Below are 72,089 nucleotides of genomic sequence, written 5' to 3' on the forward strand. Positions count from 1 at the left end.
CAGGAAGGAGATGCGTTCTGTCTCCTAGAGATGAACGTACGTTGGTGTGAAAAGTGCAAATCAATCACAGAACCTTGTGAAGATGCTGGAGGAAAGAGGTACAAAAGTATATATATCCACGGTAAAACGAGTCCTGTATCGACATAACCTGAAAGGCTGCTCAGCAAGGAAGAAGCCACTGGTCAAATCAAATCAAATGTATTTATATTGCCCTTCGTACATCAGCTGATACCTCAAAGTGCTGTACAGAAAACAAGCCTAAAACCCCAAACTGCAAGCAATGCAGGTGTAGAAGCACGGTGGCTAGGAAAAACTCCCTAGAAAGGCCAAAACCTAGGAAGAAACCTAGAGAGGAACCAGGCTATGAGGGGTGGCCAGTCCTCTTCTGGCTGTGCCGGGTGAAGATTATAACAGAACATGGCCAAGATGTTCAAATGTTCATAAATGACCAGCATGGTCAAATAATAATAATCACAGTAGTTGTCGAGGGTACAGCAAGTCAGCACCTCAGGAGTAAATGTCAGTTGGCTTTTCATAGCCGATCATTAATAGCATCTCTACCCCTCCTGCTGTCTCTAGAGAATTGAAAACAGCAGGTCTGGGACAGGTAGCAAGTCCGAAGAACAGGTCAGGATTCCATAGCCGCAGGCAGAACAGTTGAAACTGGAGCAGCAGCACGGCCAGGTGGACTGGGGACAGCAAGGAGTAATCATGCCAGGTAGTCCTGAGGCATGGTCCTAGGGCTCAGGTCCTCCGAGAGAGAGAAAGAAAGAGAGAATTAGAGAGAGCATACTTAAATTCACACAGGACACCGGATAAGACAGGAGAAGTACTCCAGATATAACAAACTGACCCTAGCCCCCAGACACAAACTACTACAGCATAAATACTGGAGGCTGAGACAGGAGGGGTCAGGAGACAATGTGGCCCCATCCGATGATACCCCCGGACAGGGCCAAACAGGAAGGATATAACCCCACCCACTTTGCCAAAGCACAGCCCCCACACCACTAGAGGGATATCTTCAACCACCAACTTACCATCCTGAGACAAGGCCGAGTATAGCCCACAAAGATCTCAGCCACGGTACAACGCAAGGGGGGTGCCAACCCAGACAGGAAGATCACATCAGTGATTCAACCCACTCAAGTGACATACCCCTCCTAGGGACGGCATGGAAGAGCACCAGTAAGCCAGTGACTCAGCCCCTGTAATAGGGTTAGAGGCAGAGAATCCCAGTGGAAAGAGGGAAACCGGCCAGGCGGAGACAGCAAGGGCGGTTCGTTGCTCCAGAGCCTTTCCGTTCACCTTCACACTCCTTTCCGTTCACCTTCACCAGACTACACTCAATCATATGACCCACTGAAGAGATGAGTCTTCAGTAAAGACTTAAAGGTTGAGACCGAGTCTGCGTCTCTCACATGGGTAGGCAGACCATTCCATAAAAATGGAGTTATATAGGAGTAAGCCCTGCCTCCAGCTGTTTGCTTAGAAATTCTAGGGACAATTAGGAGGCCTGTGTCTTGTGACCGTAGCGTACATGTAGGTATGTACGGCAGGACCAAATCAGAGAGATAGGTAGGAGCAAGCCCATGTAATGCTTTGTAGGTTAGCAGTAAAACCTTGAAATCAGCCATTGCCTTAACAGGAAGCCAGTGTAGGGAGGCTAGCACTGGAGTAATATGATCACATTTTTTGGTTCTAGTCAGGATTCTAGCAGCCGTATTTAGCACTAACTGAAGTTTATTTAGTGCTTTATCCGGGTAGCCGGAAAGTAGAGCATTGCAGTAGTCTAACCTAGAAGTAACAAAAGCATGGATTAATTTTTCTGCATCATTTTTGGACAGAAAGTTTCTGATTTTTGCAATGTTACATAGATGTAAAAAAGCTTTCCTTGAAACAGTCTTGATATGTTTGTCAAAAGAGAGATCAGGGTCAAGAGTAACGCAGAGGTCCTTCACAGTTTTATTTGAGACGACTGTACAACCATCAAGATTAATTCACAGATTCAACAGAAGATCTCCTTGTTTCTTGGGACCTAGAACAAGCATCTCTGTTTTGTCCGAGTTTAAAAGTAGAAAGTTTGCAGCCATCCACTTCCTTATGTCTGAAACACAGGCTTCTAGCGAGGGCAATTTTGGGGCTTCACCGTGTTTCATTGAAATGTACAGCTGTGTATCATCCGCATGGCAGTGAAAGTTAACATTATGTTTTCAAATGATATCCCCAAGAGGTAAAATATATAGTGAAAACAATAGTGGTCCTAAAACGGAACCTTGAGGAACACCGAAATTTACAGTTGATATGTCAGAAGACAAACCATTCACAGAGACAAACTGATATCTTTCCGACAGATAAGATCTTAACCAGGCCAGAACTTGTCCGTGTAGACCAATTTGGGTTTCCAATCTCTCCAAAAGAATGTGGTGATCGATGGTATCAAAAGCAGTACTAAGGTCTAGGAGCACGAGGACAGATGCAGAGCCTCGGTCTGATGCCATTCAAAGGTAATTTACCACCTTCACAAGTGCAGTCTCAGTGCTATGATGGGGTCTAAAACCAGACTGAAGCATTTGGTATACATTGTTTGTCTTCAGGAAGGCAGTGAGTTGCTGCGCAACAGCCTTTTCTAAAATTTGAGAGGAATGGAAGATTCGATATAGGCCGATAGTTTTTTATATTTTCTGGGTCAAGGTTTGGCTTTTTCAAGAGAGGCTTTATTACTGCCACTTTTAGTGAGTTTGGTACACATCCAGTGGATAGAGAGACGTTTATTATGTTCAACATAGGAGGGCCAAGCACAGGAAGCAGCTCTTTCAGTAGTTTAGTTGGAATAGGGTCCAGTATGCAGCTTGAAGGTTTAGAGGCCATGATTATTTTCATCATTGTGTCAAGAGATATAGTACTAAAACACTTAAGTGTCTCTCTTGATCCTAGGTCCTGGCAGAGTTGTGCAGACTCAGGACATCTGAGCTTTGGAGGAATACGCAGATTTAAAGAGGAGTCCGTAATTTGCTTTCTAATAATCATGATCTTTTCCTCAAAGAAGTTCATTAATTTATTACTGCTGAAGTGAAAGCCATCCTCACTTGGGGAATGCTGCTTTTTAATTAGCTTTGTGACAGTATCAAACAGAAATTTCGGATTGTTCTTATTTTCCTCAATTAAGTTGGAAAAATAGGATGATCGAGCAGCAGTAAGGGCTCTTCGATACTGCATGGTACTGTCTTTCCAAGCTAGTCGGAAGACTTCCAGTTTGGTGTGGCGCCATGATCCAAAACCACCATAAAAAAGCCAGACTACAGTTTGCAACTGCACATGGGGACAAAGATCATACATTTTGGAGAAATGTCCTCTGGTCTGATGAAACAAAAATACAACTGTTTGGCCATAATGACCATCACTATGTTTGGAGGAAATAGGGGGAGGCTTGTAAGCCGAAGATGTGGCAGCATCATGTTGTGGGGGTGCTTTGCTGCAGGAGTGACTGGTGTACTTCACAAAATAGATGGCATCATGAGGGAGGGTAAATGATGACCCACTGGGAATGTGATGAAAGAAATAAAAGCTCAAATAAATCACTCTCTACTATTATTCGGAAATGTCACATTCTTAAAATAAAGTGGTGATCCTAACTGACCTAAAACAGGGATTTTTTGCTAGGATTAAATGTCAGGAATTGTGAAAACTGAGTTTAAATGTATTTGGAAAATTTCCGACTTCAACTGTAGAAATACGTGCATACCTTTCCAAATCATGTCCAATCAAATTAATTTACCACAGGTGGACTTCAATCAAGTTGTAGAAACATCTCAATGATGATTAATGGAAACAGGAGGCACCTGAGCTCAATTTTGAATCTCATATTAAAGGGTCTGAATACTTACATATAAGGTATTTAACTTTTTTTTAAATAAATTTGCAAACATAAAAAAATAAAAATTATTTTGTCATTATAGGGTATTGTGTGTAGATTGCTGATGAAATGTTTTTATTTAATCATTTTTTATAATCAGGCTGTAACGTAACACAATTTGGAAAAAGTCAAGGGGTTTGAATACTTTCCAAAGGCACTGTAGGTGCACGCACGCACACACACATAATTAGACAGAATAAAGGGTTTTCTCCTGAATAAATTGATAGGTTATAGCATGGCTATTCCATTGCCACTTAAATCAGCATTCAATCAAGCCTTTGTGGAAGGAGATGCCGCCCCAAAGTCTTACCATGAATCAAGATAATCAGGAAAAACTAAAGCCAATCACTGGGAGATACATGGACAATTGGAGACAGAGGTGTGTGTCCTGTAAGAGGTGATACATTTAGCCAGAGTGATATATTGATTGCCTTCTCTCGCTTTTGTGCGGTCCACTGTATTCCTCATTATACTCCAAGCAATGACACTGGAGATTGAAACAAAATAAATGTCGCTAATGAAGGACCATCTGATACCTAGTCTTCGAGTTTAGAATGTGGAAATTTGACCAGTAATATGGTTTCTGGGACAGTGTGGGGTAAACACTTTTCTATTCCCCTTCAAAAAACTATTACTTACAATACAGTAGGGTGGTCATTATTGAGTTATTTCATAACCAGAGTAAAGGGAGCAATTTCTTTCCATAAAAATGGATACTGCGATGACCACATTCATTTAAATTATTGCTTATGAACAATTGATTATTAAACAAGCCCCAGAAGAGGTGTCATTCATGTATATGGTTCATGGTAGCCTGTCTGTCATCGTGTCTCTTCTCCATGTCTATAACTTCAACAGGAGATAATGTGCTGCCATGAACACGATTTTCCTTTTCTGTGATGATTCAGCAATAGCTGCTGAGCCACATACACGGCTTCTCATTATTCGCAATACTCATTACCTCTTCATCGATCGCCTCTCCCAATTTAGTGCTTGAGGTAAATCATTGTCCCTTCAAAACGTACAATAAGCATCTTGGGCCACCCGTGCGCATTAAGCCAGCCTTTGATTTACTAGTGCTGAATGTTAAATCAATATTGTGGAGGATATTGTGACTTCTGAGACTCCCCGGTCAGACTGATCAGACCCATGTAATTAGTGGCATCTGGGAAATCAAGAAAGAGACTGAGTCTGTCTGTCAGGGGGGAGAGAAGACAGTCGTGTGGCTACACATTTTCAAACATGTAATGAACAACTTTCTCTACTGTAATGACTGAATGTAATGCATTAGTGGTGAGAGCGGGTGGGAGCCTGCCTGGGAGGATGTTCATATTGGGTTTTGGACCGCCTTATGTAACCAACAGGATCAATCTGTCTCTGAGTGGATTCTGACAGACTTGGTCAGGTACTGAAGGAGGTATAGATGCACTTAGAGCTTACCCACCTGCATCTGATGCTAAAGCTTTTACCTAAAGCCCCCTAGAGAACCAGGCACTCCATTTAGCTTCGTCCTCCTGCTAAATGCACAGGCACTTACCGCCTCAAATAGCTGCGAAAGCGATTCTCAGTGAGAGCAAAAATACAACAAATAATGCAAATTTTACACCCACTGCACACATTCTCCTAAAACGATCCAATGACTAATACAAACAGTCCATTGATGCAGGGAGAGAGGTTTCTCAATCGCGTGGTAAAGACTCATACATAGGAACCCTTTAAGAGAAAAGGGAGAGTTCAAAACATCACATGTGAATGAGGAAAAACACAGAAATAGCACTGTTAGGAAACATGAGGTAGCTGAACGTGATCGTCTTATATAAGAGAAAGAAAAGGCTCCAACCGAAACAAGACAAAAGCCAATGCACATGAAACAATGATGTCTTCAGTGCCAGACCAAACACTATCTTTTTGAGGGCAAAATGCAATCAACCACCAACAGCAGACCAGCTGCAGAGCAGTCAGAACAGGAGTATTTATATCTGCAATAAAGCCCCTTTGTGGGGAAAACATTCTGATTGGCTGGGCCTGGCTCACAAGTGGGTGGGCCGATGCGCTCACAGGCCCATCCCATGGCTGCACACCAGCCCAGTGATGGGAAATCCATAGATTAGGGCCTAATGAGTTTATTTTAATTGACTGATTTCCTGATGTAACTCAGTAAAATCCTTGAAATTGCTGCATGTTGCATTCATATTTTTGTTCATTATAATATTCTAAGTGTGATCCCCTGCACTGGCTCTGTGGTTGACTGCTCTGCGCTGAATCTTGTTATAGATACCCAGCCTTCCCACTGAGCTCTGTGGGTTCTGCCATTTCCCCACCCTCACCAGTAATTGCCAGGTATTTTTAGGTTTGCCAGCGTAGGGTCATTAAAACAAATGGAGGGAGATAGCACAGAAAGAGATCTCCCTAGGCTCCCCAGAGGTAAGTGGGGAGAGGTTTGTCGAGGTCACACACTACTCTATTTTTTCAATTAGGAACCCCGGGATTGATAAGGCTTTTATCAAAGAGGGAGGGTGGCAAGGCTGGATCACCGACACTGTTATACTGTTGAAGTAAAATCAGGGACAAAAGAGAGAAGTTTGAGGCTTGCTTCAGGACCGAGATGGTTATCTACTGTATCAGGATGGAGAAGCTCATGTTGGGTAGTGCCTTGTACATGCCAGACACCTATTTTAGCCATTTTATAAGCCAAACAAATTGCAATTGGTTTAAAGAAAAAGTGCACGTTTATTCTTGACCTGATATTTTTATACTATATATTTCAAATGAAATGTTCATTAGGATCAGAAAAATTAACTAAATCTCCTTCATCATGTTACATATTACATATTGAAATAATGAATATGTTACATATTGCAATAAATACTTAATTTATAATTCCATGATTAGTAACAAAAATACATTATTGACTTCATTTCACGGTATCGAGTCTTTAGCTACGGTACCTCTCACAACGCCAAGGAGACTATGAAGAATCTCTCTGGGCAACTGACTGACAACTCCACATGTCCCTAGTTCACTGCTACATTAAAAAGCGTTCCTCCATTTCATGACGACAGACATTGTAGAGAAGAGAGTTTGCCTTTGTTTTTTTTTTTATCACCAAGTCCAATACCAGCCCTGTCTGTTGGTTTAGCTTTAAGCTGCTGTAGACAAGGTTGAGTCAAGTCAGGAAGCCCCAGAAAGGTGGTAGAGAGTCAGGAAGCTGAACATCATGACAACCAGCACCAGACCAATCAGGACCTGCTGGACCCACAGACACTGGTCCAGCTTCTGCTCCAGCCTGGCGTTACACACCATCACACGCATCAGCTGCAGAGGAGAGCATTTGATTTCATCTTATTAATTTATTCACTTTTCAGTCTCCCATATCAATTTGACACTACTAAAATGTTTCAGAAAACTACACAATTCACCATAATTATAACCCCAATGGCTCTAATTGTGTAAAAAAAAGATTATACAAAGAAAGTAAATCAAGTTCAAGTACAGAAAATACATTGGTTAATATGCAGTGCCTATAGAAAGTCTACACTCCACTTTGTGTGTGTGTGTGTGTATATATATACATCTCTGTATATTGTATACTGTATATTTAGTGTGTGTGAGATTATATATATATATATATATATATATATATATATATATATATATATATATATATATATATATAATCTCACACACACTAAATATACAGTGCCTTGCGAAAGTATTCGGCCCCCTTGAACTTTGCGACCTTTTGCCACATTTCAGGCTTTAAACATAAAGATATAAAACTGTATTTTTTTGTGAAGAATCAACAACAAGTGGGACACAATCATGAAGTGGAATGACATTTATTGGATATTTCAAACTTTTTTAACAAATCAAAAACTGAAAAATTGGGCGTGCAAAATTATTCAGCCCTTTTACTTTCAGTGCAGCAAACTCTCAAGCGACTTACAGCTGTAATCGCAGCAAAAGGTGGCGCTACAAAGTATTAACTTAAGGGGCACGCCCAATTTTTCAGTTTTTGATTTGTTAAAAAAGTTTGAAATATCCAATAAATGTCGTTCCACTTCATGATTGTCCCACTTGTTGTTGATTCTTCACAAAAAAATACAGTTTTATATCTTTATGTTTGAAGCCTGAAATGTGGCAAAAGGTCGCAAAGTTCAAGGGGGCCGAATACTTTCGCAAGGCACTGTATATATTTTAGATTATATTGTGTTACAAAGTGAAATTAAAATGGATGTAATTGTCATTTTTTGTCAACTATCTACACAAAATATTCTATAATTTTAAAGATGAATGAAATATAAAAAACAAAAATACCTTGATTAGATAAGATCCCCCCCCCCCCCCCCCTGAAATGCTGACCACACCACTCGCGTTACGTGCGTGAGCGTTTCAAAATAAATGTACACATACATGTTATTCAATCATTTCATCCAAACTGCTCGCAAGTGTCTGCATAACCAGGAATTAAAATAGAACTCCAAGTCCCACCTCTCCCATCTCCTCATTTGTTTTTAGGAGCATATACCCACGTGGGTGATTGAAAGATGAAGTGAAGTCCAGTTGTTGGTGGTAATGCACCTTAAAGTTGGTTGCCAACTGCCATATAAAGTCCAAAAGAGAAGAAGCCTTAAGGGAGGAGAGATTACTAGAAACAAACTCAGTTTACCCTTTTATCTGTGGATTAATTGTCGGAGTAGAAGACCTTGTGCATTTCAGGTAAAATAACAACCCAATGTTTATATCCCAGAACAAATTAGCTACCAACAGCAAGCCAGCTAGTTAAATTGCCATGAATGTTTAATGTGTTTCGACCAGTCCCCAAATTAATATAGTTGGTTCAGAGTTTGTTTTTATATTTCAACCTGCGTCTCCTGATTGTGTCTGGTGTGGATGGACAAAATCAACATGTGTGCGATTTAGTCCGTATGTGCTTCATTACACGTTAGAAACACCTTTGGCAGCGATAACAGCTGTAAGTCTCCTGGGGTAAGTGGATTAATAACTTTTAACACCTGTATTGTGCAATATTTCCCCATTATTATTTTCAAAATTCTTCAAGCTCTGTCAAGGTGTTGGGGACCATGGCTAGACATCCATTTTCAATTCTTGGCATATATTTAACAGATTTAAGTAAAAACTGTAACTTGGCCACTCACAAACATTCACTGTGTAGATTTTGCCTTCTGATATGGGTTATTGTCCTGCTGGAAGGTGAATTCCTCTCCCAGTGGTGTAAAGCAGACTGAAGCAGGTTTTCCTCTAGGACTTTGCCTGTGCTTAGCTCCATCCCGTTTCTTTTCATCCTGAAAAGCTCCCCAGTCCTTAATGATTACAAGCACACCCATAACATGATGGAGCCACCGCCATGCTTGAAAATAAGGAGGCAGTTACTCAGTGACGTGTTGGATTTGCCCCAAACATACAGCTTTGCATTTATGCCAAAAAGTTTATTCCTTTGCCGTGTTTTTTTGCAGTATTACTTTAGTGTCTTGTTGCATGTTTTGGAATATATATTCTATATATTTGTATTCTTCTTTTCACTGTCATTTAGGTTATTATTGTGGAGTCTACACAATAATGATACATCCTCAGTTCTACCATCACAGCCATTGAACTTTGTAGCTGTTTTAAAGTCACCAATGGCCTCATGTTAAACCTCTGGGGTAGGGGGCAGTATTTTGACACCCGGATGAAAAGCCTGCCCAAAGTAAACTGCCTGTTACAGAAGCTAGTATATGCATATAATTGGTAGATTTAGATAGAAAACACTAAAGTTTCTAAAACTGTTAAAATTATGTCTGTGAGTATAACATAACTGATATGGCAGGCGAAACCCCGAGGACAAACCATCCCCCCAAAAAAGAATTTCAGCTTACACTATTTTCAATGGCTAGTACTATAATTATAAGCCCAAGTCCTCCCAAATTGCAGTTCCTAGGGCTTCCAATATATGTCAACAGTCTTTAGAAAGAATTACAAGAATTACAATTACAAGAATTTGGAAAAATGACCAAGAAATTGTAGTTTTTCTAGGTGGCTCCCATTTTGGCTGTAGTGTTTCCAAGCGCGAGGAGGAAAGCGCTTGGAATATTCTTCTTTATCTCCGGTAATGAACATACTATTCTCCGTCTTAAATTGTATTGTTTATTTACGTATTAGGATACCTAAGGTTTGATTGTAAACGTTGTTTGACTTGTTTGGAAAAGTATTAGTAACGTTTGGGATTCATTTTGGATGCATTTTGTGGATGGGAAACTGAGTGGATTATTGACTGCGCCAACTAAACTGAGTTTTTATGGATATAAAGAAGGACATTATCGAACAAAAGGATCATTTGTGATGTAACTGGGACCTTTTGGAGTGCCAACAGAGGAAGAGGCAAGGTAAGGCATTTTTTATATCGCTATTTCTGACTTTCGAGTCGCACCTGCCTGGTTGAAATATGATTTTGATGTGTTTGTATGTGGGGTGCTGTCCTCAGATAATTGCATGGTTTGCTTTCGCCATAAAGCCTTTTTGAAATCTGACACGGCGGCTGGATTAACAAAAAGTTAAGCTTTATTTTGATGTATAACATATATTTTCAAGAATGTTAAATATTTGAATTTAGTATTTTTGAATTTCGCACTCTGAAATTTCACTGGATGCTGGCCAGGTGGGACGCCACCGTCCCACATACCCGTAAGAAGTTAACATCCCTGAGCAGTTTCATTCCTGTCCTGCAGCTCAGTTCAGTTTGATGTTAAGCCAAATTTTACTTCTGAACTAATTTATGGAGGGTGAATACTTATGCAACAACTATATTTTACTTATTACATTTTATTACTTGTCACTTTGACATTACGGAGTATTTTGTGAAGATCAATTCCCCCCCCCCCCCTTTTTTTTTTACAATTAAATCCATTTCAATCGCACTTTGTAATGCAACAAAATGTGAAAAAAGTTCAAGGGGGTGTAGATTTTCTATAGGCACTGTATAGGTTAATAAGTTATTGTGGGATGAGGTGTATATTCCAATCAGAGTTCACCGTTGTGTGCAGGTCTGGGTGGCCATTGGCTCCTCCTTCCACAGGGTTGTCACATCCACTCGGATAGCTCAGAATGGGCTTAGTGCTCTCCAGGACGTGACATCGTAATCTACAGGAAGGACAGGACACAGTCATGTCAGAAAGGGCCGGGTAGAGGGGATTATCAGCCTGCTAGGTCACTGACATTCACTAGCCATGCTGAGGCAATCTGTGATGTACAATGCAAGACCACAATGGGTTAAGTCAATCAAAGTTATCTTGAGGTCATTATAGATTTTGATAGTGGCATATCAAATGACTACCTGCCCCTTGAATGAACTGGTAATAAAAACGTATAAAAAGGTATTCACATATTCCCATTCCTGTCCATGATGAGATATTGATGGTGGTGTACCTGTGATCCATGATCTTGGTTTTGGGCACGTCCTTCCAGAACTGAGCGAGCTCTGGTGATCCAGCACCAGCGTTCTGCTCCATTTCAGCAGCCATGACCAAGAAGCGGTCCTGCAGAGACGCCTGGTAGCCTGCACAAACACATCCAGGGCACTCGTTCTCTCATTGAACTCTGAATTATATTTAATCTCTGCATATTGTTCAGTTTATGTATCTAGAGTCCTACATATGGATGGGATCACCCCACTGCTGTCAGCATCAAAGTCTCAGATATAGAAGTGAAAGAGCTGACTCATTTACAGATACAGTGAGGGTTCTTATCCACTAGAACTAAGTGAACAAGATGGAAGCGATAGATGGCGGTTCTCAAACATGTAATTAATGAGTTTCAAAGTTAAAACCCAGAGAGAGAGAAGAAAACCCTCAAACTTTGGAATAGTGCCAGAATTCAAATCTTCAAAAAACCCATGTCTAGTACATCAGAGGCCATGATTGACATGTCCATGCTTGAACGCCTCGGAACTTCTTATCAGCCAAGTCCCTGCATCCCAACTCAATGTTGGTCTCAAGTGATTGAGGTAAAAACATTGACCTTAGAGGTTTTAGCCTTCCAGGAGAGTACTGAGAGTGTCTCAATAAAGTTTATTCACCCTCTGTTAGATTTCTGAAGTCTCGGTTTAGGGGAAGATAAGAGATTATTATTTTATCACTCTTAAAATATGTATGTCGGGCAAAAGAAAGCTGCACTCTGTCAGCACTTCCCAAAATGAATAGACTGGACCTTTTGATTATTCTGAAGTTTCTGCAGGAGCATTTGGAAACATTCAAAGGACGAAGTAGGTAAGAGGAGGAGAGACAGTGCAGAGAGATAAAATCAGTACTCTACCGCCATGTAAAGACACCACTATATCCACAGACGCGCCCGGTTCACAGCTGCTGTTGCTGGGCTTCACTCTGTACTTCTCAGGTGCTGTGGTTCGTACCTGTAGAGGGACACACACACTCACGTCAGCTTGGAGACTGACAACAACATTGTGTATTTTGTGCAAATGCACACCACTGTGTATCAGACAAACACACACACACACACACACACACACACACACCTTGAAGGCCACTTGATTCTTGGACACATTATCGAGGATGATAAGACACTTCCTCTCTGACTCTTTGGTGCCAAAACTCAGCTCCTCTGCTGGACTGGAAGAAAGAGAAAAGATGTCACATTTTACAGGAGAAACAGCATATGAAGAGAAGGTTGCTATGACTGAATTTGTGTCTAACTAAATAAATTAATGTATTTTTCTTTAAGCCATTGGCCACATTGGCTATCTGGGTGTTCAAAACAAGCCAATACATCTGTTAAAAGTGGATAGCAACAGCAGCTTGCTTTACAGCGTGCTGTTGCTGTTCCTCTCTGTGATATCTTAGCTTTAACAATCTTTTTGACTAAGCTTCGTGAGCTTAGATGAAGATGTTGCTTCCTGAGAGTGATTTTAGTATGATTACCCAGGGACGTGTAACTTCCGTTAGCTTCTGTTAGTTTCTGTTGTTACAAATTTACTAAACATCTGCTGTACCACCATCTACCTCAATATTATTAGCTAACACATGGCAGATTATGTCCATCTGTGAGTAAACAAAAAGCCTGGTATCCTACAGAGATGCTGAAACTGACGTGTGTGTGCCATTTCGCAGAATTATATTCTTCTCTCAACATATGGAGAGCCTTGATTGACGTCAACATGTTCTTTAGCATATTTTTAAAGGGGGTTCTTTCCAGAGAAATAGCTCTTGACTATGTTCCTCTGGGCCAAACGCTCAGTCTCTGATGTGCTGTGTCTCCTCCTGACCCATATGGAGCTGTCTGTCAGGCTCTTGGGTACTAGGCTGCCTCTAGCCTGGCTGGACCCATTTATGGGGAACATGGAGAATTACACCACATTATTATCCAGGTTTAGGGTGAAAACAGCTGTGATCTGGCATCAAAGCTGTGAAATCCAGAGCAGCAGTGCAAAAAATCCATGGCCTGAGAAATTAGCTACAAGGTGCTCTGATTCGCTCTTCAACACTCAGCACACCCCATTCACTCAGCGCACCCCATTCACTCAGCGCCCCCCCCCCCCCCCCCCAAGACTGCTTAAACAGGCTCAGGTTTAAGGGATTATTTTGTAATTGGATAATTCAGCCTGTGGAATCCTGATGGCCTGCTACAGTACCTACTGAAAACTCAGTGAAATGGCAAACAGGATTCAAATCCCTGTCTAGCGCATATAATCAAATCAAATGTAATTTGTCACATGCGCCGAATACAACAGGTGTAGACCTTACCCTGAAATGCTTACTTACAAGCCCTTAAACAACAATGCAGTTAAGAAAAAGATTTACTAAATAAACTAAAGTTAAAAAAAAAAAAAAGAGTAAGAATAAAATAACAAGGCTATATACAGGGGGTACCGGAACTGAGTCAATGTGTGTGGGTACAGGTTAGTCGAGGTAATTGAGGTAATACGTACACGTAGGTAAGGGTAAAGTGACCATACATAGATAGATAATAAACAGCAAGTAGCAGCAGTGTAAAAAAAATGCTAACAGTCCAGGTAGCCATTTGATTAGCTGTTCAGCTGTCTTATAGTTTGTGGGTAGAAGCTGTCAACTTCTTATGGCTGCAGGGGCAGTATTGAGTAGCTTGGATGAAAGGTTCCCAGAGTAAACGGCCTGCTCCTCAGTCCCAGTTGCTAATATATGCATATTATTATTATTAATATTGGATAGAAAGCACTCTGACGTTTCTAAAACTGTTTGAATGATGTCTGTGAGTATAATAGAACTCATTTGGCAGGCAAAAACCTGAGAAGAAATCCAAACAGGAAGTGGGAAATCTGAGGTTGGTTGATTTTCAACCCAGCCTCTATTGAATACACAGTGGGATATTGGTTATGTTGCACTTCCTAAGGCTTCCACTAGATGTCAACCATCTTTAGAAACTTGTTTGAGGATTCTACTGTGAGGTGGGGGCTCATAAGGGCTGATTGAGCCAGGTGTCTGGCAGATTGCCACAGGCTCTGAGGCGCGGTCACGTGAGAGTTAGCTCTATTTCCATTGCTATTCTACAGACATAGGAATTCCCTGGTTGGAACATTGACGTTTTATGTTAAAAACATCCTAAAGATTGATTCCATACATCGTTTGACATGTTTCTACGGACAGTAACGGAACTGTTTGACATTTTGTCTGCAACTAGGGAACGCGCTTCATGACTTTGGATTTGTTTACCAAACGTGCTAACAAAAATAGCTCTTTGGACATAAATGATGGACATTATCGAACTAAATCAAACATTTAATGTGGAACTGGGATTCCTGGGAGTGCATTCTGATGAAGATCATCAAAGGTAAGTGAATATTTATAATGCTATTTCTGACTTCTGTTGACTATCCAATATGGCGATATCTTTTTGGCTGCTTTGTTGTTTGAAAGCTGTACTCAGATTATTGCATGGTTTGCGTTTTCCGTAAAGTTTTTTTGAAATCTGACACAGCGGTTGCATTAACTTCTTATGGCTGCAGGGGCACTATTGAGTAGCTTGGATGAAAGGTGCAATGAGGTGCCCAGAGTAAATGGCCTGCTCCTCAGTCTCAGTTGCTAATATATGCATATTATTATTAGTATTGGATAGAAAGCACTCTGATGTTTCTAAAACTGTTTGAATGATGTCTGTGAGTATAACAGAACTCATATGGCAGGCAAAAACCTGAGAAGAAATCCAAACAGGAAGTGAGAAATCTGAGGTTGGTGGATTTTCGAACCAGGCCCTATTGAATTCACATTGGGATATGAATGAAGTTGCACTTCCTACGGCTTCCACTAGATGTCAACCGTCTTTAGAAACTTGAATGAGGATTCTACTGCGTTGTGGGACTGAATAAGAGCTGAATGAGTCAGCTTACTGGCAGAGAGCCATTTCCTGGTCACGCGCATTCCACATGATATTGACTTGTGTTCCTCCTCAAGACACAAAGGAATTCTCCGGTTGGAACTTTATTGAAGATTTATAATAAAAACATCCTAATGATTGATTCTATACTTAGTTTGAAATGTTTCTTCGACCTGGAAGGATTTCACTCAAAATCTCACGATACATGGCCCCATTCATTCTTTCCTTTACACGGATCAGTCGTCCTGGTCCCTTTGCAGAAAGACAGCCCCAAAGCATGATGTTTCCACCCCCATGCTTCACAGTAGGTATGGTGTTCTTTGGATGCAACTCAGCATTCTTTGTCCTCCAAACACGACGAGTTGAGTTTTTACCAAAAAGTTATATTTTGGTTTCATCTGACCATATGACATTCTCCCAATCTTCTTCTGGATCATCCGAATGCTCTCTAGCATACTTCAGACGGGCCTGGATATGTACTGGCTTAAGCAGGGGGACACGTCTGGTACTGCAGGATTTGAGTCCCTGGCGGCGTAGTGTGTTACTGATGGTAGGCTTTGTTACTTTGGTCCCAGCTCTCTGCAGGTCATTCACTAGGTCCCCCCGTGTGGTTCTGGGATTTTTGCTCACCGTTCTTGTGATCATTTTGACCCCACGGGGTGAGATCTTGCGTGGAGCCCCAGATTGAGAGAGATTATCAGTGGTCTTGTATGTCTTCCAATTCCTAATAATTGCTCCCACAGTTGCAGATTCGGTCTTCCCAGCCTGGTGCAGGTCTACAATTTTGATTCTGGTGTCCTTTGACAGCTCTTTGGTTTTGGCCATAGTGGAGTTTGGAGTGTGACTGTTTGAGGTTGTGGACAGGTGTCTTTTATACTGATAACAAGTTCAAACAGGTGCCATTAATACAGGTAACGAGGGGAGGACAGAAGAGCCTCTTAAAGAAGAAGTTACAGGTCTGTGAGAGCTAGAAATCTTGCTTGTTTGTAGGTGACCAAATACTTATTTTCCACCATAATTTGCAAATTAATTAATTAAAAATCCTACAATGTGATTTTCTGAAAAAAAAAAGCCCCTCTCATCTTTTTAAGTGGGAGAACTTGCACAATTGGTGGCTGACTAAATACTTTTTTGCCCCACTGTATACCAAACGCGCTAACAAAAGTAGCTAATTGGACATAAATAAAGGACATTATTGAACAAATCAAACATTTATTGTGGAGCTGGGATTCCTGGGAGTGCATTCTGATGAAGATAATCAAAGGTAAGGGAATATTTATCATGTCATTTCTGGTTTCTGTTGACTCCAACATGGGGGCTAATTGTATTATATTTCTGAGCGCCGTCTCAGATTATTGCCTGGTATGCTTTTTCCGTAAAGTTCTTTTGAAATCTGACAAAGCGGTTGCATTAAGGAGAGGTATATCTATAATTCCATGTGTATAACTTGTATTATCATCTACATTTATGATGAGTATTTCTGTTGAATCGATGTGGCTATGCAAAATCACTGGATGTTTTTGGAACTAGTGAACGTAACGCACCAATTTTTTAAAATATCAAATCAAATCAAATGTGATTTATTTTGTCACATACACATGGTGAGCAGATGTTAATGCGAGTGTAGCGAAATGCAAGTGTAAGGGGATAAAGAATATGTACATAAAGATATATGAGTAAGTGATGGTACAGAGCGGCATAGGCAAGATACAGTAGATGGTATTGAGTGCAGTATATACATTTGAGATGAGTATGTAAACAAAGTGGCATAGTTAAAGTGGCTAGTGATACATGTATTACATAAAGATGCAGTAGATGATATAGAGTACAGTATATACATATACATATGAGATGAATAATGTTAGTGGTGGCTGATTAACAATCTGATGGCCTTGAGATAGAAGCTGTTTTTCAGTCTCTCGGTCCCAGCTTTGATGCACCTGTACTGACCTCGCCTTCTGGATGATAGCGGGGTGAACAGGCAGTGGCTCGGGTGGTTGTTGTCCTTGATGATCTTTATGGCCTTCCTGTGACATCGGGTGGTGTAGGTGTCCTGGAGGGCAGGTAGTTTGCCCCCGGTGATGCGTTGTGCAGACCTCACTAACCTCTGGAGAGCCTTACGGTTGTGGGCGGAGCAGTTGCCGTACCAGGCGGTGATACAGCCCGACAGGATGCTCTCGATTGTGCATCTGTAGAAGTTTGTGAGTGCTTTTGGTGACAAGCCGAATTTCTTCAGCCTCCTGAGGTTGAAGAGGTGCTGCTGCGCCTTCTTCACGATGCTGTCTGTGTGGATGGACCAATTCAGTTTGTCTGTGATGTGTACGCCGAGGAACTTAAAACTTACTACCCTCTCCACTACTGTTCCATCAATGTGGATAGGGGGGTGTTCCCTCTGCTGTTTCCTGAAGTCCACAATCATCTCCTTAGTTTTGTTGACGTTGAGTGTGAGGTTATTTTCCTGACACCACACAACGAGGGCCCTCACCTCCTCCCTGTAGGCCGTCTCGTCGTTGTTGGTAATCAAGCCTACCGCTGTTGTGTCATCCGCAAACTTGATGATTGAGTTGGAGGCGTGCGTGGCCACGCAGTCGTGGGTGAACAGGGAGTACAGGAGAGGGCTCAGAACGCACCCTTGTGGGGTCCCAGTGTTGAGGATCAGCGGGGTGGAAATGTTGTTGCCTGCCCTCACCACCTGGGGGTGGCCCGTCAGGAAGTCCAGTACCCAGTTGCACAGGGCGGGGTCGAGACCCAGGGTCTCGAGCTTGATGACGAGCTTGGAGGGCACTATGGTGTTAAATGCCGAGCTGTAGTTGATGAACAGCATTCTCACATAGGTATTCCTCTTGTCCAGATGGGTTAGGGCAGTGTGCAGTGTGGTTGAGATTGCATTGTCTGTGAACCTATTTGGGCGGTAAGCAAATTGGAGTGGGTCTAGGGTGTCAGGTAGGGTGGAGGTGATATGGTCCTTGACTAGTCTCTCAAAGCACTTCATGATGACGGAAGTGAGTGCTACGGGCGGTAGTCGTTTAGCTCAGTTACCTTAGCTTTCTTGGGAACAGGAACAATGGTGGCCTTCTTGAAGCATGTGGGAACAACAGACTGGGATAGGGACTGATTGAATATGTCCGTAAACACACCAGCCAGCTGGTCTGCGCATGCTCTGAGGGCGCGGCTGGGGATGTCGTCTGGGCCTGCAGCCTTGCGAGGGTTGACACGTTTAAACGTTTTCCTCACGTCGGCTGCAGTGAAGGAGAGTCTGCATGTTTTAGTTGCGGGCCGTGTCAGTGGCACTGTATTGTCCTCAAAGCGGGCAAAAAAGTTATTTAGTCTGCCTGGGAGCAAGACATCCTGGTCCGTGACTGGGCTGGTTTTCTTTTTGTAATCCGTGATTGACTGTAGACCCTGCCACATACCTCTTGTGTCTGAGCCGTTGAATTGAGATTCTACTTTGTCTCTATACTGACGCTTAGCTTGTATGAATGCCTTGCGGAGAGAATAGTTACACTGTTTGTATTCGGTCATGTTTCCGGTCACCTTGCCCTGATTAAAAGCAGTGGTTCGGGCTTTCAGTTTCACGCGAATGCTGCCATCAATCCACGGTTTCTGGTTTGGGAATGTTTTAATCGTTGCTATGGGAACGACATCTTCAACGCACGTTCTAATGAATTCGCTCACCGAATCAGCGTATTCGTCAATGTTGTTGTCTGACGCAATACGAAACATATCCCAGTGCACGTGATGGAAGCAGTCTTGGAGTGTGGAATCAGATTGGTCGGACCAGCGTTGAACAGACCTCAGCGCGGGAGCTTCTTGTTTTAGTTTCTGTCTGTAGGCAGGGATCAACAAAATGGAGTCGTGGTCAGCTTTTCCGAAAGGAGGGCGGGCCAGGGCCTTATATGCGTCGCGGAAGTTAGAATAGCAGTGATCCAAGGTTTTTCCACCCCTGGTTGCGCAATCGATATGCCGATAAAATTTAGGGAGTCTTGTTTTCAGATTAGCCTTGTTAAAATCCCCAGCTACAATGAATGCAGCCTCCGGATAAATGGATTCCAGTTGGCAAAGAGTCAAATAAAGTTCGTTCAGAGCCATCGATGTGTCTGCTTGGGGGGGAATATATACGGCTGTGATTATAATCGAAGAGAATTCCCTTGGTAGATAATGCGGTCGACATTTGATTGTGAGGAATTCTAAATCAGGTGAACAGAAGGACTTGAGTACCTGTATGTTGTTATGATCACACCACGTCACGTTAACCATGAAGCTCTTCTTACCAGAAAGATGTTTGTTTCTGTCTGCGCGATGCGTGGAGAAACCAGCTGGCTGCACCGATTCCGATAGCGTCTCTCCAGTGAGCCATGTTTCCGTGAAGCAAAGAACGTTACAGTCTCTGATGTTCCTCTGGAATGCTACCCTTGCTCGGATTTCATCAACCTTGTTGTCAAGAGACTGGACATTGGGGAGAAGAATGCTAGCGAGTGGTGCACGATGTGCCCGTCTCCGGAGTCTGACCAGAAGACCGCTCCGTTTCCCCCTTTTACGAAGTCGTTTTTTTGGGTCGCCGGCTGGGATCCATTCCGTTGTCCTGGGTGAAAGGCAAAACACAGGATCCGCTTCGCGAAAGTCATATTCTTGGTCGTACTGATGGTGAGTTGACGCTGCTCTTATGTTCAGTAGTTCTTCTCGACTGTATGTAATGAAACCTAAGATGACCTGGGGTACTAATGTAAGAAATAACACGTAAAAAAACTAAAAACTGCATAGTTTCCTAGGAACGCGAAGCGAGGCGGCCATCTCTGTCGGCGCCGGAAGTAAGCCGGTAGGTGGTAGTCCTCCAAGGAGTATCATTAAAGTGAACTTTATCGAACAAAACATACATGTATTGTGTAACATGAAGTCCTATGAGTGTCATCTGATGAAGATCATCAAAGGTTAGTGATTAATTTTATCTCTATTTGTGCTTTTTGTGACTCCTCTTTTTGGCTGGAAAAATTGCTGAATTTTTCTGTGGCTTTTGTGGTGCTTACGCTGTAAAGCCTATTTGAAATCGGACACTTGTGGGATTAACAACAAGATTACCTTTAAAATGGTATAAGATGTTTGAGGAATTTTAATTATGAGATTTCTGTTGTTTGAATTTGGCGCTCTGCACTTTCACTGGCTGTTGTCATATCAATCCCGTTAACGGGATTGCAGCCCTAAGAAGTTTTAAGGAGCTTTTGGACCTAGACTTGGTGCTCTGGTACCTCTTGCCGTGCAGTAGCAGAGAGAACAGTCTATGGGTGAATGGAGTCTTTGGCAATTTTTAGGGCCTTCCTCTGACACCGCCTGGTATAGAGGTCCTGGATGGCAGGAACCTTGGCCCTAGTAATGTACTGGGCCGTACGCACTACCCTCTGTAGCGCCTTGCTGTCGGAGACTGAGCATTTGCCATACCAGGCATGATGCAACCAGTCAGAATAGTCTTGATGGTGCAGCTCAATACATTTTTCAGGATCTGGGGACCCATGCCAAATCTTTTCAGTCTCCTGAGGGTGAATTGGCATTGTCGTGCCCTCTTCACGACAGTCTTGGTGTGTTTGGACTATGACAGTTTGTTGGTGATGTGGACACCAAGGAACTTGAAGCTCTCAACCTGCTCCACTACAGCCCCATCAATGAGAATGGGGGCGTGCTCGGCCCTCCTTTTCCTGTAGTCCACGATAATCTCCTTTGTCTTGATCACATTGAGGGAGAGGTTGTTGTCCTGTCACCACACTGCCAGGTCTCTGACCTCCTCCTACAGGCTGTCTCATCGTTTTCGGTGATTAGACCTACCACCGTTGTGTCGTCGGCAAACTTAATGGTGTGGAGTCGTGCTTGGCCACGCAATCATGGGTGAATAGGGAGTACAGGAGGGGACTAAGCACACGCCCCTGAGGGGCCCCCGTGTTGATGATCAGTGTGGCAGATGTGTTGTTGCCTACCCTTACCACCTGGTGACAGCCTGTCAGGAAGTCCAGGATCCAGTTGCAGAGGTAGGTGTTTAGTCCCAGGGTCCTTAGCTTAGTGATGAACTACAAAATACAATGTAGAAAATGAGTATGAAAATGAGTAGGTGCCCAAACCTTTGACTGCTACTGTAGGTATTTCAGACTCGGCCAGGGACAGGTTGAAAATGTCAGTGAAGACACTTGCCAGTTGGTCAGCACATGCTTGGAGTACATGTCCTGGTAATTCGGTTGGTGAATTCGTCTGGCCCTGCGGTATTGTGAATGTTGAGCTGTTTAAAAGGTTTTACTTACATTGGCCAAGGTGTTATCACACAGTCGTCTGGAACAGCTGGTGCTCTCATGCATGCTTGCCTCGAAGCCCGCATAGAAGTAATTTAGCTCGCCTGGTAGGCTTGTGTCACTGGGCAGCTGGCGTCTGGGCTTCTCTTTGTAGTCCGTAATAGTTTGTTAGCCCTGCCGCATCCAACCAGCGTCAGAGCCAGTGTAGTAGGATTCAATCTTAGTCCTGTATTTACGCGTTTGCCTGTTTGATGGTTCCTCTGAGGGCATAGCGGGACTTCTTATAAGAGTCCAGGTAAGAGTCCCGCTCCTTGAAAGCAGCAGCTTTACCCTTTACCTCCGTGCAGATGTTGCCTGTAATCCATGGCTTATGGTTGGGGTATGTATGTAGGTCACTGTGGAAACAAGGTCATCGAACTTATTGATGAAGCTAGGTGACTGATATGGTATACTCCTCAATGCCATTGGATGAGTCCCGGAACATATTCCAGTCTGTCCTAGCAACACAGTCCTGTAGCATAGCATCTGCGTCATCTGACCACTTCCGTATTGAGCGAGTCACTGGTACTTCCTGCTTTAGTTTTTGCTTGTAACAGGAATCAGGAGGATAGAATTATGGTCCGAGTTTTCAAATGGAGGGCTAGGGAGAGCTTTGTACGCGTCTCTGTGTGTGGAGTTTTCCCCCCCTCATTGCACATGTACTGTAACATGCTGGTAGAAATGAGGTAGAACTGATTTAAGTTTCCCTGCATTAAAGACCCCAGCCACTAGGAAGCTTATGGCTTTATTCAGTTTGTGGAATGCCAGCATCGGTTTGTGCTGGTAAATAGACAGCTACGAAAAATATAGATGAAAACTCTCTCTGTAAATAGTGTGGTCTACAGCTTACTATGAGATATTCTACCTCAGGCGAGCAAAACTTTGAAACTTCCTTAATACTTGATTTCGCACACCAGCTGTTATTGACAAATAGACACAGACCACCAACCCTTGTCTTACTGGAGGCAGCTGTTCGGTCTTGCCAACTGTATATTATCCATGTCGTCGTTCAGCCATGACTCTGTGAAACTTAAGATTTTACAGTTTTTAAATGTCCCGTTGGTAGGATAGTCTTGAACGGAGCTCATCCAGTTTATTCTCCAATGATTGCACATTGACCAATAGGACGGATGGTAGAGGTGGGTTACCCACTCGCCAACAAATTCTCACAAGGCACCCGAACCTGCGCCCCCTGTATTGGCGTGTTCTCTTCATGCAAATGACGGGGATTTGGGCCTGGTCGGGTATCTGGAGTATATCCTTTGCATCTGAAAAAAATCTTTGTCCAGTTCAAGGTGAGTAATAGCTGTTCTGATATCCAGAAGCTATTTTCGGTCTTAAGAGATGGTGGAAGAAACATTATGTACAAAATAAGTTACAAACAACGTGAAAAAACACACAAAATAGCACAATTGGTTAGGAGCCCATAAAACAGCAGACATCTCCTCGGGCGCCATTCTTTAAAGTCTCTCATTGTACATTCCATAGGGTACGGCTCCTCTAAACAGATTGTTCCAACTTCCTTCCTCTCCACATCCTACTGTATTTATTCTTTGCCCCAGTAAAGTGTTGAGGAGCACAGTGCTCCCCTGAGCCCAGAATGACTCTCTAGACTCCAAGAAACCTTTTGACAAACATATTCTGAAGATCAAAGCCTCCCCTCTCATGCCCCTCCCCTCTCAGTGCGTTCTGCCTTCCTCGTGGTCTCACTGGAATCAGGACTAACACAGCTCAGAGACATAATTGCATCTAATACGTAGCCCTGAGCTGTCAAATCTCACATCAAAGTGTCAGCTCTCCAAAAAACTGAACTCGACAGAAATGACTAGGGAAAAGAGCGATGATCTGATTTGACATCAAAATAGCCATCAATGGAGGTAGCTCACAAGTACTGTACCTGAAGTCAACCTCAACAGCACCCCATACAGGTCACCTTAAGTCAACAAATTCTTATAAAATGATTAGGAAAGACAAAGTTCTTTCAAATAACATAGAACCCTGAATAATTGCACTCTATAATCAGCCTCAAGATAAATGATACATCAGCTTCAACACAAAAGAGTACAATTAGGTAACAGAATGACCTTGAACTATGTTTTGCACAAAATTGTCACTCGATCACTAATGCCACATTCATTTAGCCATCCAATTTGCATGGGGACTACTGGTTGCTCCTTGGTTAATATGGGAAGTAATAGTCGGTATGATCAAGCAATTAATTTTATTGAATATCACAGTAATTAACTGCACCAACTGATTTCCACGCAATGCACTATTGATCGCAGGCATCCTTTATTTCTGTTCAAATACTACAAGATCAATCGATCCATCCAGGTGCAAACATATTGATATCTGTCTCTGGGCTTGAGTGTCAAAAACACATTCATCCTAAACTCTACAACCCATTCAAATCCTTCCCATGTGGATATGGATTAGCTACAGCCTAGTCACTGTGCTAATAGTCCTACTATTCTTTAAGCATTGAGTGCAGCTGAGAGATGCTGAATTCCAAATCAAACCCTAGTCCCTCCTGACTTTCTAGAAACTCTTGTATATCTGCAACTATTGGATAAACAATATGGTGAAAATTCCACCCAGAAGGCAAAGTGAAAGAATTAGCATATTGCTTATACATTTTCAATACTTTCCGAGATACAGGAGTGCCTAGCGAGTAAGGGTTGATTTGATATTCAGCAAGAGAAGACTAAGAGAATACCTGACGTTTAGAAGAGGGCCCTTGAATGTGGTCAGTGGCTTCCTAGCTCCCTTCGTCCGACAGTCTCCTTTGTCGTTGTCATCCAGCTTCAGACTGCTCAGACTCTCCTCAGAGAAATACACCTGAAACAAGACAACAGTTGATCATTCATCAGTGCATCATTCTAAGTGCTTTGTTTGGAGAGGTGTTCTAAAAGATACATATTCTCATAAGTAATATTTATTCATTTCTAAATAAAACTATTAAATGCTTAACTATAGTCATCCAGATCGGCGCTCCTAGTGGCCGTGGACTTCAATGCAGGCAAACAAATCAGTTTTACCTCATTTCTCCCGGCATGTCACATGTGCAACCAGAGAAAAAAAAGAAGAAAAATACAATTTTGTTTTTGTTTTTTATATAACTATACTACCTTTACTCCACACACAGAGACGCATACAAAGCTCTCCCTCACCCTCCATTTGGCAAATTTGACCATAATTCTATCCTCCTGATTCCTGCTTACAAGCAAAAACTAAAGCAAGAATTACCAGTGAATCGCTCAATACAGAAGTGGTCAGATGATGCGGATGCTACGCTAGAGGACTGTTTTGCTAGCACAGACTGGAATATGTTCCAGGATTCATCCAATGGCATTGAGGAGTATACCACCTCAGTCACTGGCTTCATCAATAGGTTCATCAACAACGTCATCCCCACAGTGATCGTACGTACATATCCCAACCAGAAGCCATGGATTACAGGCAACATCCGCACCGAGCTAAAGGCTAGAGTTGCTGCTTTTAAGGAGCGGGACACTAATCCAGACTCTTATAAGAAATCCCGCTATGTCCTCAGACGAACCATCAAACAAGCAAAGCATCAAAACAGGGCTAAGATTGAATCTTACTACACAGGCTCTGACAGTTGTCAGATGTGGCAGGTCTTGAAAACTATTACGGACTACAAAAGGGAAACCCAGACGCGAGCTGCCCAATGATGCAAGCCTACCAGACAAGCTAAATGCCTTTGTTGCTCACTTCGAGGTAAGTAACACTGAAGCATGCATGAGAGCACTAGCTGTCCCAGATGACTGTGTGATCACGCTCTCTGTAGCCAATATGAGCAAGACCTTTAAACAGATCAACATTCACAAAGCCACGAGGCCAGACGGATTACCAAGATTTGTACTCAACGCATGCGCGGACCAACTGGCAAGTGTCTTCACTGACATTTTCAACCTCTCCCTGATCGAGTCTGTAATACCTACATGTTTCAAACAGACCACCATAGTCCCTGAACCCAAGAAAGCGAAGGTAACCGGCCTAAAAGGACTTCTGCCCTGTAGCACTCAAGTCTGTAGCCATGAAGTGCTTCGAAAGGCTGGTCATGGCTCACATCAACACCATCATGCCGGAAACCCTAGACCCACTCCAATTCGCATACCGCCCAAACAGATCCACAGATGATGCATCTCAATCGCACTCCACACTGCCCTTTCCCACCTGGACAAAAGGAACACCTATGTGAGAATGCTGTTCATTGATCACAGCGCAGCATTCAACACCATAGTGCCCACAAAGTTCATCAATAAGCTAAGGACCCTGGGACTAAACACCTGCCTCTGGATCCTGGACTTCCTGACGGGCCGCCCCCAGGTGGTAAGGGTAGGCAACAACAAATCTGCCACGCTGATCCTCAACACTGGAGCCACTCAGGGGTGCATGCACAGTACCGTCCTGTACTCGCTGTTCAGCCATGACTGTGTGGCCAAGCACGACTCCAACACCATCATTAAGTTTGCCGACCACACAACGGTGGTAGGCCTGATCACTGACAATGATGAGACAGCCTATAGGGAGGAGGTCAGAGACCTGGCAGTGTGGTGCCAGCATAACAACCTCTTCCTCAATGTGAGCAAGACAAAAGGAGCTGATCGTGGACTACAGGTAAAGGAGGGCCAAACAGGCCCCCTTTAACATCGGGTCGAGAGTTAAGTTCCTTGGTGTCCACATCACCAACAAACTATCATGGTCCAAACCCTTCACAGTTGTGAAGAGGGCACGACAACGCCTTTTCCCCCTCAGGAGACTGAATAGATTTGGCATGGGTCTCCAGGTTCTGAAAAATGTCTTGAGCTGCACCATCGAGAGCATCATGACCGGTTGCAGCACCGCCTAGTATGGCAGCTGCTCGGGCCTCCGACCGCAAGGCGCTACAGAGGATAGTGTGTACGGCCCAGTACGTCGCTGGGGCCAAGCTTCCTGACATCCAGAACCTATATACTAGGCGTGTCAGAGGAAGGCCCAAAAAATTGTCAAAGACTCCAGTCACCCAAGTCATACTGTTCTCTCTGCTACCAAACGGCAAGAGGTACCGGTGCGCCAAGTCTAGCACCAAAAGGCTCCTTAACAGCTTCTACCCCCAAACCATAAGAGTGCTGAACAATTAATCAAATGGCCACCCGGACTGCTGCTACTGGCTGTTTATTGTATATGCATAGTCACTTTACAAATTACCTCGACTAACCTGTACCTCCACACATTGAGGTACCGGTACCCCCTGTATATAGCCTCGTTATTGTTAGGTCATTTTCTTGGTGTTACTTTTTGATTTGATTATATTTTTGTATTCAATTTTATTTATTTTTTATTTTTTTAACTATTTATTTAACTGCGTTTTTTGGTTAAGGGCTTTAAGTAAGCATTACACGGTAAGGTCTACCTGTTGTATTCAGCAAATCTGATATAAAATTGGATTTATTTCAAATTATATCAGTTAAATACATTTTGGGACTGTGTGTGTGACAGGTCATTTCATTTCCTAAATAAACACATCAATCCCCATGACAACCCCTGAACCTTGTTCACAGTATAGTGAGGCAACAAGAAGAGGAACCCTACAAACACATGTCCTGTGAGAACACATGGTCCCATGGCTAGTCAGCACTTTCACTTCAATAAACGTAAACTTTCGCCCACATCCAACTCCCTCCCTCATACACCCACCCACACAATGAGTTCACGAGACCACAGAACAGCCGATATGAACACATGGTTTGTTCAACGTTGGCAGAAAGTTATGGAAAGACAGGTGAAAGGTCAGTTGTGGTGGGACGAGCGTAATTTGGCCTCTATAGTATATTACCAAGGCCAGTCCCACAGCTTGAGTGAGCCAGATGGGAGATAGGGAGAGGGGGAGTGCAGCAGGAGAGAGAAGATGTGATAGGATGGGAGAGTTGGATGAGAGGTGACTGGGGTGTGCCTGTGATCCGTGTACAAGCACTAATGAGTCAGATGAGGAGTGTGTCTTCTACTGTGATAAGCAACACACACGCACACCTCCACCAGGCCGCTGCGACACACACAGATGACACAATAAAGACATCAAGAGACACTGAGCTGCTTCTGAAATGTCTATTTTTATTCAGTGTTCAAATCAAGTGCAATACACAACAGGGATTAATTAGCTACTGTTGAAATGTACATGAGCATAATTGACTGGCAGAGACTAATCTGTTGAATAAATAAAAAACTACAGCATTTCCGTTGATTAAATACTATCTAATAATTGCATAAGAGTTACAATCATAACTAAATCAACTGTTAATCAAACAGTGAAAAACAAAATGTTCAGTTTATCATTCTGGTTAATCAAAACCAGGATCAAAATACTCTGACCTACCGTTATTGATCACCAGCCCCGAGAGTTAAAATGTTTATTTTACACAACATTTTCACCAAACATCTTGCAAGGTAAGATTCAATTTGGTCTGTGTTTGAGCTATATGGGGGGGGGGATCAAATTAATCCTTAGGTTGGTAGGAACAAATATAGCCTATTGTCAATTATCTGATGATGAATGACTTAATGGCCACATTCAGACACTTTGGAGAGAAGGACACTTGAATGTACCCTGGATACCCCATAACACCGATACAATGTTTGAGTGAGGTTTATATGGAATAAATTGTGTTTTTAGACTGAAAAATGTGCATTTAGGGATTGCAAATATGTAATAGCACTGGTATTATCTCATTTACAGACATATGCCACTGTGGAGAGGTTTAGCGACACTTGGAAACGTCCCGTGACCACACTTGACACCACTTACTAACACATCTGCCCATTTCTAGTGGTTAGGTCTATCAATCCCATATTTCTTCTGATATTGTTCACATGTTGTGGAAGCCACCTGATGCGTTTCCAGCTCTGGGCATCAATAATTCACTTATAGCTTGTCAATGAAAGATCACTTTCAAAATAAAATAAGTCATTTTGTGTGTGCTTGAGATTGTGTTCTCTGAACTATGTAACTATCTATCTATCTTCTGATCATTTCCTCACAGATTACTTCTTTCCAAATATACCAAGTGTTAGCATGTCAGAATCATGTAATTACACATAAATAGCAGTTACTTTTGGGTATCTCTATTTAGGCGGAAATCTACATTTTGCCATTACATCTAATATTAATCCTACTGGCTAAAATGTGAAATCACCCAAAAAATGACATAGGGTCGGGAACAAACATTTAGAAATTCAAAAGGACCGTCTGATCTAAGGCTGATCTAGGCAGCAGATACAATATGAATTCCATACATCCAGAAATGTCTAAGAAATGTAGCCCATATGAAATTCTTGAATTGATAACATGATTTGTCGGCAGCGTCCCCAAGCAGACCGTGAAATGACTGTCCGATCTGTGCACAGTTTTTGAAATGCTATACATCTGGATTTCGCCTATCGAGAGGATTAAATGCATAGAAATATATTGAATTAAACGGACAAGTCATTGACTTGAATGGGGACTCCTATCTGATAGCCGAATCCGGATAAATAACTTTTGAAAGACGGGGCTGTGGAGTGGTTATTGACAGTAAGGCACAATACAGATGATTTTTGAAAAGTTGCTCTCTCGTCGTTTGAAACGGTGTCGATACACAGAGGTAGGTCTTGCAATTACAGGTATATATATGTCATAAGGTAAGTGCAAATATGCTAACGTAAGTGCGGTAAAAATACCAAAAACGTTAGTGCTGGTGGTAGTATGACTGTATAATTATCTTTCTCTAGTATTATAAACAATGAGTACATTCATCATTATAATAGAGTAGATAATTGTAATTATTCGCCTACCTCCTCATGCCTTTTGCACACAATGTATATAGACTTTTTGTTATTGACTTGTTAATTGTTTACTCCATTACTCCAACTCTGTGTTGTCTGTTCACACTGCTATGCTTTATCTTGGCCAGGTCGCAGTTACAAATGAGAACATGTTCTCAACTAGCCTACCTGGTTAAATAACGGTGAAATATATATATATTTTTTTTAAAAGCTCATTTGAACTGAACAGTAATGACACAATACAGTATGGTTTTGGATTAAAAGGTCAGTACAATACATTTAGGCATGTATACACTTGGCACACTTCCTTTCTTTTCACTACAGAAAAACAACTTCCTTAATGTTACATTAAGTAAGATAAAACACTCAAGTTGGATAAAATACCACCATGATATAAAGCTGGTCACTGGGACAGGCATCAAGGTTGGAAAGCTTTTCTTCTTTTATGATGCACTATTGTGAGTAATGTATCTTAGCCTACTTGATTGGCTATGAATCTCTTCAAAAACATAATCAAATTCCAAATCATCTCACGGAGTCCAAAAAGTGCAACATATTGTAGGGGTCAAATTTGAAATGTTTGATCCAGGTCCATTTTGGATTCAATCAAAGGCTGAATGAGTCGATGATGGTGATTAGATGGCGAGGGTGGGGTACTCACACATTCTACATGAGTAAAACCCTCAGACTGCCCTTTCAGACTGCAGAACTCTCCAGGACTCAGTACTTCTGCTGGTGAGGCTAAGAGCATACAATGGCTTACCAAAACCAGCCCTTGGTTCAAAACAGAGAGAAAGGCAATTAGCTGATTGCTCTGGGACGCTACTGTATCAACACTGTTGAGACACACTGGTATTGATTCAGGAGGCAGGACCATATTTATGTAGAGAGAGGAGTAGCAGAACATGATCATGACGGCAGAATGTGTGCAGACAGACAAACTGTAAGCAATGGATATCATGATTGGAATTAGGACCCTAACCTTAATCACAGCAAACCAAGAGATTAGCCAATAGCCTAAATAGATTGTTAGAGTCAACAAAGACCATTGTGCTCACTCGCGTGTATAGATGGACTCATTCACACATACCACTCGATCACACAGGCCTACACACAAAACCACACACAGACTGGATGAGGCTCAGGTTTTGGTTTGCCAACCTGATTTATTATAATCTAATACAAGACATTCCCTGATCATGCCAAAGAAATACCTGAACCATACACCAACCATACCGTTCCCGCTAGGGTTGCGCAAGGCAGGCTGACCCTCCCTGACCATGAATACATAGCTACACTCCAATGCCACAGCAGAGTGTGTAGCTTGACTCCAGGTCTGTATGTTACAACACCGTCAGCAGGCCATTCCAAGGAAAGGGTTTGGGTGTGAACTATTGGTCCTTGCTATCGGGGATTCTTGGGACATTCCTACCCCACTGAAGTTGAAATGTAAAGTTTTTATGATTAGGTAAGGGTTATGGTTAAAGTTAGGGTAGGTGATAAGGTTCGGGTTTGGGGTAGGAATGTCCCAAGGATTTTGGATAGCCCTAACTATGTTTATTTACTCACTCATTTGCATATGTCCATTTGTAAATCTAAATCTGTTGTGCATGACTAATGTGGTCTTAATTTACAATGGGGGCTTTGACGTTTTAGGCTCCAGGCGCTTAAGAGGCTCATGCGAGCAGCTTTGCGACGCGTAGCTGCCGGGGCCACTCTGGAGAATAGGTCTGTGTATCTGCGTGTACGCAAGAGTGTGTGTGTGTATATGTACAGAGTCCCCTGTGAGCTACAAAAGTGGTGCAGGTTACCCAAATGGCTTAAATGTAGGGTTTGGTGGCATACAGATTGTCATACCATTCCTGTACCATACCAGGGTATTACCAGAAGTGCACACAAGGGCCGCAATATATATATATATAAAGTGGGGCAAAAAGTATTTAGTAAGCCACCAATTGTGCAAGTTCTCCCACTTAAAAAGATGAGAGAGGCCTGCAATTTTCATCATAGGTACACTTAAACTATGACAGACAAAATGAGAAAAAAAATCCAGAAAATCACATTGTAGGATTTTTTCTGAATTTATTTGCAAATTATGGTGGAAAATAAGTATTTGGTCACCTACAAACAAGCAAGATTTCTGGCTCTCACAGACCCGTAACTTCTTCTTTAAGAGGCTCCTCTGTCCTCCACTTGTTACCTGTATTAATGGCACCTGTTTGAACTTGTTATCAGTATAAAAGACACCTGTCCACAACCTCACAGTCACACTCCAAACTCCACTATGGCCAAGACCAAAGAGCTGTCAAAGGATACCAGAAACAAAATTGTAGACCTGCACCAGGCTGGGAAGACCGAATCTGCAATACGTAAGCATCTTGGTTTGAAGAAATCAACTGTGGTAGCAATTATTAGGAATTGGAAGACATACAAGACCACTGATAATCTCCCTCGATCTGGGGCTCCACGCAAGATCTCACCCCGTGGGGTCAAAATGATCACAAGAACGGTGAACAAAAATCCCAGAACCACACGGGGGGACCTAGTGAATGACCTGCAGAGAGCTGGGACCAAAGTAACAAAGCCTACCATCTGTAACACACTACGCCGCCAGGGACTCAAATCCTGCAGTGCCAAACGTGTCCCCCTGCTTAAGCCAGTACATGTCCAGGCCCGTCTGAAATTTGCTAGAGACCATTTGGGTGATCCAGAAGAAGATTGGGAGAATGTCATATGGTCAGATGAAAACAAAATATAACTTTTTGGTAAAAACTCAACTCGTCGTGTTTGGAGGACAAAGAATGCTGAGTTGCATCCAAAGAACACCATACCTACTGTGAAGCATGGGGGTGGAAACATCATGCTTTGGGGCTGTTTTTCTGCAAAGGGACCAGGACGACTGATCCGTGTAAAGGAAAGAATGAATGGGGCCATGTATCGTGAGATTTTGAGTGAAAACCTCCTTCCATCAGCAAGGGCATTGAAGATGAAACGTGGCTGGGTCTTTCAGCATGACAATGATCCCAAACACACCGCCCGGGCAACGAAGGAGTGGCTTCGTAAGAAGCATTTCAAGGTCCTGAAGTGGCCTAGCCAGACTCCAGATCTCAACCCCATAGAAAATATTTGGAGGGAGTTGAAAGTCTGTGTTGCCCAGCAACAGCCCCAAAACATCACTGCTCTAGAGGAGATCTGCATGGAGGAATGGGCCAAAATACCAGCAACAGTGTGTGAAAACCTTGTGAAGACTTACAGAAAACGTTTGACCTCTGTCATTGCCAACAAAGGGTATATAACAAAGTATTGAGATAAACTTTTGTTATTGACCAAATACTTATTTCCCACCATAATTTGCAAATAAATTCATTAAAGATTCTACAATGTGATTTTCTGGATTTTTTTTCTCTCATTTTGTCTGTCATAGTTGAAGTGTACCTATGATGAAAATTACAGGCCTCTCTCATATTTTTAAGTGGGAGAACTTGCACAATTTGTGGCTGACTAAATACTTTTTTGCCCCACTGTATATTCTTTAGTGTAATGTCAACTGGATGGTAGTGCTGTGAAGTGTTGGGTGTTTATTGATGTAGCTCTCTGGGTGTAGCTGTGCTAGCTATGTGTCCTGTATTCCTGGCAGAGGGCTGTGTTGTCTCTATATTGTCAGATAATGGGGCGCTATGGCTATGCTGTGACTGTGCTGTGTCAAAGCAGACTTCTGTTGAGCCTTTAATTAGGCTTGGGCGATGTACCGTATACTGTGGGAATTTAGAAATACCGATATATATATTGTTTTTAAATCATACCATCGGTATTTCTAAATTCCCACAGTACATCACCCAAGCCTAATTAAAGGCTCAACAGAAGTCTGCTTTGACACAGCACAGTCACAGCATAGCCATAGCGCCCCATTGTCTGACAATGTAGAGACAACACAGCCCTCTGCCAGGAATACAGGACACATAGCTAGCGCAGCTACACCCAGAGAGCTACATCAATAAACACCCAACACTTCACAGCACTACCATCCAGTTGACATTACACTAAAGAATATGAAACAGGTAGATCTACTCATACAGGCTAGTCTTCATATGACAGAAATGACAGTAGCCTATATCATAGGCTACAATGTGTGTTTGTTTTGCTTGTCACACAAAGTAGAGGCTAAATAGATTGTGCTGTGGATGAACAGTGAAGACCCCAAGGGAAGAGAAAGAGGGGAATGTGTGCAGCATATGCCAGTAATGATGTGCTGACTGTTGCTAGGGTACGGCAGCCTAACGACAGCAGAGAGAACTAGATGGTGGAGGTGTGTTAAAGCCTAGAGCTGCAGGTTGTCTCTGTGATGGGCCCTGGCTGCACGAGGGCCGGCCGGCAACAAAACCATTAGTGGTAACACAAAAGAAAGAAAGTAGGCCCCGCGGGTGTATTCTGGGAACTGCTTTAAACACTGCTGTGAAGTCAGGTTAGCTGAACGACGCATGCGGGGAAAAAGCGGTCTCCACCGCAGCTAGGAAGAGCTTCTTTGACGCCAGTCAGACTTGACACATTCTCAATAGCCTGATGAGAGGAGCCATGGGTTGAGTGAGGGAGACTGAGGTAGATCCAGAGAGTGGGACTGCGATGTGCGGGTACAGTCAGTCAGTCGACAGGAAGGATTAAGCTGCAGCTGGAGACATGGGAAGTCACCTTGACCGAGACAATGAGGAGGAGCTTAACAGCTGCCAAATCAGGGCATTAGCGCCTCAACCATTCACAGCTCTCTCCACAGAGGACCCCGATTACATACTGTTATCTCACACTAAACGTTGAGAAATGAAAGGGTCTGGGAGTAAAACGGCACATCAAAGTGAGGAGTAACTCGACTGGACTTCTTCTAACGTCTTATTTGACTGCGGAGTGTGGACAGGGTGTGCTTTAATGGTAATTCGAGCTAATGACAAAGATAAAATCTGTCTGCTGTTTCTAAGAGAACCCCATGCAGGGTTAAACCGTCAGTAATCAATTTTAGCTCACTGCAAATACTAACTAAATTCACTCTACTGTTAATGAGTAATAGCAGCAGCCATTATCAGATGTAATGGCAGGCTACCTTAGAAACATGACAACATCTTGTACTAATTCTAAAAATCTAATGGATAAGTAAAACTATTTAAGCCAGATTAGGAGTTTAGATGCAGCCACAGCATGAATATACAATGTATCTGAGCATGTTGTCTTCCTTGCTGTACCTACATTTAGAGAGGAGGACAGAAAATACCAGAGTTGATAAATAAAAGGGGAGCCTTTGTACCTTTTTGGGTTTGACAGCGACTTCAGAGCTGAAGCTTGACTCCAACTCCTTGCCCTCTGATTCGCCCTCCTTGCTCTCATTGTCATCCTCGCTGACGATTGGTCCGTTCTCACAGGTGGGTGTTTGGAAGTCATCGTCAGGAAGGGGAGGATAGCTGTATTTGAAGGGGTCCTGAAATGAATTCAGAGATAGTATTAGGTCAACCATCCGAAGTAATGTGATAATGGCCAAATATTGATTAGTCACAGGCTAGGCACATTTTCTCATGAAAAGTGAGCGGAGGAATAGATGCAAAACCTGTAAAATGTTGACATTTGAAAAAGGGAATTCATCAGATGAGATAGTAAGATGAAAATGTATGCAGCCAGGTAAATCAATGGACAGCGTCACTGCCATCTTCAGTGAGTTAATTACTGCAGGTATATACCATTCCACCCATGTGAAGAGGGAGGTACTCAGGGTCAATAAACGTCTGGATCTCGTTTTTGGATGCAAACTTGAGCTTGCTGATGGCTTCTGGACCCAACCATGTCTTCACAATCTTCCATGCAGCTGAAAAAAACAAAAAAACAACGGTGTCCCAACTACGAAGTCCAAACTACGATTCAATCATAAAGACTGGTTCCTTATGGGTACTAGCAAATATTTTGAATAACTACATGACTCACCATTCATGATCCATGGCATGTCAACAATGATCATTTTGGCTGAAATGACAAGATAAAACCATATCTGAGAGGTAACAAGGCCACAACACAGAATCATATGATGCCATGTGCGTTGTTTTAAATCCATTTATTAAAACTAATTTCACACAATGCGTGTCAATGATAATACTAATTATGTAGGCCATCTGTGTCATACAAAGCTGATCGATCAACTCGTGAATGAAACCCATATTGTTACACTTTTTATATACTTACATAGAAACTTTGGATAATACACTTTGAAGCAATTAATGATATACTTCACAAAATCCATGTCCTGAAAAAGAAAAAAAAGTAAATGAACACAACTCAGAAAGTACAGTGCTATACAGCCTCAAAGCAGGCTTTGACTAGCAAAGACGTTTTATGGGTTTTCAATAGGGAAATTGTTTGCTCAGCCTAAGATATTTACTGCCGCAAGCTGTGCATTGACCCAAATCACCACCATTGAAACTTTGTCACAAGTTCTACTGAACAGAGCTGTAGCCAATCCATTTCATACTTTCAAACACCTTCCCTCAACTCAATCATATGAAATATAATTCAGGCACCCCATGAACCACCATAACTAAGGCAAAGGCTAGTCTACTTGCATTGCGCTGATTGTATTAATCACAGTATTTGCTGACACATTGCAGTTTGGTTGTTTACTGTATGATTGAGGAACCTTGATTAAAAGGTTGTATAAAGTCGCTCTCCATATCAAGCCTTGGCTGCGATAACTACGGACAGCTTGGAAACTCAGAGGTTTCCTTTTCGTGTGTGCACGTGTCCTCCAAACAAACCAATGCCATCTGTCCTGAGTCTCCTGAAACAAGGACAAAGGTTGAATTCATACAAACACACGAGACTACCGGTATCTAAAACTCTCCAGTCAGTTGAATGGATTACAGCTACCTTAAAAGCCTCCTTCATGACAATTCACTCAGTCATGTTTCCATTACCATATTGGCCTATTATTGTCAGACAACACTATCAATCTAGTCATACCCTTAGGAGGAGCCTGTCTAGATCCCACCCCCTACAGACACATTTTTTAAAGTTAATGAGATAACACTGGCTAGGCCTGTTCCACCCCACACAGTGGGCTATTTCCGAAAACTTCATTAAGACTGCTTCCCAAAATGATCTACTAATCCACACATTTCATATTTGGGTTTTGTGAAGTTATTTATTCTCTCTCTGGCTCGTGTGTGTTTAATTGGTGCATTTCTCCAGGAGTGAGTTTGGCCTGTGAAGCAAGCTGACTGACTGAGAGGTGAGTGCCTGCCTGGAGGCTCTGACAGACAGTCAGTCTATGGATTAGGTAGTCAGTCGATTTGGATTGACCAAACGGATTTAAAGGTCACTTTAATCTCCAACGTGCTAAGCATTGAAGAGCATCAATCCCTCCAAGTCCCTGGCTCAAACAGCAAGCAAAATTAGGATGCACACCGGGTCTTCAATGACACTCATAACCACCCACAGAGTTAGGCCACATCTTTTTGAAAAGGGGGCAAACATGTTTAATTATGAGGACAAAAATTAACAAAAATAAAGCCCGCCTTTAACCTATGTAGAGTGGATCAACAGTGATATTGGTTGAAACCAGAGCTATTGATGTACTGTAGCAATGGATGAAATTACAGTGATTCTTCAAACACTATCAAATAATAAGGGCAGGTGACAAATACATGAAATGACTACAATGTTAATCATACAGATAAGTGTCCACTCACGATATTGCTGATCCCTGAATCAGCCATGTCGAACACAACAGTCAGTGGCATCCCTGGCTCTCTCTTAGCATAGCGCTCCAGCCAGAAGGCAACATACTTCTTCTTGTCCATGATGGTCTTTGCATCCTTGGTATGTAGCTTGACTTTGAACCAGACTGAAAACACAGACAAAGGTATTGCCTTCAATAATCTCAACATATGTGGCAAACGTATTAAAGAACAATGACTGAACATATTTTGTATCCTTTTGTAAGGGGTATAAATATTGTGTCAGTGAGCAATTATTAGAGAAATATATTATACATATGGTACCGTATGAGCATATTGAATCAACATACAGAGCTTGTTGCCTTCCTTGTCGTAGCCGTGGAGGAAGACAGCCCCCGTCTCAAACATCCACTTTGGAATGCTGCTCTCAGTGAGGTCTGAAATAAGACAAAACTTTCATGGCCAAAAACTTTCTTGGCCATTCAATAAGAATGTTTCATAATAGGAACAATTACTGGCCAAAATAATCATCTTAAAAACCAAAGTATTCCTAACTCCTCTCTTCTATTCAAGACTGACAAAACATGTCAACAAGTGACAATAACTCATATCAGAAGTTGTAAATCCAATTTCTGCATGACGCCGATTTAACAAACTGACTGTTGGCTGGATTAAAACCCTGTAATTGAATGACTAAAATGCAGCAATTTACCAGTGAGGCTTATAGAAGATTGTCTCCGGCTTGTACGGATGGACTATGAAGCCTTTCTCTGAGAGAAGGCCAAGAATCTATCCCACAATGGCACACAAAACAGCTACTGATGAATCGTCACAGTGTGGTAATACTGATAGGCCTACATAAAAATGCTCTTTATAACTTGCCTGTATTTGAATATAGTTAGGACACTACTTTAGCAGAGTGTAGAATGTGTGTTGTTCCTGTTTTCTACACAACCTTAAAAGGAGAAGTTTACTTTTTACAACCAAATCTCTATTTGATGCAAATGGCATGTTATAGAAGGGTCCAGACACTTTTTTCGTAATTTAACTTGGTTTTGAGAAACCTACCACACTTGCAGTATGGGGGCCACAGATTAACATGAACAAAGGCTCCAAAAACACCCAAATATGTCCTTTTAGAAACAGCAAAGCTCTCAGTATAGTGATGTAGGTCTTTAGATGTTGTACACATGAAAGTGTCATTCCGAACATTTATATGCAATGCTAAATTCCATTTTGTTGCGACTCAATCCCACCATGTCTAACAAACAGATTATCGGTCGGCATTTATGAAATTGTACCGAAATTGTACCGAAACTTCTTATAATGGTATGACTTGGTATGGTACTCGCATAAAAACTGTGGATGGAAATGTGGTTATTGACAGTGTCACTTCCTTTCCCTTCTTTAATCCCAGAAAAAAAGGACACCTGCAATGGTCTCCTCACCATTTAAACCAAATTCTTTCCTCCACAGGAAACTATCGTCAATCATTTTCAAGGCATCGTCCACAGAGTATTGTCGCCATGTCAGGTATGCCTCCACCAGAGCGTCATCCTTCTGTAGCCTGTCCACATCTCTGGAGTCATATTTGTCCGATTCTGTGAGGGATAGAGAAATTAACAATTTATATTACTCATATATAAACTGAATACCTACTCCAAAAACACACCTATGAGTTTGTTGCTTCTAACCTTTTGCGACAAGACCCTACCATAGAGTGCAGACAGCAATTAGCCTACTGTATGTAAAACAAAACAGGGGTGCCTTGCTACTTCAGCTACCTCATTTACTAAATGTAGCTGTTTAGGAAACAAGTGTTCTTTCAAAGAGGGATTGGTCTTTCAAGAACGCTTATCAGGGGACTGAAAGGTATAGTATAGTTTTCACCTCAAGTAGGCTACTGAAAATAACAGGTTTTTCTATTACAAAAAAAAAACAAGTTTACATTATAATGGTGTGACCACAGACATGTCACTGCCAGTAGGCAAATCAATATTCATTCATCAATGAATTAATGTATCAGAACAATCTGTCAGAAACTGAATAGGTATGATGATGATTACTATGATAATTATTGTTTACAAGTGGCACATCTGAACATATGGCATCAGGCTACTATTTCAAAAGTATGATCTTTTCTCAGTCAAATAGGTAACGTTAACTAGCTAAGTAAACTAGATTGATGAACTGAAATCGAACAGCGCAGAGCTTTTTGGCTTTTAGCTAACTAGTTAGCGAATGATGTTATCCGTTACAGTAGCTAGATTATGGGGTGTTGTGTCAAATGTTATTTTGCTAGCTAGCTAACTGGACTGTTAACAGGCACTTACTTACCTTGGACGTAATCATTCTTGAACTTCTGTTTTGTCTCCTCAATTTTCTTCTCAATAATGTCCTGTTGTAAGAGAGATACGTTTGCCATGTTTAATGTTAATGAATATTATCATAACAAATAGCCAAGCAAAATATATGTAATCTTGTTGCTAAAATGAGCTGGTGTGCTACCTGCTCTGATTCGAGCTGCCCAACTTCCGCCATGTTCAAGTGACTCTGTTCAAGTGACTGCTTCTGTGGTGGCTAGTGTGGCTACATGGAAGTTGATAGATGAATCAGTACTACCCACTGATATACAATATATGTTGCCATTTTTACTCTTGGCAAGCTCGTCAAATATATACATAGGTATATGATATCTCAGGTCCATTTATGCAAATGTATAGAACATTGCATGGATTAATTCAAGCGTCTTCAACGTAAGCATTGATGACAAAGCACGTAAACAATAGTTTATCCTTGGTGCTTTCAAGACAACAGGGAATTCGGGGGAAAAAAAGGTCAAATCATGACGTCAGTGAACTTCAGTTCGGAAATTCGGAGTTCCAGAGATTCCATGTTGGATGAGCAGTCCAATACGATATTTCCCAGTTGGAGCTCGTTTTTTTCTCCAGGGTTCCCAGTGGTTATGAGCGCACTGAAGTCGGGAGTCGGAGTTTTCCGAGTTACCAGTTGTTTTGAATGCGACAACTGTTCACGAGTATGTTGTTGGAAACAAGACTGGCTATCCCACAATGCAAAGTTTGTTACGTAATTGAAAGCGTTAGATTTGGGTCACGTGCTTCGCCGGATGAGCTTGTAGGGTTGAGAACTTTATATGAGACTTGTATATATATATATATATATATATATATATATATAACCACATCAACCATTTTGGTAATTGGCCATGAAACACTCCACCCATCTTCTACGCAGGCGACATGAATCAAGGGCACCTTGACTGAGTGCTGGCGCGATGTTTTGACAGTGAATATTTGATAGCTAACTATTTGACAAACTTTTGCCCCATAACTGCAGGTAAGCATCACCGGTTCATCTTTCATAATTGTATCTCGAAATCACGTAGCTAGCTAGTTAACTACATGTTTGTTCGGTGCAATTTTGGGGTTTAGTGCAAGTAAGTTAACTAGCTAACGTTACAGTAACTGGCTACTATAACTACAGTACACCAGCTGAGTATTTCAGTCAGCTGATTAAGCTAACTTAGCTAACGTTAGCTAGACAAGTTAAACTCAACTAGAATCATGTGCATATACTTTTCAGGTGACGAAGAGGGGACACAGAGGACACCTGCTGAACTCATCCTACTGTGGATAAAAGTACCACAATGACACATGACAGTCCCAAACACACGAAGCTGCTCTCCTTCCATGGTGATATTCTCACATTTCAGTGCAAACTCCCCAATCCCAGAGATGGCGAAAGTCGAAGAGGATCAGAATTGGCTTTTAGCAGACTGACATTTCAACGGGATGGCTGCACTTTCTTAAAGGGGAATGGTGGTATGGCTGTCATCAACAGAAAGAGTTCATCTAATGTTGATATAGTGGCATGCACCTTTGCCCTACATGTGAAAAACAGAGTCACTTCGCCATGCATTTTACTGATACAGAGCAAGAAGGGAAATGTCTTCAAGTACAGCCTTCTCACTCTGAGCATCTCAAATAGATTAGAGCCACATATGGAGTTTAAACTGCCATACCGAATGAAAGACAACGTTACTATCTTGCAAGGCCCTACCGTATTATGGAGCCATGCTGGCATTGTCTTCTACACGTCACTGCAGGCAGGTGAAGTTAGACAAATACCTATCAAGCTCTCTCTGAATTGTATTGTTGAGTTTCCTCTCAACAAAAGAAAAATATTCATACTAGGTTACCAAACACAATCAAAAGAATGCCTGAAAGATCATTTGGACGCTCCAGGCGGAAGCAAAACCATGGGTTATTTTGTAGAGGACGGACAAGTATTTAATGCAGATCTGATCTTACCTCATGCCTATAGTTCCATCACACAGTGTGTATTTGTGATCTCCGCTGAAGAGGTGAACAGTGTGTTGAAATCAACTGTGGTGGCAGCGACCAGTAAAAAGCAATTGGTGTATTTTGAGAATGGCATTCCCATTGAGGTATGTCTGCTTCCCTTTGAAGAACCTCAACACATTCAGATGGTCAACACTGGACGCAATGGATGTCTGTTTGCCATCTATTTCAACGATGGACATGTCTGTGCAGTGTGGAAAGATACTTTTCAGGTATTGTTCTGCTATTTTGGGTGAGCTATCATGCTTATTGTATAATTCTCATGGCCCTGTTCTGTCTCCCTCAGGTAGCATCATGCTGGTCAGGTGTGACCTCCCTACATGTGGATGACTTTTTGAGCTGTGGAACAGATCAGATGCTGCTGGTCTTTGGAAGCCAGAGCCCTCCTGTGGATCCAGTGGATCTTTTCCTCATCACAGATCTCTGCGGGACAACCTATTCTGTGAGACACTACTATTTGTTCTTCTTTACCAGTTTTATAACACCCAACTTATACCCCTAAATGGTGTATGTAACAAGGTTCATATCCGGTGTTTTGTAAACCAAATGCCTAAAGGTACCATTCTGATCTTTAAAGATTGTATGTTTCAGCATGGACAGGAGAGCAGTGAAGGACAGCAGGCATCTGACACAGCTCAGGAGAACTACCTCCTAACTGTCCAAGCTCTACAGTCCAGACTACAGGTATATTATTACAGTCAGGAGAACAACATCACAGCTGTTATTCTGTAGTTGTGTATTTGGGTGCTAATGAGAACAATGCGTAAATTATTTAACAGTTGTCATGTTTGGAGTGTATTGTCCAGATGCAACAATATTCTAGTTTATCCAACATGTTGCTATTTTCCACTATGTTGTGTTTCTTTAGAGTGGCCTGACTTTGCTCCAGGATCTTCAGAGCGATGTGAGGGTGAAGGAGAGGGTTCTACGCCAGTCAGTCCAAGCCCTCACAGACCTGGTCTCAGGAAGAGAACACATTCTCACCCAGACAGAGCAGGTGATTGTCATTAGCCTAGTCACGCTTATTTTTCTTACATTGTCATGATCTTTCTTACATGACAATTCAATATATGCCAGATGTATGTAACTGTTATCATATTGGTGTTGATTGTAGTCTTTGATCCTCTCTAACAGGAAGGCCTTGTTTCTCTATGGGAAGATGAGCCAGAGGACGAGGCCATTCATGAGAAGAGGCAGGTTATGCCGGTGATGCCACCACCTCTAGTGGACAATCTTTGGCACCGTGTCATTGAAGACCGCTTGATTGTGGGCGTGATACTATCCACAGAGAGTGCCATGTAAATATACTTCTTTCTCTATATCAGTTGATATTTTCACTGTCACGTGAGCTCGTTTGAGAGCCCTATGAACATTGCATCTTATTTTCCTCAGCTACGTATCATTGAACATCAATTGTTAGTAGTGAATTTTGCAGCTTCTAATTTTATTGATATCTTCATTTTATGGAGCTGAGGGCATGGTAATGATAGCGGCAGTGTTAAAGTAATGGTAGTATGTGTTAATGGGCTCAGTCAAGCATGGTTCCTGCCTGGTGAAAACCACTGACCAGATGTTAGATCCCACAGTGGCTGACCAGATTTCTTTACCTACCAACGAGCAATTCCCCCAACCATTTAAGATGTGGTGTAATCCAATTGACTATTGCGGACAAAAGGCAATGACTTAATGCACATAAATTACTTGTTGCCTTTTTACTTGTTTACTTGTTGCCTAAAAATGTTGCCTTTTTAAATAGCGAATGTTCACACTCTGGCCTTGGCATGCGTGCTCTAGCAACAGCTTGCACATGTAGTGCAGGTACAGTGCCTTGCGAAAGTATTCGGCCCCCTTGAACTTTGCGACCTTTTGCCACATTTCAGGCTTCAAACATAAAGATATAAAACTGTATTTTTTTGTGAAGAATCAACAACAAGTGGGACACAATCATGAAGTGGGATGACGTTTATTGGATATTTCAAACTTTGTTAACAAATCAAAAACTGAAAAATTGGGCGTGCAAAATTATTCAGCCCCCTTAAGTTAATACTTTGTAGCGCCACCTTTTGCTGCGATTACAGCTGTAAGTCGCTTGGGGTATGTCTCTATCAGTTTTGCACATCGAGAGACTGAAATTTTTTCCCATTCCTCCTTGCAAAACAGCTCGAGCTCAGTGAGGATGGATGGAGAGCATTTGAACAGCAGTTTTCAGTTCTTTCCACAGATTCTCGATTGGATTCAGGTCTGGACTTTGACTTGGCCATTCTAACACCTGGATATGTTTATTTTTGAACCATTCCATTGTAGATTTTGCTTTATGTTTTGGATCATTGTCTTGTTGGAAGACAAATCTCCGTCCCAGTCTCAGGTCTTTTGCAGACTCCATCAGGTTTTCTTCCAGAATGGTCCTGTATTTGGCTCCATCCATCTTCCCATCAATTTTAACCATCTTCCCTGTCCCTGCTGAAGAAAAGCAGGCCCAAACCATGATGCTGCCACCACCATGTTTGACAGTGGGGATGGTGTGTTCAGCTGTGTTGCTTTTACGCCAAACATAACGTTTTGCATTGTTGCCAAAAAGTTCAATTTTGGTTTCATCTGACCAGAGCACCTTCTTCCACATGTTTGGTGTGTCTCCCAGGTGGCTTGTGGCAAACTTTAAACGACACTTTTTATGGATATCTTTAAGAAATGGCTTTCTTCTTGCCACTCTTCCATAAAGACCAGATTTGTGCAATATACGACTGATTGTTGTCCTATGGACAGAGTCTCCCACCTCAGCTGTAGATCTCTGCAGTTCATCCAGAGTGATCATGGGCCTCTTGGCTGCATCTCTGATCAGTCTTCTCCTTGTATGAGCTGAAAGTTTAGAGGGACGGCCAGGTCTTGGTAGATTTGCAGTGGTCTGATACTCCTTCCATTTCAATATTATCGCTTGCACAGTGCTCCTTGGGATGTTTAAAGCTTGGGAAATCTTTTTGTATCCAAATCCGGCTTTAAACTTCATCACAACAGTATCTCGGACCTGCCTGGTGTGTTTCTTGTTCTTCATGATGCTCTCTGCGCTTTTAACGGACCTCTGAGACTATCACAGTGCAGGTGCATTTATACGGAGACTTGATTACACAGAGGTGGATTGTATTTATCATCATTAGTCATTTAGGTCAACATTGGATCATTCAGAGATCCTCACTGAACTTCTGGAGAGAGTTTGCTGCACTGAAAGTAAAGGGGCTGAATAATTTTGCACGCCCAATTTTTCAGTTTTTGATTTGTTAAAGTTTGAAATATCCAATAAATGTCGTTCCACTTCATGATTGTGTCCCACTTGTTGTTGATTCTTCACAAGAAAATAGAGTTTTATATCTTTATGTTTGAAGCCTGAAATGTGGCAAAAGGTCGCAAAGTTCAAGGGGGCCGAATACTTTCGCAAGGCACTGTATAGCCTACATCAGTGGTTCCAAACCTTTGTCCGTTACTGTACCACCAACTGAATTTTGCTCTGCTAGGGGTTACCCCCTCGTGCATTTTACCAGTAGTCCTATGACCTCAAATCTTCTAAAGTACCCCTTGGTTGGGAATCTCTGGCCTACATGATAAGATTATTATTATGTCAAACGACAGCCAAGCGTAGATCATAATGTCACCAGAATATTGGAAAAGAGCATCAAGCTCATCGCTGTGTACTTTCACCACCCTGTGAACTTCATAATTTATTTAATCTGTAGCTTAATAAACTGCATGCTTTTCCGAGTTGTAGTGAGAGGATCACACACAATATCGTGTGACTCCAATTTTACTTCGATATGATGGTTATTGTATCAATATGTGTGCATAAAGGCGTTTCCACCACCATTTCTCGCAAAATTAATTGTACCGACACAAAAAGATTCCATCTTGTCTAGCGTATTTTGGTTTGTCGACACTCGCATAAAAAGTGAGATGGAAACCTAGTTAATATCACAGAACTTATACAACTTAGATCATGATTGCATTTATGAGGACATTTAGCAAACAAACGTAACATCAAATGCTGTTTATGCCTGTGAAGTGCACTCAAAGCAAGACTGAAGGGATATCAATAATGTCTTCCCTTCCACCCAGTTGCTTTGCCTCAGCCTCCTGTAGAAGAGCTACTTTTAGGAGCCAGTCTTACTCTCTCGGGCGATAACTCTCCAGACTTTGAGATATTACTCTACAGCAGCCACATGCCTATCTGGTCACCATGGCAACATACTCTCCAACAGCCCTCAGAGCGGTTTCTGTGGGAGCGCAGAGCAATCAAGAGTCCAAGTTGCGCCACCTGTTCTGTTTTAACTTGGGCGCATGTCTTGAGGATGGAGAATATCATCCTTATGGTGGAATTGCTTGGGGGCCCTCAGTGCTGCTGCTGTGGGTTAACATGGCACTGGTACAGCTCAAGTAGTACATAGGCTCTCCAGACAGTTTGAGATCACTCATCTGTTTGTTCTTTCATGCGTTCTTTTGGTCTTTCATTTATTCGCTCACTCACTTCATTAATACTAAATGTATTTGATTCCCTGTTCAGCAGCCTACTGTGTCCAAGGGATTGTTACTGACGTGTTATACACTGAACAAATTTATAAACACAACATGTAAAGTGTTGGTCCCTTGTTTCATGAGCTGAAATTAAAGATTCCAGAAATGTTCCATACACACAAGAAGCTTATTTCTCAAAAATATTGTGCACAATTTTGTTTACATCCCTGTTAGTGTTTCTCCTTTGCCGAGATAATCCATCCACCTGACAGGCGTGGCATATGAAGAAGCTGATTAAACAGAATTTTCATTACACAGGTGCACCTTGTGCTGGGGACAGTAAAAGGACACTGATGTGCAGTTTTGTCACACAACACAATGCTACAGATGTTTCAAGTTTTGAGGGAGCGTGCAATTTGCATGCTGATTGCAGAAATGTCCATCAGAACTGTTGCCAGAGAATTTAATGTTCACTTCTCTACCTTCTCTACCACTTCCAACCAGCCTCATAAAGACGTATGGTGTCATGTGGGCGAGCGGTTTGCTGATGTCAATGTTGTGAAGAGTGCCCCATGGTGGGGTCATGGTATGGGCAGGCATAAGCTACGAACACAATTGCATTTTGTCAATGGCATTTTTAATGCACAGAAATACCAATGACGTGCTCCTGAGGCTCATTGTGAGGCCTGTTTATTTTAAGGTATCTGTGACCAACAGCTGTATTCCCAGTTATTTGAAATCCATAGATTAGGGATCTAATTAATTTATTTCAATTTACTGATTTCCTCATATGAACTGTAACTTCATAAAATGTTTATTGTTGCGTTTTATATTTTTGTTCAGTGTATATATTTTTGTTCCAGCTCAGCGGAGAGTGTTACTTTATCCATCCTGAGAGAGAGAGGCCAGAGCCAGACGCCTGCGGTCATCCAGACCCACAGCCAAGCGTCCTGGTTCCCCACACCCAGCCCCCCGTCTCCCTACTCTCACCCAGAGCCAGCGGCTAAGAGGAGCAGGCGGGCCATTGCCAGCGGAGCCCGTGCCACACACCGACTGGCAGTGACCGCTATGACTGACCTGACCCCTCTGCTGACCTCTGGCAGTGTCAAATGCCCCATTATGCTCCATTACGTCCACAGACAGGGATCTTCGGCCTCTGTAACCGCTCCAGGACCAACAGTGGTCCAGTGCGGTCAAATCCAAATTGATATTCAGGTCAAACACCACCGCCAGCTGATGACCAACAGTCAACTCACAACAGGTAAAACTGTGACACTTTTTATATCAGTGGATGGTCAATAAGTAAGAGCTCTGTAACTCCCTTTATGATAATTGATAGTCGTTTGTGTGTGGACATCTTCACGTCTTTTCTTAACAGTATAATAGTGTTGCTTACTCATTGAATAAACAGTTAATACAGTATGCATGTAGTGTTCACTATTCTATTGCATTCTATTTTCTTTCCTGTCTCTCTAGATGAGGCTAGAGAAGACCTGCTTAGCCTATTGGCTGTGCTGGATGCCTGGACCTTCCTGATCCACTCTCCTGACCACACCCTGTGTGATGTGGCTGGCTGGATCCAGACAAGCATTCCCTGTGAGAGGCTAGAGATCAGCCCACACTACCTACTGGCCAATCCTGCTGGGCCATCTGCTGTCATGCTGTTTCACTGGCAGCACAAAACACCTTTCCAGGGAGAATTATCCGTCCACTGCAGGTAGCTAATCTTTGCTTACAATGGAGTTTGATATGTTCAACGAATTAGGAAATCATGCACGAGTGATTAAATTACTTAGTGGTGGGCCATGCATGAATGTTCCTTAATCCAAATATACTGGAACGTTTAATGGCGCTCTAATACTTCAATGGTATAGTGCGTTTCGATACAGATTAAACACAAATAATACATCTCTCATGATATTTACATAATTGTTTACCTGTAGCCAGTTCAAGGTGCTGCAGTTCCTCGACTCCCTGTTCGGTTTCCTGCCAGCATCCTGCTCCATCCTGCGCCTCAGGCAGGGGGGAGGAGACGGGACGGTACCACGACTGGCCCATTCCCTGGAGAAAGAGGTACTGTCACTCAAACAGGGCGTGTCGTCTTTGCTCCATGGCGAGGAAGAGGAGATGGAGGAGGTGAAGAAGAGCAGTGGAGTGAAGAAGATGGAGCCCCCTGATCCAGGCTCTGCTGAGGGACTCCAGAGGTGCAGGGAGGAGTGGCAGCGGGACAAGGAGAGGAGCAGGAGGCTGTTGAGCCCCCTGGTGGGCGTGGAGCGCTATCGCAGGTTGACCCAGAGCCTAACCCAGGTACAGCTGGAAGGAGATGTAGCTGCCATCCTAGAGACACAGACACTAATTTAGGCTTGCAATGCATTGACATGCACACTAAGTGGCCAGCCCAAATTCTTCGGTTCATGGGAACGTAGCTCAATTGGTATCAAGGGACCTAACGGGTGCCAGGAAAACATTCCCCACACCATTATACCACTGCCACCAACCTATACCATTGACACCAGGCAGGTTGGGGCCATGGACTCATGCTATTTACGCCATATGCTGACTCTGCCATCAGCATGACGCAACAGGACCCGGGATTAGTCGGACCAGGCAAAGTTCTTCCACTCTTCAGTTGTCCAGTGTTGGTGATCGAGTGCCCACTGGAGCCACTTCTTCTTGTTTTTAGCTGATCGGAGAGGAACCCGGTGTGGTCGTCTGGTGCAATGGCCCATCTGTGACGAGGAACGACAAGTTGTTAATTCCGAGATGCCGTTGTTGTACTGCACCATTATTTGCCTGTTTGTGGCCCGCTTGTTAGCTGGCACGATTCTTGCCGTTCTCATTCGACCTCTCATCAACAAGCTGACAGGACTGCCGTTCACTGGATGTTTTTTTTGTTTGTCGCACCATTCTCGGTTAACCCTAGACACTGTTGTTTCTGAGATACTGGAACCGATGCGCCTGGCACTGATGATCATACCACGTCTCTTAGATCACTCGTTTTGCCCATTCTAATGTTCAATCGAACAGTTTCTGAACGCCTCAATACCTGTCTGCCTGCTTTATATAGCAAGCCACAGCCACGTGACTCACTGTAGGAGTGAACCATTTTCGTGAATGGTGTATCTAATAAACTGGCCACGGTAGTGCAGTAGTTCTTTTTTATTTCTATGCCTTCTACAGGATTGTCTTGTTACCTTCTTTTGGTTTCTAATATTCTGTATGTTCCTGTTATCAATGAAATGTTGAGATTCAGTCCAGATGATCACTGTCTTATGCCATGTTGAACTGAGTGCTACCTTATGCGTTGTCATTGGTAATGAGAAGTTACAAACCTGAGATGCAATTCACCCTGTAGGTTACTGTAATTATTATGTTAATCTCTCATACTGTAAACCTGCCTGTACCTATAGTTCCTCAGATGTACGGTCCATTTTAAAAAAAGTGTTCATACCCCTAGACTTATTCCACATTTTGTTACAGCCTCAATTCAAAATTGATTAAATATGATTTGTTTCATCCATCTACACTCTATAATGACAAAGTGAAAACGTTCTGAGAAATTGTTTAAAATGTATTAAATTAAATACTGAAATCTCATTTACTTAAGTATCTCTGTGATTACATCTGTGAGTCTCTCTGCGTAAGTCTCTAAGAGCTTTCCACACCTGGTATGTACAATATCTGCCCATTTTTTTATTATTTTCTCAGTTCTTCAAGCTTGTTCTTCATTTAAGTCAGCATTGATGGGGTGGAGCATTGCTCCCTCTACAGAAGTTTCTGTTTCGAGAAGGGGCTCAGCCTAATCGGTTATGGCGCTTCACAAGTAAATAGTTTCACTTCCTTTTATTAGCACCTCAAAACCAATGGTGCTTTATTTCTACTGAAGTAGCAGAACAGCAGCATACAGTGCCTTCAGAAAATATTCACACCCCTTTGTGAAAATGTTTTGTTAGAGCCTGAATTAAAAATGGACAAAATAAATAACAAACATCTCATCCATCTAAACACAATACCCCATAATGACAGTTAAAAAAAATAAAAATGTATTTGCATAAGAATTCACACCCCAGAGTCAATGCATGTTAGAATAACCTTTGTCAGTACTTACAGCTGTGAGTCTTTCTGGCTAGGTCTCGAAGAGATTTGCAAATCTGGATTGTACAATCATTGCCCATTATTTTAAAAAAATTATTCAAGCTCTGTCAAATTTGTTGTAGGTCATTGCTAGATAACAATTTTCAAGTCTTGACAGACTTTCAAGCAGATTTATGTCAAAACTGTAACTCGCCCACTCAGGATAATTTGCTCTCTTCTTGGTATGCAACTCCAGTGTAGATTTGCCCTTGTGTTTTAGGTTACTGTCCTTCTGAAAAGTGAATTCATCACCCAGTGGTACAGCACACTGAACCAGGCTTTCCTGTATAATTTTGACTGTGCTTAGCTCCGTTTTCTTTTTTGTCCTGAAACTCCCTAGTCCTTAATGATTACAAGCATATCCATAACATTATGCAGCCACCACTATGCTTGAAAATATGGAGAATGGTACTCAGTAATGTTGTATTGGATTTTCCCCAAACATAACACTGTATTCAGGACAAAAAGTGACTTGTTTTGCCACTTTCCCCAGTATTACTTTAGTGCCTTATTGCAATATTATTCTGTACCATCTTCCTTTTCATGCTGTCAATTGGGTTAGTATTGTGGAGTAACAACAATGTTGTTGATCCATCCTCAGCCATTTAAACTCTGTTTTAAAGTTACCATTGGCCTCATGGTGAAATCCCTGAGCTGTTTCCTTCCTCTCCAGCAACTGAGTTAGGAAGGATGCCAGTATCTTTAGTGACTGGGTGTATTGATACACCATCTAACGTGTAATAACTTGTCAATGTCTGCTTTTTTTGTTTGTTTTTGAGGCATTGGAAAACATCCGTGGTCTTAGTTTGAAATTCACTGCTCGACTGAGGGACATTACAATTATCTGTATGTGTGGGGTACAGAGATGAGGTAGTCATTCAAAAATCACGTTAAACACTATTGTTACACAAAGTGAGTCCAAACAACTTCTGACTTAAGTTTTTATTCCTGAACTTATTTAGGTTTGCCATAAGAGGTTGAATACTTATTGTTTTTTTTTATACAAAATAATAATAATAATAAAAAAGATCTAAACAATATTCCACTTTTACATTATGGGGTTGTATGTGTGGGCCAGTGACCAATATATGTTTAGTCCCTTTCAAATTCAGGCTGTAGCACAGCAAAATGTGGAAAAAGTTGAGTTGTGTGAATATGTTCTGAAGGCACTGTATGAATGTGTGCGTGTGTGAATGCATGTCTCCCTTGGACCACCTCCTGTGCTTCACGCCTCTAATCTGTGTGTAATAGCTACTCCTCTCTCCCCTCAGACCGGCAGCCTGTGAAACGCTGCTGCTGCTGTGATCTGAAGTGTGAAACACTGTGTTCAGAATGAAACTTTAGGAGGTAACGGGATGGCAAACGTCTACACCTGCCTCCCTGGTTAGAAGCTGAGGAAGCTTTGTCTCTTCCCGTTATGGCGCAGTTATATTTTCTGTAAGATGCTACAAATTTAAACCCATCTTGGATATTGTCTTGACCAAATGTAGTACAGTTACTATGTGTGCTCAAACAGCAAACAGTCCAGGCTGTTTGACTAAAGGTGTCTGGTAAGACGGATTGGTGCAGTTCTACCAGGTTTTTGGCCCCTTATTTTGTGAAGTTCGCCCCTGGAGGACCCCGGGATGGGGATGTGCAGTTTTGGTTCTCATAAAGTCAGATCGCGACACAGCAGCTCCTGTCTGTGGCACACTGTCTGACCAGAGAAATTACTCTTTTCTCTCTCTTTCACCACAATACTATCTGTGGTCCAATACCTAAGGCTGTTATTGAATCCAGGGCTCTTGGACTCACTGTCACAATACTTTTTGTCTAGAAAACATAATTTGAGAACATTGTTGTAGGCACTCTTTGTTTTCACTGTCATGGGATTCTTTGCAAAATAATCCAAATAAAAAGCCATACAATTGAAATGATTCTGCTTTGAACCGGTTTTGTGAGAACTGTATCATCTGGTGGTACCTGCCATTTGCGTTTTGCTCTGCTGTCTGTCTTTTTCACAATACTCACACTAATTCACACCTTTCGGCCTCCTTCAAACACACACAGGTTTTTAGGTTTTCCTCTGGGGTTAGGTATACAGCGCTTGCACTGAGGCACCTGCTCGATTTGTTATGGTATCAGCTGGGGATGGTTTTCTGCCTGGAGGCCTCTTCAAACCTCACTGCCTGGCAGGCTGAGGAGAATGCATGGGGATTTGTTTTGTCATCCCATTATTGCAAGCTAACTTTTAAGTTTGAGAAGAATAACTGCAGGGCATCTGCCCTCGATCCACACAAGTGTTTTCATCAGAATGAAGAATGCGGTTCCTGATAGAGGAATGTCATTGCAGACGAGGACCAGGCATGAAGCTTGCATATGCTTCTTCTCCGAAGCCAAAATATACTGAACAAAAATATAAATGTAACATGCAACAATTTGAAAGATTTTACTGAGTTAGTTCACGGAAGGAAATCAGTCAATTGAAATCAATTAAATAGGCCCTAGTCTATGGATTTTACATGACTGGGAATACAGAAATGCATCTGTTGGTCACATATACCTTTAAAAAAAAAGGTAGGGGCGTGGATCAGAACCAGTCAGTATCTCCTTTGCATAGAGTTGATCAGGCTATTGATTGTGGCCTCTGGAATGTTGTCCCACTCCTCTTCAATTGCTGGGTATGAGGTGATGGCCGCAGATGAATGGCACAGCAATGGGCCTCAGGATCTCGTCACTGTCTCTGTGCATTCAAATTGCCATCTGTAAAATGTAATTGTGTTTGTCTATAGCTTATGCCTGCCCATACCATAACCCCACTGCCACCGTGGGGCACTGTTCACAACGTTGACATCAGCAAACTGCTCGCCCATACAACGCCATACCGTCTGCGGTTGTGAGGCTGGTTGGACGTACTGCCAAATTCATTGGTAACAGCTCTGGTGGACGTTCATGCAGTCAGCATGCCAATTGTACGCTCCCTCAAAACGTGAGAGATCTGGCATTGTGTTGTGACAAAACTGCACATTTTAGAGTGGCCTTTTATTGTCCCCAGCACAAGGTGCACTGTAATGATCATGCTGTTTAAGACTTCTTGATATGCCACATCTGGATTATCTTGTCAAAAATTAAATGCTCATTAAGAGGGATGGAAACAAATTTGTGCACACAATTTGAGAAAAGGAAGCTTTTTGTGCATATGGAAAGTTTCTAGGATATTTTATTTCAGCTCATGAAACATGGGACTAACACATGTTGCGTTTTAATATTTTTGTTCAGTGTAGTTTGAAGGTTATTATAGGGCAATTCTGCCACTTTTCAAACTCATCTCCAGCACCATACCAGAGTCTACATATGTGAAAATGGCACGTTTCTATGATCTGTGGTTAAAAAGATAAGAAAGTAGGAAAACGGCTTTTCAAAATCTGCAATGAGTCCAGAGGGAGGGTATCTTCTTTTTCCACACGTCACTCCGAATCTCGTAGTGTTTGAAAATCACTGTTTTTAAAATGTCATCGGGTAGAACTTTTTCACTTTTTTTTCTACAAAATGTGCTGTTTTCACATGTAGACACTGGTATTGTTCTGGATATGAAAATTTCCTTGAAAAGTGGTGGAATTGGCCTTCAAGACATGAAGGCAATTTGCCAGTCATTACAGATTTAAATCCGTTGACAAGACAACATGTAGCCTAGTTTCCATCTTGTACAGTTTTTTGGAATTCTTATGTTGCTGAACATGAATCACAATTGAATAATCTATTAAGGGACAAACAAGCCCCAGATACTTGATTGACTGTTTCCAGAGGCATCGTTCTGGTAATGTTAACACCAACAATGATGAGTGTTGTTGGTGGAGAGAAGTCATTGTTATGTTGATTCTGAGTGACAGGTCAACCTTGATCGCTCTGCTCCTGGCTTGGTTAGTATAGCTATTGACTAAGGTTCCTCTCACTGCAGGACTATGTCGCAGGTTGATGTTTATTGGGATGAATCTTGTCCTAGAGGCAGATCTGAGGGATTTACACTAGATGGGCCAGTTGCAAAGTCAAAATTGGCTAAATAAGTACAAAAAGTAGCTTTTTGGTCTTTAAAGGATACTTCGGGATTTTGGAAATAGGCACTTTATCTAATTCCCCAGAGTTAGATGAACTTCTGGATACCATTTTTATGACTTTGTCCAGTATGAAGGAAGTTAGAAGTAGTTTCACGAACCAATGCTAACTAGCTTTAGCACAATGACTGGAAGTTTAAGAGCCTCATTGCCAAAATCACAAAGTATCCCTTTAATTTATGGTTAAGCATAAGGTCAGCAGTGTGGTTAGGGTTAGGTTTCAAATCAGATTGTATGACTGTTTTTGTGCCAGCTAGTGACTACCCTCCAGTACATGAGTCATCCCAATAAATGCCCGTGACTCTGTCAAATCTATGTGGAAATACATAGGCTTATTGATTACAATAGAGAAGTAGGCACAACTATACCAAGTGTCTCTACATTGAAGATGTATTTCGACTTCGCCTTGACTAGTAGTTGTAGAAGTACTCTCTCACCCTGTGTTTATTGACTACAATTCCAAGTGGCACACTTGCAGTTTTCTAAATACAACATTTCTTATGCAGATGGTCTAAAAAAATACTTACTCTTAAAAGCACTTCCCAGTAATGTGTTGAATGGAACCATCACATACACTTTTAAAGTAGACCTCAGACGTAAAACAATCCCAATTGCGTGACTTTATCAAATATCAATCATGTATTATGGTATTTGTTCAATTTAGCGACTCCCCTGCGTTCTTTCCTTATCACATCCTAACACATTTATATTATTTTCTGATTTGACTACTTCTTCTGACTGATGGGACATGCCTGACTCAAAGTGTAGGGTTTCTCAGTCTAATTCCTCTAATTGTACATGTCCCATTAGGAGCATAAACAGTGTTTATCAGTTCTCGTTAGAAACCATTTCTCTGAGCAGTACAACTCTGTGATTAAAAAGGGATATTTATATATGCACTTTGGAGTAGGGATTTAGAATGATATAATCGTTGTGCTTTGAAAAATTCCTAAGAGCAGGGAAACCAGTCTTGGAAGGCCTGGAGGGGAATCGAAGCATGCACAGACAGTTCAGTCTCATTGATTATAGACTAGCTATATTGAGCCATGACAAAGGAACTGAGATCAGTACTCTGTAATATCAGCAGCGTCCCCATCTACAGTAGTTGCACTGGGTTTTAACTCTGTGTCCAACCTCTAAAGGTGGGAATTGAATTGACATTAAGTGGTTTTGTTAATTAGTTTGTATAGACTTGGGGGGGCTGTTTTGCTGTTCCAGACAGGATAATGGGTTAACATTGGTTTAAGTTGGATGACAATGATAATAGCTTTGTTGTGGTCATCTATAAGGCTGGTTTAATCACTGGAATAACATAAAACAGTTTTCATTTGTCAAAATATTCTTCTCCCAGCCTTTTAAAGAGGAGAAAGACTAAATATATATTCTGTGACAAAATGATCCACCAGTTTTCAAACTCAATCAATCCACACTTTCCCCACACACTGGCCTTTCCATTTCTGTGCAGTTGCTATGGAAACCCTGTAATTTCTTTTTTTTCTCCCTCCCAGACCGTCTAGAAGCCTAATGAACGATTGGAAGTCGTATTTTCTCTCTGAGACAATTAAGATGCTATCTATTTTTACTCTTTATTCTGAAAATAATTGTATTATTTTCTAAGCTGTCACTGACTGGCTATTTCAATAAGACTGCATCCTTGCCTTTTAGACCAATAATGAACAGTGCCGTAAAGTGTCACCTACAGTAAATGGGAGGTATTATTTGTAGACTATTAACATTATGAATCAGTTTAGAATCCTGATGTGAAACACTCAACCACAGTTGTATGCATTATTTTGCTTTGATTGATTCTATCATCTCCAATAGCACACTTTGTGTTGGATGTGGCTCAATGTTGATCTCTCGCATTCATTTCCAGCATGGTAATAAGGTCCAGTGAATTGACTAGTGGGAAAGGTAAGTCCAATATACATTAGAGCAATGTTATCTTTTCTGTCTAATTAAGATGATTCACATGGTCATTTGGTGTCAGGGAGCATAACATGATTCTCTCTGGGCAGCAGTGATTTCCATGGTTTTCACATTAAACAACTTCAGAGACAATTGCACTGAGTGAAGACCGTTTAGGAGGTGCTACCACTTAGCCCCAGGTGTATGTCTAATAGAATGTTTTTGCCGTGGCAGTGAAGCCACTCTGGCATTTTCTATTCAGGTGGTGTCCACACAGGTAAACGCTACCTGCTGTGATGTCTCGCCAACACACCGTGAGGTCCATTATCCTACATTAGCGGAAGCCCGCTGTCGCCCCAGTTCTGTGTCACACGGCGCGACCTGGACATAAAGAGAGCCCAGCCAGGCTTCAGCAGTCACCCTGAGTCATTGGCCAGGTAAGAAGAAAGGACAGTTGTTGTTTTTTCTCCTCTAACTTTGTCCCAAGTCACCATAGAGATGTCTGTTTTACTAGATTTTTCTTGGTGGGTCTCTAATCATTATTTATGGGTAATGATTCCCTGTTGCCATCCCACTAGAAATATTGAACTCTGTAGTCTGCATCATACTTCTTCTTCTAAAATGTGATCAGCTAGTTCCATACGGTACACATCATGTGATGTTCTGACAGTCTGTTTGATGATGGGACAACACACTACCATGGTGAGGGAGAGGGCATATGTGGTGCACACTCAACTTTATTGATGTACAGTTTCTTAAACAACGTTTTTCAGAAACAGCATTAGTTTCCCCTAGGACTTCTTTCAGCAGCGTTGGCAGAGTAGGGGGGGGGGGGGGGTCTTCCTGCGGTGCGCGGGGATGAGATCTATACATCTACATTGCGCCGCTGCTAAATGCAAATAGGGGAAACACTGAGCATTCAAGAAAATACTTTCCTTGTAGTATGTCAGGAGTGCAAGGACCAACAGCTGCTCTATACCATTGTGTTACGAGGATATCCTTCATAGTGGCAATGCTGTATAGTATACAATGTTAACTGTAATACGTACTGCCCAAAGAGGGAATGCATTCAGCAGTCCTCAGAGGAATCTTAAGAAGTAGAATAGAAATCTCAGTTTTTAAAAACCATATCATCTGCCTTCATTACAATAAACGTTTCATTACAATTAAATCTACAAAACGTACACCCCAACTCTAAATATTTATCTGTGATACAAACAAATTAATTGGCAAAAAGGGAATATTGAGTAGTGGGATATTGTCTGTGGGTCAGAAGTTTGTCATGTACCCCGTGTGGCATATTTAAGAATAGAACAAGAAGAAAATGAAATGCAAAAGATGGAGTTTGAAAATAGCGATGATACGTTGAATAATGAAATAGATTAGATAACATGTATGTAATGATGATGACTTAATATAGAGTTGATGTCGGAAGTTTACATACACCTTAACCAAGTACATTTAAACTCAGTTTTTCACAATTATTGACATTTAATCCTAGTAAAAATGCAATGTCTTAGGTCAGTTAGAATCACCACTTTATTTTAAGAATGGGAAATGTCAGAATAGTAGAGTGATTTATTTCAGCTTATTTTCTTTCATCACATTCCCAGTGGGTCAGAAGTTTACATACACTCAATTAGTATTTGGTAGCATTGCCTTTAAATTGTTTAACTTGGGTCAAACGTTTTGGGTAGCCTTCACCAAGCTTCCCGCAATAAGTTGGGTGAATTTTGGCCCATTCCTCCTGACAGAGCTGGTGTATCTGAGTCAGGTTTGTAGACCTCCTTGCTCGCACACACTTTTTCAGTTCTGCCCACAAATGTTCTATAGGATTGAGGGCAGGGCTTTGTGATGGCCACTCCAATACGTTGAACCTTTTGTCCTTACGCCATTTTCCACAACTTTGGAAGTATGCTTGGGGTCATTGTCCATTTGGAAGACCCATTTGTGACCAAGCTTTAACTTCCTGACTGATGTCTTGAGATGTTGCTTCAATATATGCACATAATTTTCCTGCCTCATGATGCCATCTATTTTGTGTAGTGCACCATCCCTTCTGCAGCAAAGCACCCCCACAACATGATGCTGCCACCCCCGTGCTTCACAGTTGGGATGGTGTTCTTTGCCTTGCAAACATCCCCCTTTTTCATCCTAACAAAATTATGGTTATTATGGCCAAACAGTTGTATTTTTGTTTCATCAGACCAGAGGACATTTCTCCAAAAAGTACGATCTTTGTCCGCAGTTGAAAACCGTAGTCTGGCTTTTTTATGGTGGTTTTGGAGCAGTGGCTTCTTCCTTGCTGAGCGACCTTTCAGGTCGTAGGACTTGTTTTACTGTGGATGTAGATACTTTTGTACCTGTTTCCTCCAGCATCTTCACAAGGTCCTTTGCTGTTGTTCTGAAATTAATTAGCACTTTTCGCACCAAAGAACGTTCATCTCTAGGAGACAGAATGCATCTCCTTCCTGAGTGGTATGACGGCTGCGTGGTCCCATGGCGTTTATACTTGCATACTATTGTTTGTACAGATGACCGTGGTACCTTCAGGCATTTGGAAATTTCTCCCAAGGATGAGCCAGACTTGTGGAGCTCTATAATTTGTTTTCTGAGGTCTTGGCTGATTTCTTTGGATTTTACCAAGATGTCAAGCAAAGAGGCACTGAGTTTGATGGTAGGCCTTGAAATACATCCACAGGTACACCTCAAATGATGTCAATTAGCCTATCAGAAGCTTCTAAATAATTTTCTGGAATTTTCCAAGCTGTTTAAAGGTACAGTCAACTTAGTGTATGTGAACTTCTGACCCACTGGGATTGTGATACAGTGATTTATAAGTGAAATAATTTGTCTGTAAACAATTGTTGGAAAAATTACTTGTCATGCACAAAGTAGATACCCGACTTGCCAAAACTATCATTTGTTAACAAAAAATTTGTGGAGTGGTTGAAAAACGAGTTTTAATGACTCCAACCTAAGTGTATGTAAACTTCTGACTTCAACTGTACGTTGAAGGGGAGTGGAAAATACAAACCACCTTTAGGCAAAATGTTACTGAGTTTTAAATAAATAAGTGCATTCATATCTGACAGACAGCTGAGCGAAAAGAGACATTGCTTTGTGAAAGATAGGGAAGCCTACCATTTATCTCCAAATTCATGATATCTAAGGCTTTGGGTAGCTTATAAAAATGCAGTTTCTAACTGTCAATCTGGATTTAATCTCTTCACACATGTAGGCCTTATAGATGTGTGTTTGGTTTTACTATACTTGAGGGGACCAGAACTCCTCACAAGGACAGTAAAACAAGGAAAATTCAATCAAGTGGGGACATTTTGCCGGTCCCAACAAGGAAAAATACTTTTTTAGTCTTAGTCTTGGGGTTAAGGTTAAGGTCAGAGTTTGGTTTAGGTTTAGGGGTTAGAGAAAATAGGATTTTGAATGGGAATCAATTGTTTGGTCCCCACAAGGATAGTAAAACGTGTGTGTGTGTATACATTGTGCTCGTATAGAACTGCTGCTTGTAGAAACAGTGAGGAACTGCAGTACAATTGTATAAAACTGCTCTAAATCAACCTTCATATGAAAACCACACAAAAGTCTAACCCTAAAGCCCAGACTACTGCACATACAAATGCATGGAATGTTGCTCCATTGCAAGGTTGCACAAATGCAAAGGCAGTATTGTCTCATAAAATGTGGTCCACCTTTTTACATCATTGCTCTGTGCCTTGAGTAAAAACCCAGTAGAATCTCCAGGATGCATTAACACATAGGAATATATCTGTGCCTCACCACTTGTTCATCTAAAACATTAGTCTATTCGATTTTGCTTGAACACCTATCAATTATCCCTGAAAGAACACCACCACCACCCCCAGCATCACTGTGCCTCTCCTCCATGTACAGTCCCACAACATAAAGTAGTCTCACTGCTGTCCAATCATTTCTCATTCAGTAAAATTAGAGTGAGAGAAAGATGAGGGTTCCATAGGTAAAACCTGCCGGGCAGAGCGACTACCCTGACTGCATGCCAATGTCCTCATGCCTGATGACCTTGTATGTTATCCAGTAGAAGATGTTGAAGAGGAGGAAGGCCATAGGGAAGGCTGCTCGGGACACAGTGTCAATCCTCTTGGCCCTGTCCACAAACCTTTTTCTTATTACCTCTTTCTCTTTAGGAGTTGGTGGTGCTGGGCCGGGGTTTGAGACAGCGTTTTTAACAGCCGACCCATCCTTCAGACACTGAGTCATGCCGTAACCAGAGAAATTGAAGCGGCCATCCCTCATGTCATCATCCTGGTGAAACAAAACAAAGGCAGAACCATGGTGAGTTTGCTTCTGTTCAATGGAGAGAAAGAGTTTCAGACACACTCCCATGTGCACACACACTATGACATTGTGGTGTATGGCCAGTAGCCATGTTCTTGCGTCCTTTTCTTGGCCCGTGACTCAGGTGTTGTACCCTTTACCTGAGGATGCCTCCAGGCGACATCTACAGCTGCTTCATTAACACTGGGGACACAGCTGAATGTCTCCCAGATACACCCTCCCTACCTCCCTCCCTCTGCTGCAGCAGCAACAACAAGCTAACACACTTAGATAACCTTAGATAACCTGACACACTTCAGTCAACAAGTCTCTGACTGCCCTAAATGTTCATTCAGCCCAGTTTCATCATGTCACACTTCCTTTTGAAAGACACCATTCATATGATCAGCCATGAGGCCCTGGGATTTGGTGTAGCAGTTACTGGCACCGCCTGCCTTTGGCGCATGTAAGCCTGTGTAAGCGAGGGATTGCTCGAATCCTGGTCCATATTGCATTTTCAACACACATTTTCTCAATCTTGCCTGTCTCTCCCCATCTCTTCAATAGCAATTAAAAAATACTGGAGTGGAACTCCCAATCTTTAAAAATGGTTAATGAGTCTGGGCTTTGCAGTGACTGTTCTAACGGCAATCCCACTGGGCACAGACGTCAATTGAATGTCTATTCCACGTTGGTTCAACGTAATTTCATTGAAATGGAGTAGAAACAACGTTGATTTAAGCAGCATGTGTCCAGTGGGATGCTCCTCAAGACTAGACTGTTTACCTTGTGAGTCCGCCTCTGTCTTCGCCTCAAGCGAAGTAAGTCCTTCTGTTGCCTGGAAACAAAGTTAACCCCAGCATATTCCAGTAGGGCAGCGAATACAAACAGGAGACACACGGCCATCCAGATATCAATGGCCTTCACATAGGACACCTGTGACAAGAAACAAACAAACAATAGTTTACTGGGACTGCATAATCCTTGTATGTCCTGGCGTCATGATGCATCGGTCAATTAACATTTCAATGGGATTATTATCTTCCCTCATTGTGCTTTGTTATGTTAATCAGAGTTGATGTAAATTCTAAATCACCATAATTAGAGGGGTGGTATTTGCTAACAAGTGCTTTAAACTTTCAAAGCTGAAATTGATATGAGTGATTTCAGCGATAGCACTGGAAGGAAATAATTGCTGCTTCAATTACCAAGGTAACATAAAGGAAACAGTAGCAGTTAGGCTGAAGCCTTCATCTCCCAGCCGAATGTGAGATGGAGGCTAGAATCTGAAGGATGACCTCTTATTCATCCTACAATGACCTCGTCTGTCTCTCAAAATGACAGGTCATTTGCATGGAGAGAAAACAACTCAACGTTGTTGAGTACTCTTTAGGCATATTGAGCTTTTGTTGCTGTGAGTTGGGCCTCTCAAAGTCCTATCTTAATATTTATCAGCGTTTCTTTCATGCGGGCCTCTTTGACGTGGCCGAGCCCTCCGTGGTCGAGCCCTCTGTGGTCATGTGTGGTCCAATGTGTAGGGAAATTATTGATCTTCAAGAGATGACTCACACTGGAGGCCTCTTGCTAGCGTAAGTGTGAATAGCAATTTAGTGTTTGACAGTGTACTGTCGCTGTGTATACACTACTGTTTAATTTAGTAATGTTATATCACCACCTAAATCACTATTCTAACAAGTTAAATACATTTCTTCAATATATTGTGATAATGTAATGTTTAAAGGTCTTCTCTGTTTTGCAACTTATTGATTTAAAAAATTAAAGACTTCACAAATGCATTGATATTCGCTTGATATAAATATATTGATTGCTTATCTATTGCCCTAGGCCACTTGACTCAGAACCCAATACTCAAAATTCAGGGAAGCATGGAGACTTCAACCTTAGGCATATTTACATTTCATGAGCAGTATCTGATTATGTACGACTTCGAAAATGAGTAGGAAATGGAATATTGATTGATCTGAACATGGCCCAGTATCCCTCTCTCCTCCATCAGATTGTCCACTCACCCTGCTTGGTTTAACAATATTACCTTAGGAAGGGAGGCTCTGGAGCCGGAGCTCTGGGTTGTCATGGTGAGCACGGTGGTGATGCCCAGCGCTACCCTGGCGGGCGCGGCATCCATGTTGATCCAGAAGGAGACCCAGGAGAGGATGACAATGAGGAGGCTGGGGATGTACATCTGGATCAGGTAGTAACCCATCTGTCTCTCCAAGTGGAACTTCACCTCAATGCAGGTAAATTTACCTGGAGAACAAAACACACTGACACCTCAGATCAGGGATGGTGTGATGAGAGGTGTGGTGTGTGCGGAAAATGTCTGTGAATGTGTGTGCGTACAGTGTGTGTGTGTGTGGTTCTCTGACCGGTGTTGTAGCTTTTGGTACAGTATCCCAGCTCCTTCTCATCTCTCATGATAAACTGGGGGAGGGTCAGCCCTGCGGCCACCTGCACCGGATTTTTGTCCTTGCTCTCCCACTCAAAGATCAAGTCATTCATGGTGTAGCCAACTGAGGAATGAATGAATACAGCAAAGATGTTTTAGAGGTTATTGCATTTTTACAAACCATGTTGCATGTGCTTTACCATATGGAATGTAAGGAGCAGTCACTTACAGCTCTCCAGTTGCATGGTACAGATCTGCATGTCCATGGGAAAGTTCTTCAGATCCATTGGACAAGATAGAATGAGAGTCAACCTTTGAAGAAGAGACATGTAAAGGTAAGGAGTCAACTGTGCAGGCATTCTTTGTGAATGTACAAATAAATTATGTAAATGATGTAGATACTGGCTTATTACATTATCGTGTTCTATACCTCACTCAATAGATGCATGTAATGTAAAAGTAAAAATCTTATATGGAACCTCATTTTTACTGTTTCAAGATTTAAATACAAGCTCCCTACAATGCATGCCTACTGTGTACAGTATGTAATAAACATATACTCCTCTCCTGCAGTCAATGCTCTTTCTCCTTCCCCTCTGAGAGCCTCCTCCTCCCACACAGCATGTGGGATTCCCTTCAGCAGGTTCTTATCACACTTTCATTACTGGACAGTTATTGCGTCTGAGATGTATTGTCGTCTGCAGTCTGCTCTCTCTCTCATCTCTTCTCTCATGAATGGAGCGAGTGGCTAACCACCTTTCATCTGTTCTCTCAGAACCCCCTGCCTCCCTCCACACCTGGGCTCCCCCGCCTGAATCAGCTCTCCAAATGGACAAAATTGAGCTGCATTATTCCGTTCCCTTGAGGTTTAAATCTGAGGCTGAGTTGTGTGACTGAAGTGATATTGAAATGAAATGAAATTTTATGTAATGTAAGTGTAGTAGTGATTTTTGTAGGAGGAGGCTATTGTATGAAGGTTACCCATGTCTCATCTACTACGAGTGGGCAACGCTAGGGATGAAGCAAATGCCCAGTGGAAATGAATAGCCTACATGAGCGGCTTTTTTTTTCTTCCATACTCCGTCCCTGAACGTATTCTAAACATCTTTGGAGAAAAATTCCCTGTAGCCTTTGGCTACTCAAGTAGTTTGTGTTTCTATGGAGACTCTTAGTGGAGACCATATTGCAGCCAATTCCTCCAGGTAAAGGAATGCTTTATTGAGATGAATCCCATGAAACCAGAGAGGTAGTCTTTGATGTTTCTTACAAAAGTAATTACATGTGTGTTAAGGGCTTGGAAGTAGACTAACGTTGAAGGGAATCTCTGACTGTCTGCTGAAATTTCACTGGATTTTAATATTTTCTTTGTTTGGATGTTTCCAATAGGAAATGTTCTGCGTGACCTTGTTCTACATCTCTCCAGCCTATTTCACTTATTTCCCCAATCAATAGAGTTGAGTCCACCATTCAATGCATGCTCCACATCTGACCTGATACTGTACAGGACGGTACCATCTTTGAAGACCCTCAGGAGCTTGTTGTCTGTGGTGACATCATGGAAGTTGGCACCTTTCTCATTGGCGAAGAACAGGTCAGGTTTCCAGATAGAATCCAACATGGATGGATCCAGGTCCAGAGAGGAGTCTGGGTATTTGCTGTACGCCAGCCGAGGGTCTCTCCACTTCTGTCGCAGGAAGATGTTCACTCTGTAATCCTTGAGTAAATAGTGAAATCAGCTTTAGAACGGTTTTATTTTGACAGATTAACTACTTTTGTCCCCATTAAATATACAGTATTCTACTTTTGATGACTAGAATATGTTGTGTCTGGTCACTTACTCATGACTGGTCACTTACTCATGACTGGTCACTTACTCATGACTGGTCAATGACTGGTCACTTACTCATGAAAACATTATTTTGCTGTGGACTTTTACATATTTAGAATGATAGTGTTACTAATACAAAACAACATTATCCTCTTAATATGTTGGCCAAATGCCTGCCTCAGGTTTTTGGTTCCATCGTAGTGACATGCAGCATTACATTTGGCACCTAATATTGCACCAATGATACTAATATTAATATCAATGGTAATAGAATACAGACGCTGTGGGACGACCACAACCTTAACTGGAGAAATTGCTCAATTATTTGTTTCACATAGAATTGTAATATGATAAATAATAGCATGAATGAATGGATGCAATACATGGATTTCAATGCATATTTGTATGTTTGTAAATCACAGCGCAATACCATCATCTAAAATCCAAATGACATTTTAAGAGTAGATACAAATTTGTTGAAAAGAGCCATCAAAAAATTGCAGCCATCAGTCTAACTTAGTTACTTGCTCCATATGATCAGTTTCCTCTGTTATTGCTGAAGTGCCATAATAGGAGATAGATGATGTTTGGGTGACCCAGGAAGTAGACGCAGAAAGTACATTGAAGTTTGAAGATGCATTTAGTATTGACTCATGCAGGCTTTAAGAAGCTCGTTTGCAGATGAACAGACCGTATCAGATGAGATGCCTTTTCTCTCCCTTTCAGAACAGACCTATTTGGTAGGCAGTAGTGTATTTGCGGTCAACAGTCTATTGGCAGTCCCAGATGTGTATGCTTATGTGTGACAAGTTATTGAACAATTGTGGGCAAATGTTTGAACCCCAGCTCAGCTGGCAAATACTGTCATTGCGATATAACTATTGAATGGGATCTCAATGCGTATTCTAGGTTTGCTATTGTTTACCCCTTGGGCAGTTGGATGTCTTGAGATATTACACCTGATCAATCTGCTGAAATCTCACACCTACAGCTATTGGCTGCAATTAAAGTGAATTATGTGCTTGCATTCACTGTGTAAATGATTAAAACAGAACTAACTTAACACATGCACAAGGGAGTGTCATGGGAATAGCAATCCAATATTGCCTTGAGTATAGTGTGCTATACTTGCCCCCTGGAGCTGCCAATAGACTAAGGGGATGGGACAAAGTGAATCATCGCACATGAAGAAGTAAACGTTGAAAACATCCATAAACTAAAAGGAAAATTAGCTCATGAACAGCAAAGAAATTATTTGGATTGGATGATTTAAATCTTAAACCCCAGAGGAGAAAAATAGCCAGGCTGTAGACAACATGACCAAGCACAACACTCCAACTCACCATTGTAGTTTCTGCTATAGAACCAAAGCTGTTGATAAATATGTTGCAGGTAACATTAACTGGGGGACCTGCAGGTTGGAGGACAGATAGCACATTGACATGTTTGACAGGGAAGAGGTAAGGCAAGAAGACGTTCGGGACACTTACCATGCTGGTCTCTGTGACCGAGCCCAAAGCTGTTGATAAAAATATTGCATGTAATGTTTACAGGGGGACCTGTGAAAAGGAGTGAGAATGAGGTGACAAGAAAAAGTCAATATGTTTTTTTAGCCCTTAATTATCATGTGCCATCTGCACGGGGTGCTTTAGCAAATAGAGGTGAGGGAGGTTGAGGAAGATAGTGGTGCAATATCTGTTGGACGTAACTTGAGTGTAATAAATGTATCTATCACCAAAATATGGGCTGTATGTATTTCTGTCAACATAAGAAAGGCATGTTGTTCTCCTAAGCACGCCATGCGTGGAGTAAAGCCACAGATAGTCGTTGACTAATCTCATCACCAAGTGTTTGTCTTCAAAAGCAGGTACAGTAATAAGACCAGGTAAAACAAATGGCGGGATCATTATTCAACAAACAGTGGTATCGTTCAGAAATACTGACTTACTTCAAAAGTATGGTGCCTGGTAAGTGGGGCTAATCATTGACTAAATAAGGATGACAACGAATGTTTTACTGGATGGGGTTAAAGGACAGACAAAAACACATGCTGAAAGACAATTCGAGAGACACGTTGACACACACATACACACACTGGCATTAAACAGTGGCACATGCAAACAGAACAGTTCATTTAGTGTCAGAAGCATTATGCTAATATCTTTGAGGACTGGTGGCAGAATACCTGGTAAATACATTAACAGGGGGAAAAAAATTGTAGGAAATAGTAAACCCTGTGTCATCTTAACGCCCTTCACTGACATGAGTTCTCCAAGCAGCCTTCACTGACATGAGTTCTCCAAACAGCCTTCACTGACATGAGTTCTCCAAGCAGCCTTCACTGACATGAGTTCTCCAAGCAGCCTTCACTGACATGAGTTCTCCAAGCAGCCTTCACTGACATGAGTTCTCCAAGCAGCCTTCACTGACATGAGTTCTCCAAACAGCCTTCACTGACATGAGTTCTCCAAGCAGCCTTCACTGACATGAGTTCTCCAAGCAGCCTTCACTGACATGAGTTCTCCAAGCAGCCTTCACTGACATGAGTTCTCCAAGCAGCCTTCACTGACATGAGTTCTCCAAGCAGCCTCAGACAGCAAAGACCCTTTAAAGCAGCGCCAAATCTTGGTCTCTGTGTTAAGATGTGAGCACAGTGCCCTTCCCCTGTGTATTCATCAATATTCAATGTGACGTGGTGGTATTAATATTTGCCTCTGTTTGTAGTCGGGCAACTACATTTAATGTCAGTAACAACATTTTTACGGAATAACTCTACACAACAACCTCGGCAAGGAAATGTAGGTCAGGCTCCAGCAGCACTGTGGGGAATAGTTGTGACACAGTATGGTTTGTAAGTGATAAACTAGCATCATCTATGTATATCCCTGTATACTGTACATGGATGTGCAAATGTACTGTAAGTGTGTGTGTGTGCGTGCGTGTGCATGTGTTGGTGTGGTATTACACCTCATTAGACTGGAATTATCTATCTGCCAGAGACTCTGTCCTTCATCAATTTACCAGACAAGGTAAGATCATGTTTTTCACTCCAGACTTTTTTTTCACCTCTACTCCAACATTCTCCCATATCCATATACTGATTAAAATTGTTTCTGCTTTTCAGAACAGACAAGTCTTCCCCTGATCTTAAGTCGATTTCTGAGGTCTTGTCTACACTTGTTTTCCATTCTCCCAGACAGAGTGGATAGATCTGGGCCAATGTTTCTGTGTTGAGGCTGAGTCTTGCTGACCAATCTCAGACTGGGTTTCCTGTGCTATTCTCCTCACAGTGGCCTTCTCTTCAGCATTGTTCCACCACTAGTCTCCCAGCCCTCCTGTCCCAGCCTGCCTGCCTCCCTGTCTGGGGTGTGCCCCTGCCTGCCGTTGATGTTTGTTGTCATGAATCTTGCACTGGAGGAAGAACTGAGCAATTTCCACCATCTGAGCCAGCTGCAAAGTCCAAATTGGCTATATTGTAAAAATAATGAAAACAAAAATGTAAGGTTAGGCATTAGGCTTAGCAGTGTGGTTAAGGTTAGGTTTAAATTAATTGTATGACTTTGTGGCTGTGCTAGCTAGTGACCACTCTGCAGAGCTGCCTCCAGGGCAAGATTCATGACAATAAATGCCAACCTGCTCCCTGAGCCCCACCAATGAGTTCCCTTCCCTCTCCTTACTCAGCTCCATCACAGTGACAGATGCTGTGTCTCTCCCCCTCACCACAACACAACAATAGAGGAACTCAACAGCCCACAGTCTAGCCAGAGGGAACCAATCCCTCATCTGTGGCTGTCACTGTTGCACCACCGTTGGTTTGGGGCCCACATCTATAACTTTAAGCTCATTATTGTTTTTCTAGTGTTGAATACTCATGGTAAATATAGCTGTTGCACACTATAAATGACAATTGAGAAAATAGCTATAGTTATTGGGTGTTGTGATGGTGGACTGAGATACAAAACTATATCTAGCCTACTGCTTGGTTCTGGTGTGAGCCCTTCATGTTCGATAGCTCAATCCCATAAGTCCTACAGGGATGAGGATGTCACTGTCTACAAGTGTGATTGATAGCCATTCTTCTTTAAATATTTAAGGGGTGGGTTTCATCAATAGACAAATACATAATTAATGTTCATAATGGGCCTTATTTACAATTGATGGGTTTTTAAGTTGAGAATGTATACATTGTTCAAAATATGTCCTATTGACTGTTGAGGGTGTGTTCAGCTTGAGAATGTTTACACCTACATCATTTTATGTAAGGGATGTCAATACTAGAAAGTTAAATATAGCCATATAGGTGGAAACACTGATAATTCCAGATGCATTTTATGCAAATGTTTTGTAATCCACACTAAACAAGTCATAGGAAAGCCAAATAAAAACCAACCTTTGAAGTTCGGTCTTATTCGTGCATCATAACCCGATGTTCTACCCATCAATGAGTCCAGAAAGTCTGAGGGAGACAAGTTAGCAGTAGATCCTGATCTGGACTCATGCTCCTTGGCATCCACCACCCTGTGAGAAACAAATAAAAACACCTACTTAGTCCAAAGTGTGGTGAAAACATTTATATTTAAACACAACCAAAGATGATCCTGGCCTGAATAGGTATTGAGATAAACACAAATGCGATTCAAATTCTATGATTATGGAGAATTACAATAGTGTGGAACACATTGGCAGACAAGGTGTGCAATAAGCCTCTTGTCACTGTAATGGAGAATTGGCATCGTGACTCTCCTCATTGTATACCTATTGGCTATGCACATTCTGAAATAAGTCACTCCGGCATAGGCTACTATAATTTCACAACGTTTTGACAACGCCCACAGAGTTAGAGGCAGTGATTAGCTTGGCTACACATGCTAAGCTATATTTTCAGTCCAATGACTGAACATTAAAGCTGTATGATTTTTACCTTCCATTAGTAACATTGGAACTTTAAGGTCCATGAGGAAATAATGTGTTCATTTTAGGTAGGTTCATATTACATTTCCTAAACTTAGTTTTAATGGCAACGCACTTTGCCTTTTCAAACGATTAACATTACAGTTGAATAGACTACATATACATACATCCAAGGAAGTATCTAATTCGATTTGGAATAGTTTTATTTGTTTTTGTTAAATAGCCAATAACGTAGCCATTCACCTACCTGCTGTTGTTGGTCTCCATTAAACATGCAAATAAAGCAGTCAAGACTTTGATAAAGGGGCAATTCATTCCTCTTGATTTTTTATTTCTTCACTTCTTTATTTCTTCCATATGTGAATGCTGGTCAAACACACAATCCAAGCAGCAGTGTCGCTTTATTTCTGACCAAAGCGCAGTTGGGTGTTCTCGTGGCACACAGAGAATACGCAGGTGGCATTCCAGTTCGTAGGATCATAGTTTAGTTTGATGAAACACTGGTTCCCAGAATCATAAATTCTGAGTCATTGCCGCCAAAAAAGAACCTGTAAAAAAAAACGTCGTGAGGTGACACAAATCGCCAAGTCGTCAATGAGGCGTTCTCGCTTTCATTCAAAAACTCACTGAAAACAGATGTATGTTCTCAAAAACATATAGCAGTGTTGAAGCATAATCTTTCCTTGCGTTGAAGACTGTCCACTGCTGGAATGGAGACAAGTGGACGCCTCTTCAGATTCAGCACTTGGATAGCTCCCGTTACCTTTGCGCGCAAGCGCACCATTCAGAACTGGAGGGCGCGAGTTGATTTTCATATAAATGAGGAATACAACATTTAAAAAAATAAATTCAAATTAGTGTTGTTAATGATCCAAATTCCTGTGTTTCGAGTAAAATTCCCCTAAAAGCTGTCCATAAAAAGATATGGATATGGAAGTGCTCAGGTCAGGAGGGACTGCACACAGATGTTGTGTGCCAGAACATCTTGTTGTCAGACAATAGTTTTCTAGAATGTTTCATCACCTGACACTGGCTGGCTGGCTGCCTGCAACCTGGTCTCAGAGCACTTCATATTATTCTGTAAGTAAATCTGAGACACTCCATTTAGTTTGATATATTATGTTTCATGTGGTATGTATTAATATGTGCAAAAAGTACTATATGTTACGAATTGTAGCTAGCTGGCTAACGTTAGTAAGCAGTTGCTTATCTACAGATAGTTTGTTAATAGTATAACCATCTGTAGATCACCTATATGGGACTATCTGAATAAAGTGTGACCCAAATGATTCATGTTTTCCAATGGAGACACACACACGGCAATTAACTACCTAGAAAAGAGAGATTAACAGCATCCTCTGTGAGCAGCAACAGGTATACTAACAACATTTAGGTTGGTGCTGCAAAACCAGCACCAACCAGAGTCTAAATGGATTGCACTATAAACCAGGGAATGTAAAATCCTCAATTCCACAGCAGCAAGCAACAGTGGCCAATCTCACTTGTATCTGGGCAGTTTTATGAAAGAAAGGCTTGTCCTGCATTGTGCCTTATTTTAATGGGCATTGGAAGTCCTGGGTGAGTGAAAGAGACAGCTCTAGTCGGGGGATTAGGGTGTTTTATTATTGTTAAACCCACAGATTGATACACCTCTCTTTCCTTTTGGTGACGTGCAGAATGGGATTTAAATTCCTTAATTATCTGACGGTTATCTGATCCACCTGCCCAAAGGTCCTTACTGATGGGATCTAATGACCATTTGGAGTGGGGACTGGAGGTTGGAACATGGTCAAGACAATTGTAGCTGTCTTTGGACTCAGAGTGACTACGGATGGGGTCAGTGTGTCTTGATCCTCTATACATTGTCTCATGACTTATTCATCATACATCCTGTCTGGGTTTATTTAATGAGATATGGGAAGAGTTTCTGGTTGATCGGTGAAACCTTCTCTAAGATAACGTTTGCCAAGATGAGGGTTTCTCTTTAGGGATGTTATGAGATTTCTCTGGGATCTGAGACAAGTTGTGTTTTGGTGTGTGTGTTGTGTACAAAAGTCTTCCTAGTCACGGAAAACAGGAGGGGAACTATTGCAGCTCATTACAATAGGCCAAGGCTACTTTAATAAAGATTGGGAAACACCCCCGGCTGCATGTTTTGGGTTTTGCTCTAGCACCACATAGCTGATTCAAATGACCAACTCATCAGCATGCTTTGATTGTTTGAATCAGCTGTGTAGTGCCAAGGCAAAAAACTAAACGGGCACCCAGGGGGGCCCCCAGGACCGACTTTGGGAAACCCTGACCTAGATGATTCAATATTGGTCTGATGACTCAAAACATACTACATTTTTTCCTCTACATTTTCTCATTTAAAACATAACTTTTTTAATGACTGTGACTGGAAGGTTCATGTATTGTATACTCTGTAGTGCAAATAAAACTGATTCATCCATTGAAAGTCTCTTAACCTTTCATTGCCGTTGGGGAGTAGAACATGTCAATTCA

The 72,089-nt window shown here is 41.9% G+C and overlaps 3 protein-coding genes across 4 annotated transcripts; 1 reads left to right on the plus strand and 2 right to left on the minus strand.

The window, feature by feature from the left end:
• Positions 1-6,622: 6,622 nt before the first annotated feature.
• Positions 6,623-39,884, minus strand: LOC110501651 (motile sperm domain-containing protein 2). Its single transcript, XM_021579356.2, has 15 exons — positions 39,621-39,884; positions 39,450-39,510; positions 38,561-38,713; positions 37,463-37,549; positions 37,125-37,279; positions 35,623-35,683; positions 35,368-35,406; positions 35,127-35,251; positions 34,700-34,870; positions 24,302-24,423; positions 12,447-12,540; positions 12,227-12,323; positions 11,342-11,471; positions 10,948-11,056; positions 6,623-7,231 (listed from the first exon to the last, which is right to left on the minus strand). The coding sequence occupies exons 1-15, from the start codon at positions 39,651-39,653 to the stop codon at positions 7,088-7,090; spliced, it is 1,581 nt and encodes a 526-aa protein (XP_021435031.2). The 5' UTR covers positions 39,654-39,884; the 3' UTR covers positions 6,623-7,087.
• Positions 39,885-40,143: 259 nt separating this feature from the next.
• Positions 40,144-49,424, plus strand: fancb (FA complementation group B). 2 transcript variants are annotated; one of them, XM_021579355.2, is made up of 9 exons: positions 40,144-40,469; positions 40,716-41,706; positions 41,781-41,936; positions 42,086-42,178; positions 42,363-42,491; positions 42,629-42,792; positions 46,855-47,252; positions 47,468-47,708; positions 47,935-49,424. In XM_021579355.2, the coding sequence occupies exons 2-9, from the start codon at positions 40,780-40,782 to the stop codon at positions 48,350-48,352; spliced, it is 2,526 nt and encodes an 841-aa protein (XP_021435030.2). In that variant the 5' UTR covers positions 40,144-40,469; positions 40,716-40,779; the 3' UTR covers positions 48,353-49,424. The 2 variants fall into 2 exon arrangements, with proteins under 2 accessions (XP_021435030.2, XP_036814890.1); XM_036958995.1 differs by lacking the exon at positions 40,716-41,706.
• A 9,602-nt stretch (positions 49,425-59,026) lies between these two features.
• On the minus strand, positions 59,027-70,369 carry glra2 (glycine receptor, alpha 2). Its single transcript, XM_021579357.2, has 9 exons — positions 69,832-70,369; positions 69,064-69,191; positions 66,017-66,084; positions 64,336-64,559; positions 63,075-63,157; positions 62,826-62,969; positions 62,492-62,706; positions 61,225-61,374; positions 59,027-60,426 (listed from the first exon to the last, which is right to left on the minus strand). Exons 1-9 carry the CDS (start codon positions 69,897-69,899, stop codon positions 60,145-60,147), a joined length of 1,362 nt encoding a protein of 453 aa, XP_021435032.2. The 5' UTR covers positions 69,900-70,369; the 3' UTR covers positions 59,027-60,144.
• Positions 70,370-72,089: the final 1,720 nt, after the last annotated feature.

The sequence above is a fragment of the Oncorhynchus mykiss genome, chromosome 22 (assembly GCF_013265735.2).
Source record: "Oncorhynchus mykiss isolate Arlee chromosome 22, USDA_OmykA_1.1, whole genome shotgun sequence".
Taxonomy (NCBI): Eukaryota; Metazoa; Chordata; class Actinopteri; order Salmoniformes; family Salmonidae; genus Oncorhynchus; species Oncorhynchus mykiss.

Coding starts and splice junctions, on each gene's coding strand:
- glra2 (XM_021579357.2), bottom strand. CDS start 69,899: ATGAATTGCCCCTTTATCAAAGTCTTGACTGCTTTATTTGCATGTTTA. Junction 64,560..66,016: donor CTATAGCAGAAACTACAATG/GTGAGTTGGAGT, acceptor TATTTACTCAAG/GATTACAGAGTGAACATCTT. Junction 63,158..64,335: donor ACCGTCCTGTACAGTATCAG/GTCAGATGTGGA, acceptor TCTTCTTCAAAG/GTTGACTCTCATTCTATCTT.
- LOC110501651 (XM_021579356.2), bottom strand. CDS start 39,653: ATGGCGGAAGTTGGGCAGCTCGAATCAGAGCAG. Junction 37,550..38,560: donor GAAAGAATTTGGTTTAAATG/GTGAGGAGACCA, acceptor GTCTTATTTCAG/ACCTCACTGAGAGCAGCATT. Junction 12,324..12,446: donor AGAATCAAGTGGCCTTCAAG/GTGTGTGTGTGT, acceptor GTCCCTCTACAG/GTACGAACCACAGCACCTGA.
- fancb (XM_021579355.2), top strand. CDS start 40,780: ATGACACATGACAGTCCCAAACACACGAAGCTGCTCTCCTTCCATGGT. Junction 47,253..47,467: donor CAACAGTCAACTCACAACAG/GTAAAACTGTGA, acceptor CTGTCTCTCTAG/ATGAGGCTAGAGAAGACCTG. Junction 47,709..47,934: donor GAATTATCCGTCCACTGCAG/GTAGCTAATCTT, acceptor GTTTACCTGTAG/CCAGTTCAAGGTGCTGCAGT.